The 72,089-nt window shown below is 42.7% G+C and overlaps 2 protein-coding genes across 2 annotated transcripts; both read left to right on the top strand.

Annotated features, from left to right (window-relative positions):
- Positions 1-20,560: 20,560 nt before the first annotated feature.
- Positions 20,561-21,492, top strand: LOC144367258 (olfactory receptor 14A16-like). Its single transcript, XM_078022927.1, has 2 exons — positions 20,561-20,946; positions 21,057-21,492. The coding sequence occupies exons 1-2, from the start codon at positions 20,561-20,563 to the stop codon at positions 21,490-21,492; spliced, it is 822 nt and encodes a 273-aa protein (XP_077879053.1).
- A 17,486-nt stretch (positions 21,493-38,978) lies between these two features.
- On the top strand, positions 38,979-71,170 carry LOC144367256 (butyrophilin subfamily 1 member A1-like). Its single transcript, XM_078022925.1, has 11 exons — positions 38,979-39,312; positions 39,930-40,115; positions 42,821-42,931; positions 43,406-43,612; positions 46,143-46,256; positions 58,351-58,371; positions 58,474-58,514; positions 59,067-59,198; positions 64,660-64,956; positions 65,347-65,403; positions 71,042-71,170. Exons 1-11 carry the CDS (start codon positions 38,979-38,981, stop codon positions 71,168-71,170), a joined length of 1,629 nt encoding a protein of 542 aa, XP_077879051.1.
- The last annotated feature ends 919 nt before the right edge of the window (positions 71,171-72,089 follow it).

Raw genomic sequence — 72,089 nt, 5'->3', positions numbered from 1 at the left:
TCTGTAGAGGAGGGCCCCTAAGGAGTGCAGGGCTCCTTTACCTTCTGGGAAGGACAAGTGTTTTCTCCCCAAATCCTCACTCTAGAATAAAGTGGGTCCTCTATTCTCTGCATGGAGAGGTCCCTTGCAGCCACTGGCCCAGTCCTGGTGGCTCTCTGCACCCCAGCAGTTTGCCCTGCAAACACCTTCTACCATCCCTGCCAAGGTTATCCTATTAAATAATCAGCCACCTTTTCCTGCACACGGTGGATTTCTCTGTGTTTCTTGTGGACTGGTCAACACTCTTCCATGTTCTCTCCTGGAGAAAGAGTAGATTTCCCACAGCCCTTTACACCTGGGCACAGTTGGCGCTAGGCTCAGGGAGCCCCCAGCTGGTGACAGCGGTGGAGCTGCAGCCAGGGCTCCCTGACCTTGGGGAAGCTCTTCCTCCTCACCGAGCTAAGCGAAACACAGTCTGTAGATTAGAGTTCACACCAGAAAAGAAGTTCAAGTGCATTGGAAAAAAAAAGTTATTCATATCTTTTGACATAAAATTTTATGAAAAATAAGTTTTTACTTTCCCCCCTCTAGTTTAAGCTTATCATGAATAACATTTTCTTCCAAAAAATTCTGCCTTCTAATTTTCAAAATGTTCTCATCATAGTCTAACACCATAGGTCTCAATCATTTCTGAAGATGTTTCTGCTTTCTTCCATTTAAAAGTATTTTCTTCAGATAAGTTTCTGAACTTTCCTATTGCTTTTGTTGGAATGGGGATTGAAGAAATTACCTTTTTTTTTTTTTTGGCCAGTAATGTGATTCACTGAGGCACACTTCTTAGAACCCAGAAGGACTCCTGGGCCAAAAAGTGGTGAATATTTGAAATATGTCCTGTTGCAGGTCAATGAAATTGGTCTTTGTAGACTTTCTCAGGGTGATGGCAAGAAGAAATTCACTGGCCACACATTATTTAAAATTTCCCAGGACTGAAGTTGGAGATCAGTGTTAGAGTGCTTGCCTAGCATGCATAAAGCACTGTTTAATCCTTAGAACCACATAAAAATAAAGGTAAGATAGTTCCATTATTTCTTTGTTTATTTAAACTTTATATATAAAAATTATTTTGAAATGGTAAGAACTTAGGCTACCCATTAATTGCTGTGCTGTAGATATGATGTGTATTTAAAAGGATGCAAGGATGATTAAACCAAATCATGAGGGAGTCTTGGCTAACCATGAAGTTAGCTAACCATGGAGTTGCTTCTTAGTTCTTAAAAGCAGCAAAAGGACATAAGGAACACAAGATATCCTCAGGAGTCTCCTTTCCAATTTGTCATTTGGCAGAATGAGATGTGAAAAATGGGTTGCTCCTACTAGACTCTTCCTTGCTTTTTAGTTTTTATTTTGAATTCTTAATGGATTTGGTCATACTTAGGCAGGAGAACATGACTGTCAGCCAAATATTCTTCTTTAGTAGAGATTTATTATAAACAGTATAAATGCAACTTGGCTTCAAAATTTTCTTCTCCCCCTGAAGGAAAAAATCTCCATTTTATTAACTGGTTTAGTTTATGAGAAGAGAAAGGGCATAGACAGAAAAAGAGAAGGAGAGAAAAAGAGTTGTGACATCCCATAGCCTTGCCCATCAGTGACTTTATTTCAGTAAACACCATGGTGTTACCCAAATCTCAGACTTTATTCCTGATGACAATTCATATCTAAGGACAAGTTCTGGAGAAAAGGGGGGGAGGTGTATTGCTTTGCTAGCAAAGTAGAAACACAGGACTATTATCTCAGTATGTAATTCTGTCAAGTTGAACAGAAGACTTTTTAAAGAGGAGGTTTACTCTAAGATATCATCTCACTCCAGTGAGAATGGCAGCTATTATGAAAAAATTTAAAAAAGTGTTGACGAGGATGTAGGGGGAAAGGTACACTCATACATTGTGGGTGGAATTGCAAATTGATGCAGCCAATATGGAAAGCAGTTTGGAGGTTCATTGGAAAGCTGGGAATAAAAACACCATTTGACCCAGCTATCCCTCTCCTCAATTGATACCCAAAAGATTTTAAAACATCACACTACAGGGACACAGCCACATCAATGTTTACAGCAGTACAATTCATAATAGCTAAACTATGGAGCCGACCTAGATGCCCTTCAGTGGATGAATGGATAAAAAAAATGTGCCATATATACACAATGGAATTTTACTCAGCAATAAAAGAGAATAAAATCATGGCATTTGCAGGTAGATGGTTGGCGATTGGAGAAGATAATGCTAAGTGAAGTTAGCCAATCCCCCCTAAAAAAAAAAATTTCTCTGATATAAGGAGGCTGACTCATGATGGGGTAGGGAGGGGGAACATGGGACGAATAGATGAATTATAGATAGGGAAGAGGGAAGGGAGAGTAAAGGAGGAGCAGGGGATTAGCAAGGATGGTGGAATGTGATGGACATCATTATCCAAAGTACATATATGAAGACACAAATTGGGTATCAACCTACTTTATAATACAAACAGAGATATGAAAAATTGTGGTATATATGTGGAATAAGAATTGTAATGCAAAAAAAAAACCAAGTACACGTATAAAGACATGAAATGGCATGAACATACTTTATACAAAGATATGTAAAATTGTGCTCTATATGTGTAATAAGAATTGTAATACATTCCACTGTCGTGTATTGTAAAAAAATAAAATTAATTAAAAAAATAAAGAGATGATTTAAAGGCTACATTCCAGCTGTGCCTTTTGAGTGGTCATAATTCACTTGTAGTCTTGGGGAGATAGTTGTTTCTTAGAACTTCTAGAACCACACCTGAGGTCTGAATTATTTCATTCCTGTGGTATGTGTTTGCTTGAGGATAGATAATTTGGCCTAAGGTGGGAAGAAAGGTAATCTTACTTCTCCCAAGTTTAGGAAATGAGAGAAAAAGAAAGGGAAAAATGTTGAGCCCAGGAAAGTTGAAGTTTATGGATGTTGACTTTGCTCTGTATGCTCTTCCATTTCACTCTCTGGCTTCTTATTTCTGCCTCACCATTATTAATCATTTGACTTCAGATCTAACCAAGTCATTTTTGCCCTCTAGTGGTGAAATGATGCACTAACATAGTAGAAATGTGTCAAGCTCATTGAGGTTCACATTCAGAACTTGGGAGAAACATTTTCTTCATAGGATAATGTTGTGACCCGTGCCCACATAATTATGTAAAATGTCTCAGCACAGTATACTGTTGAAGAGGCATAAAGTATCCCATTCTGGGTGCATAAGATTCACATAGAGGCAGGAAAATCTGTTTAGGAAATATTTTTTTCCTGTGCTCATATTGAAGTTTCAAAGCAGAAGTAGCTTTTATATTTTTTTTTCCCTTAGCGCAAGTGTGCATGGTAGCACTACATATAACAGTCATACTCTGGAAATAAGTTAGCTGTCCATCAACAGAAAAATGGATAAAGACCTTGTGATATATTCAGATACACTATAGCACTGAAAAGAATTTACAGCTACATTTGACAAGGAAATGAAACCAGACTAAAAGAATACAGACAGTATGACTCCATTCATAAAAGCTGACAAGTCATAAAAATAAATCTATCAACTGAAGTCAGAATGGTTGTTACTTCAGGATGAAAGAGATACTAATTAGAATGGAACATGAGGGAAGGTACTTTGGTAATGATCACTTGATTCAAGTGATAATTTTATAAATTTAACTCAAACTATGCACTGATTAATTTTGCTCAGTTATGCTTTATTGGTCAATACATGAGAAAGTTCATAAGAAGAAATAAATTGGTAGAAACATAATGTGACCTCATAAATATATAAATTAAAACTAACAAAAGAGCATAAGAGAAACCATAATCATTTTAGCTGGAACTGGCCATAATTTATGGGACTACCTGAGTTTTGCCAGCAGCTGATACACAGCATAGTGGGTGTGCTGAAAAGAAGGCTGAGCTGACTCATGGGGTCCTGAATTCCAATCCCTCTGTACTGATGATGAACCATATATTTTTGGATTAAACATGTAGCTCTCAGGTTTGGGGCATTTAGGATAAACACCCTCAACAATAAAATGTGAAATTCTCGTAACATTATTTTTAATTTTTCTCAGCCCTAAAATTTTCTGAGGGTCCAACATCAAATGAGTGTTAGACATCCAATTATTTGAATTTCAAACGTTTCTCAAGAGTTGATGGTGAATAAAAAAAAAACTAATAGAGTAAATCTAAAACAATTATTACTCTGACAACCATACAATTACCACAAAACAGGAGCATTTTGAGAATGAAAGGTGTTTCTAAAACAATTTAAAAAACATAAGAAAGCTTTAGAAATATATATTAAGAGTAACCAACTGTTTGGGTTATTTTGATGGACCTAAATTATAGTTATTTAAAAAACACAAATTTTTATGCATTAATGCAATGAAAAACAATTTTTACTTAGGTTATCTTTATTTCCAAAATAACAAAGTATTTATTCTTGGTCCATACAAAAGAACTTTAATCATGTTTTAAAAATCATATTCTTCTTTAGCACTGTGCCACTAATATTTTTTAAAAGAATATATTTCTTATTGCAGCATAGCATATTATTTTTATTTTACATGAGATTGTGTTCAGTATTATATCCTAGGATTAAAACAACTGATTTTCTAATAGAAATATTTTTTAACTTTTTTTAAACTTTTTTTTAATGTGGTGTTGAGGATGAAATCCAGTGCCTCACATATGCTAAGTAAGCACTCTACCACTGAGCCACAACCCCAGCACTAACTGATTTTTTTTAACATCTGACTCTTTTTTTTCCTGCAAGTACTACACATATACAGTTTGTTTATTCAGTCACTTACATAAAAAAGCATCATATTTTCTCTCATGTTTTGGCAATTACAATTAAATGGAGGTATTATTAAATCTGAAGAATATCAGGTTTTATAAATGTCTAGTTTATAAAAAGTCTTAGCAAATACAAACCAAGAGAATGAGCATACTGTGCACTAAGCATATAAACAAAGTAACCATAATTAATATATAACAATTAGAATTCATTTTAATTTTTATTAGAGCTTACTAGCTATACATGTTTGTTGCTATACAACAACATTGCAACAAACTCATGCATAAATGGAATTTGATTTCAGTTTAATTCACCTCTTTTCCCTCCTACCCTCCCTCGCTTCCCCATTCTCCTTCCTCTACTCCACTAGACTTCCTATCACTCACCTATTCATATTTCACTGGTCCTTTTTGCATAAATATAAAATTCCCTGTGGTATATTTAGATAATAAATGACATAATTTTCTTAAAATAATTTTCATTGCCTCTGCTTACTCATCCTCTCAATCTGTAGATCTCCTTCTACATTACTAATATTTGCATTACCTTTATGTTATTCTATCATTCCTGCCATCTTTTCTTTATTTTCCTCTAGCTTCTGCATATGAAAGAAAACATCTGACCTTTGTGATTCTGAGTTTGGCTTACTTCACTTAGCATAATATTCTCCATTTCCACAAATTTACCAGCAATTGCCATAATTTCTTTCTGTGTTGTGGCTGAGAAGAACTCTATCTATCCATCTATCTATCAATCTATCTAATTTATCTACCAAATCTATCTATCAAATCTATCTAATCTATCTATATCTCTAATATATCTACCTATATCTATATCTGTTATCTATATCTATCTATATCTATATGCATATATATCTATATTAACCCATTTATCTATTTACAGGTACCTGGTTAATTCCATAGTTTACTATTTAATTTTGCTGCTATAGACACTGAAATACCTCTATCATTATTAGTATGTCAATTTAAGTTCATTTGGAAAAATACTAAGGAATGGAGTAGCTGGGTCATGTGGTAGTTTCATCCTTAGTTTTTCTGAGGAATTTCCTTCCTGCTCTTCAGAGTGGTTGTACTAGTATGCAGTCTCACCAATTTAGTCAATTAAGTTTCTTCTTTTGACAAGTTTCTGTTTAGTTCTTTTGCTCATATATTGATTGATTATTTATTGTTAGCCAATGAAGAGTATTTTTTTCATCCTGTTGACTCACTTCTCATTTTTAATTATTTCCTTTGTTGTGAAGAAGCTTTATGATTTACTGATAGCCCATTTATTGATTCCTGGTTTTATTTCTTGCACTTTGGGCATTTTTTAAAAAGGAATTTAGTCCTGGAACCTGCTTGAGTTTTGACCACAAGTTTTCCTCCACAATTTGTAATGTTTCTGGTCTAATTCATATTTCTCCAATCCATATGCACAGGGTGAGAAATGGGGATATATTTTCATTTTTCTACATATAGCTATACATTTTTCCTAGAAACATTTATTTAAAAGACTTTCTTTTCTCCAAAATATATTTTTGGCACCTCTGTAAAGGATTAGATAGCTACAAGTGTGTGAATTTGCCTGTCTCTTCTATTCTCTTCCTTTGGACTTTATATTTTGTTGCCAATATAATATCATGCTGAATTTTTTACTCCTGTTCTGAGGTATAATATCAGATCAGGTTTGACTGCTTCACTTTTCATGCACAGTATCAATTGGCCTATTCTAAGTCTCTCATTTTTCCCAATAAATTAAAGAATTTTTTTCTAACTCCAAAGAATGTATTGCATTTTGAGGGGATTGCATTGAATCTGTATATTATTTTTGGTATGCACAGTCATTTTGACAATACTGAGCCTGCTTGTCCAAGAACTTGGCATGTATTTCCATCTGCTAAGAACTTTTACAATTTCTTTCTTCAGTGTTGTATAACCTTCATTGTAAAGTGTTATATAACCTCCATGGTTAAATTAATTCTCAAATATTATTTTAGGTTATCGTGAATGGGATGGTTTTCCTCTTTTCTGTAAAGCTAAATAAATGTTAGAGTACAAGGAATATATTGATATCGATATCTGGGTGTTGGTCTTATAGTCTTCTACTTTGCTGAACTCATTTATAAGCTCTAGAAGTCTTTGGTGGAATTTTTTTAGTCTTCTGGATATAGGATCATGTTATCATCATCTCCTTTTTCTATATGTAATCCTTTCATTTTCTTTTCTTGCCTGATCACTTTGGTTAATGTTTTTTATGTCTTTATTTGTTCTAGTTTATTATACATAACAGCAGAATGCATTTCAATTCAGAGTACATATATAGAGCACAATTTTTCATGTCTCTGGTTGTTCACAAAATAGAATCACACCATTTGTGTTTTCAAATATGTACTTAGGGTAATGATGTCCATCTCCCAACATCTTTCCTACTCCTATTCCTCTTTTCTTCCCCTCCTTTCCCTTTGCCCTTTCTAAAGTTCCTCCATTCCTTCTATGCTTCCTGCATCCCCATTATGAGTCAGCGTGCACATATCAGAGAAAACATTCAGCATTTTTTTGATTGGCTTACTTCACCTAGCATAATATTCTCCAACTCCATCCATTTAGCTGTAAATGCCAAATTTTATTATCTTTTAATGCAGAGTAATATTCCATTGTGTATATATACCACAGTTTCTTTATCCACTCATCTAGGTTGGTTCCACAATTTAGCTATTGTGAATTTTGCTGCTGTAAACATTGATGTGGCTGTGTCACTATAGAATGCTTTTTAAAAGTCTTTTGGGTATAAACTGAGGAGTGGGATTGCTGGGTCAAACTGTGGTTCCATTCCAAGATTTCTAAGGAATATCCATACTGCAGATTGGCTGCACCAATTTGCAGTCTTACTGACAGTGTATGAGTGTGCCTTTTCCCCCACATCTTCAACACTTATTGTTGTTTTTCTTAATAATAGCTGACATTCTGACTGGAGTGAGATAAAATCTTAGAGTAGTTTTGACTTGCACTTCTGTTCAGTTCCTTAGCCCATTTAATGATAGGGTTATTTTTTGGGATTTCTTTTTGGTATTAAGTTTTTTGAGTTCTTTATATATCCTAGATATTAGTGCTCTATCTGATGTGCATGTTGTAAAACTTTGCTACCATTCTGTAGGCTATTTACCTCACTTATTGTTTTATTTGCTGAGAAGAAGCTTTTCAGTTTGAATTCATTCCATTCATTGATTCTTTTTTTTCCTCCATTCACTTTCTTTTTTTAATTTTTTTTATTAGTTGCTCAAAACATTACAATGATCTTGACATATCATACATTTGATTCAAGTGGGGTATGAATTCTTTTTCTCCACTAGTGCAGATTGCAGTATCACAGTGGTTTTATAGCCACATTTATACATACAGCCATATTATTGTCTATTGTATTTTGCTACCCTTCCTATTTCACCCTTCCCTCCCTTCCCCTCCCATCACCTCTCTCTACCCACTCTATGACACTTTTCTCTCTCTCTTTTTTTCTTCCTCAAACCATCTTATATGTAATTTTGCATAACAATGGGGGTCTCCTTCCATCTTCTGTGTGATTCCCCTTCTCTCTCCCATTCCCATGCATCTCTCATCCCTCTTTAATGATAATCTTCTTCTCATGCTCTTCCTCCCTTCTCTGTTTTTAGTCGCCCCCCCTTATATCAAAGAAGACATTTGGCACTTGCTCTTTAGGGATTGGCTAGCTTCACTCAGTATAATCTGCTCTAATGCCATCCATTTCACTGCAAATGCCATGATTTTATTATTTTTTAGTGCTGAGTAATATTCCATTGTGTATAATTTCCACATTTTTTTATCCATTAATCAATTGAAGGGTATCTGGATTGGTTCCACAGTCTAGCTATTGTGAATTGTACTGCTATGAATATTGATGTAGCTGTATCCCTGTAATATGCTCTTTTAAAGTCTTCATGGAATAGTCTGAGAAGAGGAATAGCTGGGTCAAATGGTGGTTCCATTTTCAGCATTCCAAGGAATATCTATACTGCTTTCCAAATTAGCTGCAACAATTTGCAGTCCCACAAGCATTGTACAAGTGTACCCTTTTCCCCACACCCTCGCCAGCACTTATTAATGTTTGACTTCACAATGGCTGCTATACTTACTGGAGTGAGATGGTATCTTAGAGTTGCTTAAATTTGAATTTCTCTGATTGCTAGTGATGATGAGCATTTTTTGTGTATTTGTTGATTGATTGTACATCCTCCTCTGAGAAATGTCTGCTCAGATCCTTGGCCCATATTTTGATTGGGTTATTTGTTTTCTTGTTGTTTAATTTTTTTGAGTTCTTTGTATACTCTGGAGATTAGAGCTCTATCTGAAGTGTGAGGGGTAAATATTTTTTTCCCAGGATGTAGGCTCCCTATTTACCTCTCTTATTGTTTCTCTTGCTGAGAAAAAAACTTTTTAGTTTGAGTATGTCTCATTTGTTGATTTTTGATTTTAACTCTTGTGCTATAGGTGTCCTATTAAGGAATTTGGAGCCTGACCCCATGAAATTGAGATTAGAGCCAACATTTTCTTCTATCAGACGCAGAGTTTCTGGTTTTATCTATAGCTCCTTGATCATTTTGAGATAACTTTTGTCCATGGTGAGAGAAAGGGATTCAGTTTTATTTTGTTGCATATGGATTTCCAGTTTTCCCAGCACCATTTGTTGAAAATGCTATCCTTTCTCCATTGCATGCTTTTAGCACCTTTGTCTAATATAAGGTAGTTGTAATTTTGTGGATCGGTCTCTGTCTCCTCAATTCTGTACCATTGGTCTACCCACCTGTTTTGGTACCAATACCATGCTTTTTTTGTTACTATTGCTCTATAGTATAGTTTAAAATCTGGTATCGCTATGCTACCAGTTTCACTCTTCCTGCTTAGAATTGCTTTTGCTATTCTAGGTCTTTTTTTTCCAGATGAATTTCATGATTGCTTTATATATTTCTGTGAGGAATGCCCTTGGAATTTTGATTGGGATTGCATTAAACCTATAGAGTACTTTTGGTAATATGGCCATTTTAATGAAGTTAGTTCTGCCTATCCATGAACAAGGTATATCTTTCCATCTTCTAAGGTCTTCTTCTATTTCTCTCTTTAGTGTTTTGTAGTTTTCTTTGTGTAGGTCTTTCACCTCTTTTGTTAGGTTAATTCCCAAGTATTTTAATTTTTTTGAGGATATTGTGAATGAAGTGGTTGTTCTCATTTCCATTTCAGAGGATTTGTCACTGATATACAGGAAAGCCTTTGATTTATGCATGTTCATTTTGTATCCTGCCACTTTGCTGAATTCATTTATTAGCTCTAGTAGTTTCTTTGTAGAACCTTTTGAGTCTGCTAGGTGTAGGGTCATGTCCTTGGCAAATACTGTTAATTTAAGTTCTCCTTTTCCTATCTTTATGCCTTTAATTTCTTTCATCTGTCTAATTGCTCTGGCCAGTATTTTGAGATCTATATTGAATAAAAGTGGTGAGAAAGGGCAACCCCGTCTTGTACCAGATTTTAGAGGGAATGCCTTCAATTTTTCTCCATTCAGAATGATGCTAGCCTGAGGCTTAGCATAGATAGCTTTTACAATGTTGTGGTAAGTTCCTGTTATCCCTAGTTTTTCTGGTGTTTTGAACATAAAGGAATGCTATACTTTGTTGAATGCTTTTACTGCATCTATCGAGATGATCATATGGTTCTTATCTTTAAGTCTGTTGATGTGGTGAATAATGTTTACTGATTTCCATATATTGAACCAGCCTTGCATACCAGGAATGAATCCTACTTGATCATGGTGCACAATTTTTTTGATGTGTTTTTGTATCCGATTTGCCACAACTTTATTGAGGATTTTTTCATCTAAGTTCATTAGAGATATCGGTCTGTAGTGTTCTTTCTTTGAAGTGTCTTTGTCTGATTTTGAGATCAGGGTGATTTTGGCCTCATAAAATGAATTTGGAAGAGCTCCCTCTTTTTCTATTTTCTGAAATAACTTGAAAAGTATTGGTATTAATTCTTCTTTGAAGATTTTGTAAAACTCTGCTGTATATCCATCTGGTCCAGGGCTTTTCTTAGTTGGTAGTCTTTTGATGGCTTCTTCTATTTCCTCCTTTGTTATTGGTCTGTTTAATTTGTTTGTATCTTCCTGACTCAATCTGGACAAATCATATGACTTAAGAAATTTATTGATATCTTGGATATCTTCTATTTTATTGGAATATAGGGTTTCAAAATAATTTTTAATTATCATCTGTATTCCTGTAGTGTCTGTTGTGATATTGCCTTTTTCATCCTGTATGTTAGTAATTTAAGCTCTCTCTCTTCTTCTCTTCGTTAGCATGGCTAAGGGTCTGTCGATCTTATTTATTTTTTCAAAGAACCAACTTTTAGTTTTATCAATTTTTTCAATGTTTTTTTTTGTTTCAATTTTGTTGATTTCTGCTTTGACTTTAATTATTTCTTGCCTTCTACTACATTTGTTGTTGTTTTGCTGTTCCTTTTCTAGGGATAAAGTGTGAGTTCATTTATTTGTTGGTTTTTTTTCTTTTTTTGAGGAATGAACTCCAGGAAATTAATTTCCCTCTTAAAACTGCTTTCATTGTGTCCCATAGATTCCGATATATTGTGTCTGTATTTTCATGTATCTCCAAGAATTTTTTGATTTCCTCCTTTATGTCTTCTGTAACCCATTGATCATTCAGTAACATATTGTTCATTTTTCAGGTGATGCAGGATTTTTCCTTCCTTCTTTTATCATTGATTTTCAGTTTCATTTCATTATGATCAGATAAGATGCAGGGTATTATCTCCACACCTTTATATTTACTAAGAATTGCCCTATGGCATAATATATGGTCTATCTTTGAGAAGGATCCATGTGCTGCTGAGAAGAACGTGTATCCACTTGATGATGGTTGATATATTCTATATATGTTGGTTAAGTCTAGGTTATTGATTGTGTTATTGAGTTAAATAGTTTCTTTATTCAGCTTTTGTCAGGAGAATCTGTCCAATGGAGAGAGAGATGTGTTGAAGTCACCCATAATTATTGTGTTGTGGTCTATTTGACTCTTGAACTTGAGGAGAGTTTGTTTTATGAATGTCGCAGCACCATTGTTTGGTTCATACATATTGATAATTGTTATGTCTTGTTGGTGGATGGTTCCTTTTAACAGTATATAGTGGCCTTATTCATCCCTTTTGATTATCTTAGGTTTGAAGTTGATTTTATTCGATATGAGTATGGCCACTCCTGCTTGCTTCTGAAGACCATGTGAGTGGTATGATTTTTCCCAACCTTTCACCTTCAGCCTGTGTATGTCTTTTCCTATCATATGAGTCTCATGAAGGCAGCATATTGTTGGATTTTTTAAATCCAAGTTACTAGCCTATGTCTCTTGATTGGTGAATTTAAGCCATTAACATTTAAGTTTACTATTGATATATGGTTAGTACTTCCCATCATGCTTGTTTATTTATTTATTTTAATATGGCTAGTTTTTCCTTTTTGGTTATTTTTTTCCTTCCCTTTACAGAGTTTCCTCCCACTGTTAGTTTTGGGTGCTGTTTTTCAATTCCTCTTCTTGTAGTGTTTTGCTTAAGATGCCTTGCAGTGCTGGTTTTCTGGCTGTGAATTCTTTTACCTTTTGTTTATCATGAAATATTTTAATTTCATTGTCAAATATGAAGCTTAATTTTGCTGGATACAGTATTCTTGGTTGGAATCCATTATTTTTCAGCATTTGAAATACGTTGTTCCAGGATCTTCTCGCTTTCAACGTCTGTGATGAAAAATAAGCCGTTAACCTAATTGGTTTACCCCTGAATGTAATCTGCCTCCTTTCTCTCATAGCTTTTAATATTCTCTCCTTGTTCTGTATATTGGATATCTTCATAATTATGTGTCTTGGAGTTGATCTATTATGGTTTTGAATTTTTGAGGTCCTGTAGGCATCCAGGATTTGGCAATCCATTCCATCTTTCATATCTGGGAAGTTTTCTAGGATTATTTCATTGAATAGATTGTTCATTCCTTTGGTTTGAACCTCTATGCCTTCTTCTATGCCAATGACTCTCAAGTGTGGTTTTTTTATGATATCCCATATCTCTTGGATAGGTTGCTCATGAGCTTTAGCATCCTTTCTGTGTTGACTATATTCTTTTCAAGTTGATAAACTTTGTCTTCATTATCTGATGATCTGGCTTCTACTTGATTTAGTCTATTTGTAATATTCTTGTTTGAATTTTTAATTTAGTTTATGGTTTCCTGCAATTCTAGGATAACTGTTTAATTTTTTTTTAATCTCTATTTCCTGCTAGAGCTCGTTCTTTGCCATTTGAATTTGCTTATTTAATTCGTTTCAAAATATACTTCATTCTTTGAACTTGCTGTCTAATGTCTTCTCTAAGATTCCTTTCCATCTGAGTTATGTATGCCTTGAGTTTTTTCTCTGTCCATTTTTCTGATGCCTCTAGATTCTCCTGTGTATTTAAGTTGTCCTGCATTGTTTGCAATCCCTTTTTCCCTTGTTTTTTCATGGTGTTCAAGTTACTTTCCAGCTCTGTTTGACTGCTGTGTTTCTGTCTTCTCCTTTAAATTTGTTTTGTTTTTTATAGTTCCACTATTTCTCCTTTGTGTAAGGAGACAATGTTTAGAGTTGTTGGATTTAATTGTGATTTAAGGTAAATTCATTAGTTTCATTAAAGGCCTTCAGATTTTGATGGCATATAGAGAATTGAGGTTTGGACTTAGGATTTTATGTTAAGGTCAGGCAATTTGATGGTATGGAAGTTAGTATATGTTAGCTTCTTTGGGGGGTTGCTCAAATGCCGGCGGATATTAACAAGAGAATAGACAGGAGTACTTGGGGGGGGGGGTTTAAGGGCTTAGGCGGACTATAGACCTATTCCTAGTATTCATCTATTTGCATTTAGTAAGTTATATGTAATCTGGGTGTTCATGCTTAAGAGGAAAGATGGGGTAAAGGTAAGGACACAAACCAAGAAAGAGAGAGGGAGAGAAGAAAGAAAGAGAAAAGAATAATAAAGAAAAGAAATGATAAAAAATAATAATATAAAATGCAGTAAAATAAAAATTACAATTGAAAAAAATTACAATTGAAAAAAATAATTAACAATAAAAAAATTTAAAATTAAAAAATTAAAGAATTAAAAAAATGAGAAAAGGAAAGAAAAAAGGCACTGTTAGGCTTCTATTTTCTTTGCTTCCAGTAGGTCGTGCTGTGCCTTCCAGGCCAAGATTTTGCCCTCTGGCTGTAGGATACAGTCCGTGTGAGGCCGCTCCCTCCTCTCTCCCCTGGTGTCTCTCAAAAACCTGTTAGCTTAGGTTTATTCCTGGCCTCTCATCCCCTGGCTTCTCCTGCTAGCCAAGCCTTCCTCAGTGTGATGCCTCTTGGCAGTTCAAACTATACTCTGGGCCTGCAGTTTGCTGGGCGTGGAGGGTGGCTATTGGGAACTGGCACCTTATTGTTTAGATTTCTTCAGCTTGCCCCTCCCCCAGAGCTGGCAAGACAGGTTTTGTTTTTGCCACTGATGGGAGGGGGAGTTGGAGGTCAGGTGCCTTTACCTTTCCCTACATCTCTATTCAGGCTCGTTCTTGTAATCCCTCCCCCAGAAAGCCAGGGGGAGATTTTATGCGAATTCCCCGCTGTATGGGTGATGGGCTGAATAACACACACCTGTTCTATTGCTGCAATCTGTCGGAAACTGGCGATGGTAACATCAGCTCTCCAAGATGGTGGCCATTGGCTTCCTTGGTGGACTGTCCATTGTGGGGGACGTAACTGGACCACTTCCTTCCCCCATCTCAAACCCTGAACTCAGCCCGGAGCTCAGTGAGGGCACAGCCAGCGGGACTCCACAGAATCCGCAGCACCATTTTTCTCTGCGTTGCTGGCTGCTTCTCTGCACCCCACCATCTCTACCTGCGGGTCGGGTCTCGGATCAATCAGCCTGGATCTCCGGGTGCACAGTTCACTTGCATTTGAGACCCAGTAACCGGTCCTAGGTGATGGAAATCCTTCCTCTAGGTTTCGGTGCACCTAAATTTTGCTGGAAATTCCTAAAAAGATAGATTTTGGTTGTTCTAACTTGTTATTCATCTGGCAGTGACTCGGTACACGGGGGTGATGCACTCTATTCGACGTCATCTTGGTATCCCAGTGCGCTGGGCTTTCACTTCCTTCTCTGCCCTCTGTCTGACACACCTGAACCTGATGTTCTCCAGTCAGAGCTCCTCCAGGGAGTGCCCACCTTGGCCTCTGGCCACTGTCAAGAGAGAGACCTCAAATCCATATTGGAAGGAAATCAGAGCAAAAGAAAATTGTGTTTATTCTTTTTGTTGCTACTATCAATGGAATTGTTTTCTTTATCTCTTCCAATTGCTCATGGTTATGTTATAGACATCACCGTATTATTTCTATGGTTTTGTATTCTGCATCTTAGCTGCACTCATTTATTAATTATAGCAGTTTATTGGGAAAACTTCATGATTTTTTTAACAGATAAGATAATGCTATTGGTAAATGAAGATAATTTTGTCAGTTATTTTGTTAGATGTCTTTTATTTATTTTTATTTAGTTCATTATTCTGGCTGTGACATACAGTTCTTCATTAAATGAAAGTAGTGAAAGTAGGAAATTTTTCTTGTTCTGAAATTAGAAGGAAACTTTCAGACATTCATCATTGGTCATTGTCTTTGCTTTGAGATTTACTGTAAGACTCTGACTGTTCAGAGGTAGTATCTTTCTTATTATTCCTGCTATTCAAATTCTTTCCCTGTTTCTATTGTTTCCCTAAGTGGATTCCCATTTTCTTCAGTTTCCATTTTAATAGCCTATCATGAAACTATAATGAGTTTTACAGAGTGCCTCTTCTCCACCAGGGGATAGGATCATCAGTGCTTTTTCTCCCTTATTCCTGCTAGCATGTATTGTGACATGATAGATTATGTTTGTGTATGGGCATTGAAACTCTTGCATTTAGGGATAAGTGCCAGTTATTTATGCTGTGTAACACTTTCCATGTGCTTTTAAACAATGAAGCATATTATTAAGCATACTTCAATGTTTTATGAGTACAATTTAGTTATTTCTATGTTGGGGTTTATTATGACATAGTCATACAAGCATGGAACATAGTTTACTCTAATCCAGTCCCCAGTGCCTCCTCTTTCCCTCCTTTCCTCCCTCCCTCATTCCCCTTCCTCTCCTCTTCTGATGCTCCTTCTATATATGTATCTTTTAAATTGATCTTCATAGATACCCATAAAGGTAGAATTCACTGATATACTCATATATGTAGACAGGACAATTTGATAAATTCATTCAACCATTTTTCTCCTTTCCCATCCTTCTTCCCTTTTCCTCAGCCCCTTTCCTCTATTTCACTGATTTTCCTGCTTTGTTGATGGGATTCCTAAATTTTTTCCTAATTCTGCTCTTCCACACATGAGGGAAAGCACTCAACCCTTGATTTCTGAGTCTGTCTTCTTCACTTAGCATGATGTTCACTAGTTCCATCCATTTACCTGAAAGGGCCATGATGTCATTCCTCTTTATGGCTGAGTCAAACCCCATTGTGTGTTTGTACTGTATTTTCTTAATCCATCATCTACTGACAGGCTTCTGAGCTAGACCATGACTGGTCAGAGTGAATTGTTCTGTTATAAACATTGATGAGCCTGTTTCACTGTAGTATGCTGATTTTACTTCTTTTGGATCAGTACCAAGACACTCTTAGCAGGAGCCGTGACGTTTTGTTTTATGTTACGTTAATCAAGGCAGCACGGACAAATCACGTGTGCACCCAAAGCTGCTGCTCACCCTCCCTGAGGCGAGGACACTCTGCAGCCCTGCTCCTCTGTCTCCCATTAGCACAGGAGTCTCCTACAGCCCTCGGCCCGGGACAGCTAGGTTGGGAAGAGGGAGGCAGTGAGAAAGAGGCAGAGACACCATGAGGCCAGCAGGGTCTGTCCCTCTCACTCCCTCCCAGTTTGGGAGCAAATGGGAGAACTTCATCCCCAGAGCTCTGCAGCCAGCTCTCTGTTCTGCCCTCTGTTCTCCCTCACCTGTTGAAGAGCACATCTGACCTTCCCTGCATTTTTTCCTCCTTATTTTGTGCTTTCTCTTTCCCTCTCACACCTGGTGTGACCCTGTCCTGCCAACCTCCTGGGATGGCACCCTCATGTGCTCTTAAAAGTAGCATCCTCACTTGGTTCCCTGTCCCCCAAACTCCCAGCTGGCAAGTTGCTGAATGTGGACAGCAGCTGTGTGAGGGATGCGCCTCTCTGCAGCCCTGCAGCAGGCCCTGATGCCCTTGCTGAGGCAGGACAGGTGAGAACTCCTCTCTCAGCCTTGGCTCCTCCTCGCCAGCTCCCACCTCCTCCTCCAGCACCTCTCAGACCTCCGCCTCAGCACATACCCTAGAGGAGCAGAGCTTAAAGGACCTTCCCCTTTCCTCCGCTCTCTACACCAGATCCTCTTTATTTCCTCCCAACTCATGACACAGTTGCTGCCTGCCCTTGCCTGGCCCCCTGGGTGCCATGGTACATGCTTATTCCAGGTACTGTTTAGGAAATTATTCTGTTATCACTTATCAGAGAATTAAAATGTAATTCCCGTGTAGTAGTTTTGAGATAAGTGACTGGGTCTCCAGAAGGAAGAGGAGCTCTTGCTAAGAATTTATTTTGACAGCTGGAAATGACAGAGTAAGTCTGTGTTTACTTAGGAGACAGAAGAAAAGTGGAAACTGATGGGTACAAATACTTTTAAGAAAAAAAATGAGAAAGTCTCCAGTAAAAGTCTCAACACCAGCAGGTGCCACGTCCGTCTGAGTGGGCATTACCACTCCTGCCCTGGGTCTGTCCCAGGGTTTCTGATTCAGTACATCTGGGAGGCAGGAGGCAATGTCTGTTTTCCTTGCAAGTTTCTAAGGGATGCTATGTTGCTGGTCAAGAGCTACACTCTGGGGACCACTGGTCAGGTTGAGCAAAGAGCTTGTAACAAAAACCAAGTCAATGTCACACAAGAGTGACAAGCCACCCTTCTTGGGCAGTGGGTTGTTTGTATGCTACCTTGTTTGCTGTGCATATGCCAACTGGCTGGATGGCAGGCTGACGTCATGACTCAAAGCTTCATGTGGCTATAGGGGGACTAAAAAAGGAACACAGGTAGGACTGGAAGGCAGCGTGGGTAGGTCTTTTAAGAGATATGGAGTTTACAAAGGGACAAATCAGGATAATACCCCAGGAAACAGAAAATTCTGTCTAGGAAAAGAGAGCAGTTTGGGTCACTGTCTCCACTGGAATTGATTTTGAAAGGCAATTTTCATTTATTTTCTGAAGTGTAAGGTGCCCATGCAACACCATGCCACTTTATTTCCACTGCCGTGTGACCATTCCCAATCATATCTAGACAAAGACAAGCTGCCAGTATCTTCCCACAGAGCATAAGTACCTATACAAAGTCAGCACCATGGTATTTGTTAAATTTTCATGTATCTATTTACATAACAAAAATTCAAACTGCAGAAAGAAAAGGGGAAAAATTGGGGGGAAAAGTCTTTAAGTGCAGAAGTTTTATCAAGAACAAAATAAAAAGCTTAGTTTGACTAATTAATAGCATTGATCAGGAAAAACATTGTTGACCTTCACAGAATAAGCACTGGGTTAGGAACTGGTCTAGGGGGAACCCTGGAGTGGCTGCTAGCCCTCACACAGGGATCCTGCCTAGTTGGCTCCTCAGAATACACTTGGAAACATGGATGTTAAACTCACTTTGCAAAACAGCATCAGTGTCCCCAGTGCAATCTGCACTACAACTCTGTGGAGGAGAGGGCCTTTCCTCCTCTTACACATGGGAAGGAACATAAAAGCAAACTAGAAGAGAGTGCTTGGTGGTGACATGCAGGGGTTTCCTACCCTCAGCCTGATGACAAGCAGTCCACCTCCACTGACAGGTGAAAGCTGGAAGGCTGTGGCACCCAGACTGACCCAAAGGGGAAAGCAGAGCCAGCAGGCAGTTTTGAACAGAAGGGGGGAATTGGTGCCCCAACTGCCTAGGAGTCACTGCAGTGTAGCCTGAAAGAAAAGGGCACCCACTTTGAGGATTTTGGAGAGGATAAGAAGGTCTGTATGTGCAAGAAATTAGTGTGGATATTACAGTAAACAGACCAGTGCTACCAAGCAGCAGGGTTTAGTAAACTATGACATGACAAAAAAATGAAGAGCATCTTTGCATTTCTCTTGTCTGTCTCTGATGCATTATTCCCCTAAGATCTATCAAGTATTTTCATGAAGTGTGGCTGTGAATATTAGGAATTGCCATCCAGGTAAGTGCTGAATAAGATACATACATAGATAGATAGACAGACATACAGTCAGACAGACAGTAAAATCAAGACTCTCATGTGAATATAAAACAATCACAGGCTATGGAACCCAAAATGAATTCCTCCTGACTGTGTCTTCCTGCCCTTCCTGCCTCTTTGGGACCACTCCTCCCTACTCTTCCCTGTCTCCAGTGACACTGTTCCACTCTCCTCTCCATGAGGTCAGTGTTACAGTTTTCACAAATAGTGAGAATGTGTGGTGTTGTCTTCCTGTGTCTAGTAGAGTGACCTTAGCCTTCAACAGTCTGTAACTTATTTTAAAATACTGAGAAGAGTCTAAATGTTCCTACCCAACACATGGAAGTGATTTGTGTTGGAGAGAAGCAAATTCTGGTTACTTTGACTCCATCATTACATATCACTCATACTGTGCCCCAAGATATGCACAGATACTGTATGTCAATAAAAAGTGCAGGACAAAATTTGGTCTAGCTCATTAAATAAGGAGGGACTGGCAAGACACCACAAGTGGTTCAGAGGAGAAATCAAAGTGTCACACTCAAGGCAAATGGAGCAGGATGGGGTTTACAGAGGGATGTGAATGACATGGTCCACAGAGCAGCGAGCTACTGCACTACATGAGAATTTGAATCAGTTATGTTTCTATGAACAAGAATGATCTTCATAGTTGACAACATCCTAAAACCTCCAGCACTGTAAAGTAGCTCAAAGTAATAACATGCAACTAGATGCAACACTCAGTATTTTTTCTATTGTTTTCACATTTTCAATGTTTTTTCTGACTTTGCCATAATGAAGGAAGGCTGAATCCATATGGAAGTAGTATGGGTTAAAGACCTTCTTGTTCACAAACTGTTAGATATTTTATGTGCATTATTCACTTGGATCAGAGACCAGGTGGAAAAATTTACACTGTAAATTGAGGGAAATGATATTTGGATAATTTATTTGGGGTCTCAGTGTTAATAAGTGCTTCAATGAAAATTTGTATTTGGAACTGATGGCTCCAAAGCCCCTGCCTCTTCTATTTTAGTGTCAAGTATGTGGCATTTGAGTCAGGTATGGATTGTAGACCTTCATGCAGATTGAATGACAGCCTCATGATTTTGACTAGGCTGACCTCCCTCTTTCATCATGCACACAATGTGGATACGGTGCTCAAATAGCCTCATGGAGGCTTGCTGGTGTCAGTTTCAGGTCATCTCACATTTCCTGATCCATGCACGGATGAGTAAGAGGAAGGGAATCAGGAAAACAGAAGAGTGAAGCCTTTGGGTGAAGCCTGAGCTCACACTCTCTATTTTTCATAGTAAATGCTGGGACATCCAGAGAGATGGACAACCTCACCTCTGGGAGCTCCTTCCTCCTCATGGGCTTCTCTAACATCTGGGAGCTCCAGATCCTGCACGCTGCACTCTTCCTGATGGCTTACCTGGCTGCCCTCCTTGGGAACCTCCTCATCATCACCCTCATCACCAAGGACCATGGGCTGCACACCCCCATGTACTTCTTCCTAAAGAACTTGTCCTTCCTGGATCTGTGCCTCATCTCCATCACTGTTCCCAAACCCATTAAAAACTCTCTGACAAATCGTAACACCATTTCATTCCCTGGGTGTGTTTCCCAGGTATTTTTCTTCTTCCTCTTTGCCACAATGGAAGCAGCCCTATTCACAGTCATGTTCTATGACCACTACGTGGCCATCTGTCACCCACTCAGGTATGAGATCCTCATGAGCCGTGGAGTTTGTATGCAGATGGCGCCTCCTCCTGGGTCAGTGGGGGTGTCAATGTAATCCTGCACACAGCGGCTACCTTCTCTGTACCCAGGTGTAGGTCTCCTGATGTTCACCAGTTCTTCTGTGAAGTCCCACAGCTGCTAGCCCTGGCCTGCTCCTACAACATTGGGGAGCTAACGGTCATTGGGCTGAGCCTGCTGTTGGACTTTGTCTGCTTTGTGTTCATGGATATTTCTTACATTCACATCTTCTCCACTGTGCTGAGGATGCCTTCCAGAGCGGGCAGGTCCAAAGCCTTCTCCACGTGCCTGTCTCACCTCCTTGTGGTGACTCTATTCCCCTCTTCTGGCGTTTTTGCCTATTTACGGTCCCTGCCGCAATCTCCATCAACTCTGGACTTGCTAGTTTTGGTATTCCATAGTGTAGTGCCACCCACAGTGAACCCCCTCATCTACAGTCTGAGGAACAAGGATATGAAGGTGGTGCTGAGGAAGCTGCTGGAGAACAGGCGTCCTCCTTCCAGTTAGAAGGGTTGATCTCACAACATCACCATCTTTTGCCCTCTGACTTAATCACCTGCACCTCTGGTAACATATTTGGCCATGATTTTGGACATTTACAGTTAGGAGCTGATGAGAATCAGGTCGTACTCATTACAGTGACACTGAGAAGCATCTCTGTGCCCAGATCAAGTGGGTGGGGACCGAGGCCTCCGCTGGTGAGTGGACTGAGGTATGCTGGTCTTTCTCTTGTCATCCCAGTGGAGCTCCTTGGTCTGTGACAAGTGGCACTGGACAGGATGGTGGGACATAGAGATAGAGAAGGCCTCTCCCAGGAAAAGTGCGGTGGTCCCTGGCAAGGGTGGGGTTTGGAATGCCATGTTGATGGTGTAATTTATTACCATCCTAAAGGGACTGTGTTGGAGTTGACGGCTACAGGGACATAAGGATGTAGGAAATGGTCAAGCTAAAATGCCAATTAAAACCCTTGATTTTATGTCTAGTGAAGTTTGCCCTCTTTGGTCTTCCAGCCCCGATCCATGCTGGTTTCTGCACAGTGGTGTGGTTGCAGTCTCAAGAGAGGAGAAAGACATTAAAATTCAAATTTCCTATATACCAATACATATGCCTATAGAAATATCCAAAGGAGGCTTTGGGTCCAGGAAATAAAATCAACAAACCAGGGACTTCACAAGAGATGCGGTGAAGGAAGGTCATTGTACTTTTTTGAAAAGGGGGATATCTGGGCTTTTTTTTTTCAGGGATGAAGAGGCATGAATCTGTAGGGGAGGAAGGCAGACCAGAAAGACCAAAGTGCAAGCAGAGGCTGGAGGACAAGAAGGCCCACACAGCAGAGCTGGGAAAGGAAGAGAGTCAAGTCCCCTGGGGAAACTGCAGTGAGCTTGTCTTCAAAGATTGCCAGGATTGCTGAGGGAAGAGGCTTGGGGACCCCGGGTGCAGAGAGCACCGTGGACCTTGCTGCCCTTAGGGAAAGCTCCACAGGCCTTTCAACCCTAGGTCACAGAGATAGCCACCCAAGGGAAAGTCGGATGCTTATCACCCCTGCTGGAACCTCCTCTCCAACCCGATGCCTGAGTGAGCACGCCTTCCTCCGCTGGTCCAGAGATGGTCCGTGTGATTCTGCCTCCTCGGATCCCTTCACAGGGTCACTTTGTCCAGTTAGATGCCTCTGGGCACCGCCAGCCACTGCTTCTGGGTGGTTACTTCGGTTGTCATTTGACATTTCACAAAGCTTTTGACTTCCTCTTTAGACTGTGTTATTCTTGCAGTTCACCCACATCTGCAGAGTCCTATGCGGTAGGCATTTGGCACGTGTTTCCGTAACAAGTAAATTATTAATGCACACTATCTACATCCTTTATGTTCACACAAAACTTTGTATTGCCTCTGTTTTAAAAGTTTTTAATGTCTTGTTCACGATGTCAATCTTGAGTGTATTCTTGTGGAACAGAGTTTTTTGGTTTTTGTTTTTTTAAGATAGTGGGCAGTCTGAAAGTTTCAAATTCCTTCAAGAAAACAAGTCAAAACCTATACATTGCTAAAATTAAAAATGATTTAAAGTGCATTTACAGAGTCAATTTAATTCTCAACAGACTGAGTCTAAAAATGTTCCTACAATTGCCATGAGGTGCCTTATAATTTGTTCTGGGAGCAATGGACCATGATAACCCTTCTGCAATAGCTCTAACCAATGTACAAGTAGCTTTATCATGGGCAGCTGAGTTTCCACATGGACAATTAATCAAAAATTAATGGATATGTGAAATTCTATGACTAAAAAATGTGCACACATTTCTTTAAAGAATGCTTTGTGTGATTGGCTCATTCTCAATTGTTTGGTGTGTGTCACACAGATGTTAGCATTTGAGAGGATCCCCAGGACTAACATATACCCATAATTTCTCCATGTATGACATTTTTCTTTTATAGTTGTGCCTCTTTTTCCTTCAAAACCAAGTAAACCTCAATTTTGTGTGTATTGAAATTGTCGGGGATTTGCACATTCAGGGTAGTTTTCCTAGAAACTTGTGAATATGTTGCTATCTATGAAAAAAGACTTTGCAGATATGATTTAGGTAGAAGACCTTGAGATTGACCATCCTAGATGAAACAGAGTGGCCCAAATTCTCTACATAAATCTTTCAAAGCAGCAAGTATTTCTCACCTGCAGTCTGAGAAGCACAGAGATGACAGCATAACCTACCAATACTGCCCTTTGAAGATAAGCAAGGAGCCCATGATCCAAGGAATGCAGAAAGTCTCTAGAAACTAGAGAAGAAAAGAGTTTGTCTCCTGGGACATACAGAAAGGAAGGTAGCCCTACTGATACCAGTTTAAAAAAAAAAAAACTATTCTAAAAGCCTTTTTCAGGACCATTGAGAGGTGTAAAGACTATCCCATCCAGGGAGCTAGATCAGGCCCAACTTTCAATAAGGGAGGATAAGTGAGGTTTATAGCCCAAGGGAGGTGGGCATAGAGAAGTTCTGTGCATAGAAAATTACTGGGATGAAATATCAGTGGTCGGGGGATTCTTGTTGGCCCAAGGGAAGATGATCTTTGCTTAAGACAGGCAGAGTGACAAGCTACCAAGGGTTGAGGATGAGAAATTTATATACACAACGGAATATTATTCAGCATTAAAAGAAAATAAAATTATGGCATTTGCAGGTAAATGGATGGAGGTGGAGACTATCATTCTAAGCGAAGTAAGCCAATCGCAAAAAACCAAAACCAAAGGCCACTCACTGATAAGTAGATGCTGAACCATATTGGGGAGGGGTGCATGGGAAAAATGGAGGAACTTTGACTGGGCAAAAGGGAGGGAGCATGAGGAGGGGGCATTGGTGCAGGAAAGATGGTAGAATGAGATGGACATTATTACCCTAGGGACATGGATGACTGCACATATGGTACTACATTGTGTACAACCGGAAACATGAAAAGTTGTGCTGTAATTGTGTACAATGAATCAAAATGCATTCTGCTGCCATACATACTAATTAAAATAAATTAATTAATTTTAAAAATGATGGTATTGGAGGAAAATATGGGGAAAAACTGACGTGCAAGTGTACCATTGATTTTTAATATATAATAATATTTATAGTACTATTAATTTAAACACCGATGCTTTGTTAGTGTAAGTTAATGTTGTGACCCTAATAATAAGCAAATATCTAACAATTCTAACCATTTGGATTTCTGACCAGATATTGAAAAAATAAAACTTCAAATCTCTGGGGAAAAAAAAAGAGTGAGAGGATAACAGGAGGGGTTGAGTTCTCTCTGTGTTGACTCAGCAGCAGAATTTTTAGGAAACCTGGGCTCTGCAGTTGTGCCAAGGATGGGCCCAGTCAAGGAAAGGGCTGTGGGAAGTGAACCAGAGACTGGTCAAAGAGATCACCTATGACATCCTCTTCATTGTTCAGAAGGGGGAACACACATCTTCTTTTTCTAAAGAAGATGGGCTGAAGATGTAATTCAGTGGTAGAGCACTTGCCTAGCATACATGAGGCACTGGGTTCGATCCTCAGCATCACATAAAAATAAAAATAGATGTGTCCATATACAACTAAAAAATATTTTTTAAAAAAAATAGGAAAGACTTTCTTATTAAAACAACATAAGATCATTTATTTGGCCTCCTTTGGTTCATCAAGCATTTGGTGACCCATCTGTCGAGACTTGGCAGTAGAGGGCATTTGCTGAATGTTATGTTTTAGAAATGAACTCTCCCCCCAAAACTCATGTGCAAGGTAATGCAAGGAATTTCAGAGGTGAATGATTAGATTATGAGAGGTGCTACTTAACTGGTGGATTAATCCACTGATATGGATTATCTGCAGTAACTATAGGCAGGTGGGGTGTGGCTGGAAAATGCACCTTTGGGGTTTATATTTATATTTATATTTATATTCCTGGTGAGCAAAGCACACTTTCTCTTCTCTCTGCTCCCGGTTTCCTGAGGAAGCCACTGCCCAGGTCCTTTCATCTTTTCTCCCAGAGCCCCCTTGGCTTTTTCACCCCTTCCCCACAACCTCCTCACATGCTGTGAGGACCACATTCCCCATGTTCTAACCTCCTGGGAGTCCAGGAGTTCCCCAGAGGCAAAGGCTGCTTACTCACATGAGTGACTTTGAGATGGAGCAGGGGAGTGTGGCCCATGGACATCCTTGGGCCAACTTTCCCAGGCTATGTTCCTGACACCATTTCCACCAAGACTGATGTTTGCCTGGTGAGCAGCAGGGAGCACTGTGGCTCTTCCCAAGGTCTGTGCACTGGGGCTGCTGCTGCTGTGCAACCCTCCCAAATCCCCAGGGCTGGAATGTGGGTGCCTGACTCTGCTGACAGGGACTCACAGCTGTGCCTCTCTGGACTGAATAGTCTCCTGCTCACAGTTGTGCAAGGTCCCAGCAGCTGCTTCTCCTTGACCTTCCCATGGGAAAGCTCTAGAACTAACCCATCAGCACCCTGTATGTAGACACTCAGTCTCAGCATGGAGCAGAGATCTCCAAGAGTGGAAATAAGTTGGCATGCTCAGTTCCTCTTCTTTCAGGCCACTGGGGAAGATGAGACTTCAGCCAAGCATCCCTGCTCTGGGGCTCCAGGGGGCTGATTTCCCGATGGCCTGGACTCCTTCTTCCTGTGTTCCTCTTACACTGACAAGTAGGGACAGACCACAGAGACAGGGACAGCCTCAGCCTGTGTCAGCCCCTCTGCCTCAGACCACCAAGCAGTTTACCTCTGGCCTCCATTTCATCACTCCTGAGTGTCTTTCTGCAGGTCCCTCCCCAGCCTGTGCTGGCCCATCACCTTTGAGTGTCTATCTGCAGGTCCTTCCCTAGCCTGTGCTACCCGTTACTCTGAGGTCTGCAGGTCCCTCCCAGTCTGTGCTGGCCCATCACCCCTAAGTGTCTGTCTGCAGGTCCCTCTCCAGCCTGTGCTGGCCCATCACCCTTGAGTATCTATCTGCAGGTCCTTCCCTAGCCTGTGCTCCCCATCACTCTGAAGTCTGCAGATCCCTCCCCAGCCTGTGCTGGCTCATCACCCCTGAGGTCTGCAGGTCCCTCCCCAGCCTGTGCTGGCCCATCACCCCTGAGGTCTTCAGTTCCCTCCCCAGCCTGTGCTGGCTCATCACCCCTGAGGTCTGCAGATCCCTCCCCAGCCTGTGCTGGCTCATCACCCCTGAGGTCTGCAGGTCCCTCCCCAGCCTGTGCTGGCCCATCACCCCTGAGGTCTGCAGTTCCCTCCCCAGCCTGTGCTGGCTCAGCCCTCCTCCCCCTCTGCATCCCCTGGAACATGGGCCAGACTCACCTGCACCTGAGCAGTGGCCTCAGTCCTGGTGACTGAAGGACATGCAGGTTCCAGAGAAAGCCACAGAGCCCTCCCAGGTACCTCTTCAACTACACACAAGCAGACAAGGCACTTCTCTGAAGTAGTGCAGGTGAGCTCAGGTGTTGTGTCAACCTCTGGGCTCTAGATGGAGGATGAGGCCACTGTTTCTGTAGCCCTCCAAGCTGTGCTCCTAGGACGTCTTTGGTGCTCCAGAGCCACGGGGAGTGGGACCAGCCGCCCTGCACTCTCCTGGTCTGCAGCAGGCAGCCTTCATCGGGCTCTAAGGAGGTGATTTCTGTGACCTGGTTTCCTTGGCAGAGTAGATCTGATGACATCACAGTCCTTTAGCTCAAAATCTGAACTGTTCTATCTCCAGCACCTGCCTGATTCGAGACTTCACAGGCAGGGATTTCATCCTTGGAGATCAAAATCTCCCAAAGGACACTTTGGAGTAAAACAAAAAGAGGTGATTCCACCTACTCCTCAGTCAGCCTTGAGGAATAACCCCAAAAATTCTCTAAGTGCTTCAACTGGTTTGGGGGAAAAATGTCTACATGAAGAAAGAAACTGATTCCTAGAAATAAGCCACCAGCTAGTCAAAAATAAGGCTGTGTTCTCTCCAGTGTCATTGGCACCTTTGTTGGGACCCACTTGGCTGTCCATGTGGGCTTGGTTCTGGAACTCAGTTCCACTGGTCTGTGTACCTGCTATTTGGTTGGCTCTGCTGTGTCTGGAAATGAGAGATTGTGATATTTCCCACATTCTTATTTTTTTAATTGATTTCATTTTTTTAATACACAACAGTGGAATGCATTACAATTCTTATTACACATATATACCATAATTTTTCATATCTCCATTTGTATATAAAGTATGTTGACACCCAATTCGTGTCTTCATACATGTACTTTGGATAATGATGTCCATCACATTCCACCATCCTTGCTAATCCCTGGCCCCCTCCCTTCCTCTCCTACCCCTCTGCCCTATCTAGAATTTATCTATTCCTCCCATGCTCCCCCTCCCTATCCCTCTATGAGTCAGCCTCCTTATATAAGAGAAAACATTCAGCATTTGTTTTTTTGGGGGGGGGATTGGCTAACTTCATTTAGCATTATCTTCTCCAATGCCATCCATTTACCTGCAAATACCATGATTTTATTCTCTTTTATTGCTGAGTAATATTCCATTGTGAATATACGCCACATTTTTTTTTTTATCTGTTCATCTACTGAAGGGCATCTAGGTTGGTCCCACAGTTTAGCTATTGTGGATTGTGCTGCTATAAACATTAATGTGGCTGTGTCCCTTTTTAATCCAAATTGCTTTGGCTATTTGGGGTCTTTTTTGAGCTTGTATAGGAATCCTTTTTTCATATTCTGTGAAGAATATAATTGAATAAAATAAGAAATATTTAAGAAGAAAAAACTGGAAAAAAAAAGAAAGTCTCAAACATGGAAAACTAATACAAACTCACTGAGAACAATGCAAGGAGTGTTAAATAAATGCAGAGGCTGCTGTGTCAGCACAGGGCGTGGCCCAGGAAGGTGGGGGGTCCCCCTTGAGTTTCTGAACCCTGCTTGGTCTGCAGTGTGACTGAGGAGCTCGTGCTGGACCTGGAGTCCCCTGGGCTTCTGTGCCTGGGTCTTGTGCTCTGAGCTGGCCCAGACCGTCAGGACTGGCACCAGAACCGAACTCCTCGTCTCTACTCTGTGGCATGAGGGCAGTGCCGGGTCATGTTTTATTGCCAAGAGCAGAGTTTCTGCCCCGTATCCACCCTGCTGAGGGATGGGCTGAAGGCCCTGGTCCTGTGCTGCTGGGGAGGGTCTTGGAGACGCAGGTTAGGCAGTGCCCCATTCCTTGATCCCCAAGGAAGATGGGGAGTGGGTGGCTGGACTGCGAGAGGTCTGCTGACCCCCCAGGGATTCGTGTCCATCCCAGCGGGGGTGAGGTGAGACCAGCTCACATTCCACTGATGCAACACAGCACACTTCTTGGAGCCTATTTATTTTGTATTTATTTGAACAGAGTTATGTCCTATTTTTATAGATTTTTTTAATTAATAGCTCATCATTTTCAAGTTCATCTTTTATTCATTTTTATGTTCCTAGTTGATTGTACCTTTCCATCTCCACCTGTGGGGGTCGGGGAGAAGAGGGAAGGGCCTTGGGAGTGACCCTTCCTGGGCCCACACCAGCGTCCTGTCTGGTCTGTCCAAAGAAGTTTCTCTTAGGACTGGAGACAGGAAGAAGAGGGGAGAAACCCCACCATGGAGAATGCACTCCTTAGGGGGTCAGCAGCTTGTCCCCAGGAGGCCTGAGACCTGGAGGGGGAGGGGCAAGGGGAAAAATCCCGGCCATGGGTGGATGACAGTCCCAACCTTGCCTGCACGGGGAGGAGTTCTTTATTTCATCCTTTTTGAAGGACAGGGTAGTGAGATGCTCATCGTGAGCTTGTGACAAGGGGGTAGAGCTGGAGGACAGGGTGGCCATTTCCCCACCCCAGCCAGGAAGTGGGCCCCTCCCTCACAACCCACAGCTGCCCTTGCTTGGTAATGCTGGTCAGCTGGACACTTGACATTTGCACCTGCATTCCCCAGAATGGCCTGATGAGGACAATTTAAATAAGATGCAAAGATCAATGCAAATATTGTCATATATAAATATATAGTTATAACTGGAATTTGTCAAAAGCAGATTAAATAATTAGAAGCTGTCATTCAAAACAGCCTTCTAATAAAGTTGTTTCAAAGCTGCTGATGGAAAAATAAATAAATAAATAAATAAATAAATAAATAAATAAATGCATGCATGCAGAGGCCTGCTAGTTTATGTTTCAGGACACTAAGTGTGGTCATGATAAGGATCCACAAAACGTGAGGCCCCCTGTTCCCCCACAGAGGTCCCTGCCCAGCTTTGCCAGCTCCATTGATGTGGACCTAGAGCTGAGTCCTGCTGGATCCCAGGACCAGCCTTCTCAGGTCCTACCTCCAGAAAGGAAGCACATCTCTGTCAGAGGGAGGAAGCTGGTGGTGGGGAGCCATGAGCTCATAGTGTCCCAGGGAGCGAGGCTGTCCTGCCTTCTAGTTACTTGGAGATGCCCCGTCTTGAGGACTTAGTGCCGATGCCTGAATCTGACAAGCTTCATTGCTGAATATAAGACATTGCACTGACTTCGGGAAATGGGGAGAAAATTTTCAAATTCTTTTTTTTTTCCTACTGAGAAGGAAAAAAGGGAGCACAGAGGAGAGTGGGTGTTCAGGAGGACCCAGTGGACCTCTTCTCTTGCAGGTAATTAGTTGCCAATCCCAAAATGCTGCAAAGACCTTGAGAATGAAAAAAAAGTGCCTTTTTATTTTTGGTAAATGACTTGAGTCATCCCTTAGCAGGTTTTAGCTGATTTTTAAATGCAAACCTCCACCTGCCATTTCTGTGTGGCGAGAAGACTGTCTTCTAGCTATCTGAAATGCATGATATATTCACCCCTGAGTGCACCAGCCCAGAACTTACTCATTCTCTGTGTCTGGTACAGTGCGCCCACTGCCCAACCTCTCTCCTCTGCCCCACCTCCCCCGCCTCTGCTCATCCTGGTTCTGCTCTCAACTTCTGCGAGATCAAGTGTTTCAGCTTTCAGATAGGAGTAGATCCAGAGGTCCTCGTGATCCTGTCTCTCTGTGCCTGGCTTATTGCACTTCACATCATGTCCTCCAAATTCATACTGTGGTCACATGTGGGAGGGCCTCCGCCTGTGACTGTGAGGCTGAGTGGGGATGTGGCTCAGTGGGGATTGTTTTTGCCAGTTATGTTGTAAATTTCCACTCAGAATGACATGGGAATTGAAGTTTTTTGTCATTTAGGGGGCACAGTTACCAAAAGAAAATTCTCCTTTTGCAGGAAGACATGGTACATTTTTAGAAACAATTTGTTTTCTCAATAGGCAATCGTGTTTCACATTTCATATCTGATATGTACTTGCAAGAGTCTCACTTTCTTTATAAAAACAAATCTGAGTTTCAGAGAGAAAGGATAATGCAGAACATCAGAAGGAGAATTAGAATTTGAACTTAGATAATTTAACATCCTGTACTTTTTGGTTTTTGGAACCTTAGTGTGTAATTAAACCCCGTGTGTGCTGACACCATGTGCCATTCAATCATTTATTCAGAAGTTGTCTATTTAGCTTTATATGAATACTTGAGCATAGGCATTATGTACTCAGTTTACTACATTTTTCTATACATCTGGCAGGTTTAAAGCCCATTCTACAAGCACATGAAACTTATTTACTGTAGAGTTGTTTCGTAATTGTTTATCTCTGCATACAACAATAGCTTCAAAGTTTAAAGAAATATGTGTCTGAAATATTAGCATCAAATTAGCCTTCTGACTCTGAGACTATTCCATTTCCTCTGGAGTGCCCTGCCTCCAGAGACGGGGCTTCGTGGAGGCCAGGGGCAGGAGTAGAATATAACAGAGAAGAGAGTTTGGCTAGTAGTTGTAGAGCTCCTGTCCAAGATTCTCTTTGCTTCCAACTTGGTCAAGATGCTCAAGTGTCTGAAGATCAGTTGCTCTGAAGCCAATATGCAGCACTTTAATACAAGGTCCAGTGATCAATCTTCACATTTACAGCCAATGATTGTTCACAAGGCATCAAGAACTCATTGCTTAAAAAGCACCAACTTCTCCATGAATTGTGCTGGGAAAACTGGATATTCACCTGCTCAAGACTGAAATGGGGTCCTTGGGTAGAAATTCAACTTGAAATGGGATGAAGACTTAAACATAAGACAACCAATCACAAAACTAGTAAAAGAAAGTGTAAGAGAAATACTCCAAGGAATTAGTTTTGGCGGTTTTTCAGGGGGAGGTGAGGAGGAGGATTTAATTCAAAAGCAAAGGCAGGACTAAAAACAAGAAAGAGACCAAAGAAATTGTATAGAATTAAAAAACCTCTGCATATGAAAAGAAACAATGTGGTGAAAAGACACTACAGAGAGGGAGAACATATTTAATACAAGGCTTCAGCCCAGGATGATTGGGGGTGGTAGTGCTGTGGGCCTTTGATGGGACCAGCTGGGCTCCTGGGAGTACAAGGAACAGGTCCTTGGAGACTGTGAACCTCCTCTCTCTGTCTCTGCTGTGGTTCAAGACACGACCATCTACACTCCTATTTGATAGTCCTCCTTGACAGCTCTCACCAGGAGCCAAACAAATGCAGCCAACTGACCTTGGCCTTTGTTCCTCTTAACTGTGGGCTGTAAGAGCCTTGTCCCTTCATAAGCTACTGTCAAGGTGTTTTGTATTGTAGTAATTCCAGGTTGGCCAACCCAGTTCAGACCCAAAACACACAATCATGAAAAACAATGACTCACTTGAAGTGTGGGCTGAACAGGGATCAGGAGTCCAAGTCTATATGATGAGTTCAGGGTCAGAGGTGTTGGGCAGGTGACTTTTCTCCACCTGTTCTGTATCACCAGGTATTTCAGCATGGAATCCGAGGCCCTGCCTTATGTTGCTGCATTTGAAAGGGCAAGTCAGCAGCTCAAACTCCCCTAGCTCCTTGGTTTCATTTTCCATCATGGGCAGAGTGGCCTCCAGCTCTCCCTCTGACGGTCCTGTCATCAGTGCCACTGCAGAAGTGTGGCGTGAGCCAGACACCAGGGCTGCCGGTGCCCATGCAAGGACGGGGTCTGACTCTCAGACACAGAGGCACCTCTTGGGATGCAGCTCTGGAAAGCAGGCCTCGGGACCCTCCTGCTCTCACTCCTGCTTACCTGGCCAGGTGCAGGTGAGTGGCAAGGGGGACATATGTTCTGTGCTTTGTCCTGGACAGTAGCCTGGAAAGAACTGTATTCAACAGGACATGGCCAGGGCTTCAGTGCTCATGTCCTCTCCCTGACACTCAGGAACTCATCTCTGTCTGTCTTCTGTTTTCCTGTGCCTTCCACCTTTTCTGCTTTTCTTTAATTTTAATTTTCATTTGGCACATCATGGCCATATGTCTTTATGAGGCACATTGCAATGATGTAATACAGATATGTGAACGTGATGAGCAAACTCTGATGCTTAGCGTATTCTTTACCTAAAACATCACTTCTTCATGGTGACAGCACGCAGAGCATCTTTTCTAGCAATCTTGACACAGACCCTCAACACTTCTCACGTACTCCCCCCACTGGGCAGCAGAACACAGAACTCACTCTCCCTAATTCGTGCTTGCCTGGCAGTGTCTCCCTGTCACTTGGTCCCCACAGTCCCCGGGGCTCTGCTGAAGCCACACTGCTTTGCACTGCCCAGGGACCATCTCCTCACACCCCTCAGAGAGTGCCACCCTGTGGGGTCCATGGTCCTGTGCCTGGCTTTCCTCACTTAGGGGAACGCCCAGATTCATCCTGTGCCTACACGGCAGGATCCCCTTACCTCACTGTGGAGCCATGTCTCTGTATACACACACCACAGTTGCTGTATGTGTCTACTTATTGATGGAGACTGAGGCTGGTCCCATGTCTAGGCCATTGGGAGTCGTGCAGCCATAAACATAGGAGCAGGCTGCCCCTCCACCATGCTGCTTTAATCTCCTTTGGTTGTGTACCTGGCATCAGGATTGCTGGATAGGAGGGACAGGATCTCACTAAATTGCCCTGGCTGGTCTGGAACTGCCATCCTCCTGCTTCAGCTGCTAAGTAGCTGGAATTACAAGCAAGCACCATTGCACCTGGCTGAGTTCATGTCTTAAATGTGAATTCATGCCAGGTGTGGTGGCACCCACCTGTGATTCCAGCAACTTGGGAGGATCCCAAGTTCAACCATCCCTAGCAACTTATTGAGACCTTAAGCAACTTAGTGAGACCCTGCTCAAAATAAAATATAAAAAGTTGGGGGAAGTTGCACAGAGGATAAGCACCCTTTGGTTCAACCCCTGCTAACAAGAACAATCAAACAAAAGTATCCCATTCAATATAAAAACTGAACATTCACAAAGGTTGTGTGGAAGTTGGATCAATTGAGGTCACATGCAAAGGGCAATGTCAACACAACTTAAAAAATATTCAACTTAAATAGAAAATTAAATAAGAAGGTGAAATATGGTACATCTTACCAGAGAAAATCCATGTTGATTTTAATGAAATACATGCTGTCAAATACCAAGATGAATTTCATTCATTGCTAGCAAATGAGAAAGACAATTATAAACAAGAAAATTAACTTTGTAATAACTTTATTTCTAGTTGATACCTGGTTATTTTGTGGTTTTAAATATTTTAAAATGTATGGGTCCCTGCATAGTGAAGTGGTTAAATCAAGCTAATTAACATAAGAATTAACCCACGTGCTCATTACATTGTGAGTGTGTGGTAATTGCTATTAAATGGACTCAGGGGGTCGTACAGTGGATCTCTTGCGCTGATTTCTCCTGGGCAACCAAAGCTGCCTCCTTTGACCGACACCTCCCAGCCTCCGAGCCCAGCCCCTGGAGACCCATGTTCTACTCTGGGTCTTCATGGGCTCCCCTTCTTTATGGTCCACAGGTGAGTGAGAGTCTGTGGCATCTTTCTTTTAGGTTCTGGATTATTTTACTTGCGATAATGTCTTCCAGGTTATCCGTGTTGTTGGGAATGAAACAATTTCCTTTTTAAAAGACAAGACTTAGTTGTCCCTTGTGTGTCTACACCATATTTTAACCTGCTCATTTATGGATGGGCACTGAGGCTGAGTGCACTGTGGACCTTGGGGGACTTCAGTGATTGAGGACTTCAGGTGTCCATCAGACACATGGCTTTGCTGTCCCTACCAGTGTAACTGGTAGCAGGAGTGCAGAATCATGTGGTAGTTCCAGTTCTAATTTTCTGGGCACTTTGTCTTGTTACCAAGTAGCTGTGCCAGCTCAGAACCCCCTACAGTTTACCAGGGCCCATCTCCCCCGGCCTCACCAGCACCCACCTCCTGCCCTTCTGAGGACAGCCCTTTGACAGGCCAAGGTGCCTTGTGTTCAAGCATGCATTTCCTGGATCATTGTGGGTGGCGAGCAGCTTCCTAAACCTGTCAGCCCTGCCCAGAGCTTCCTCTGAGATGCTTGTTCAGGTCCTGTTCTAACTTCACATTGGGTTGTGTCCTTGCATGCTATCGACTTGAGTGGCTGTTCCTTTATTATGTCACCCCCTTACCAGATGTGTAGTTTTCAGGTTGCCTCCTTTCCATGGTCTCTCCCTTCCCTCTGTTGACCTCTATCATGGGAAGAATCCTTTTATGTGATGCAACCTCATTTTGCTTTTGTCCTCTGTGCCTGGGGTCCTGTGCTGGAAATCAGTACCCAGGGGAGTGTTGGGGAGCAACACTGTAAATGTCCCTCTTCTGTTTCACAGTGTTAAGTTTTATGTCTCTTTATGGTCTGCTTGGGTTGATTTCTGCATGTGGTTGAAATAAAGGTCCAGTTCTGTACTTCTGCCTGTGTTTATAGTTGCTTTTGAAGAGACTGACTTTCCTCATGATGTGTTGTTGGAAGCTTTGTGGAAACTCAATGGTCTGTGACCGTGTGGAGTACTTCAACTTAGATTCTGTTCCACGGATCAGCCTATGTGGTTTTGTACCAGTGCTATGCTGTGGTGTCAACTTTAGCTTGGTAATATATTTTGAAATCAGGCTCTGTGGTCCCTCTAACTTTCTTCTTTTTTGCTCATAATAAATTGGCTCCTTGGGTCTTTTGCATTTTTATTTGAATTTACATATCTTTCTCTTCATTTTTGTGGAAAGTGACATTGAAGTTTCCATAGTGGCTGCATTGACTCTGTGGATAACTCTGGGAACTATGGTCATTTTAAGAGTATTTTCCAATGGATGGCCTAGGGACCATAGTGTGATGAGAAATAAAGTCAAACTCAGAAGGTGAAGGGTCATGTTTCCTCTAACAGGCTGAAGCTAGAGAGGAAAGGGGAAAAGAAAGGTGGGGGTGGATCTCCTAAAACTCTAAAGAATAGCAATAGAGAAAAGGGACCAAGTAGGGGGAGTTCTGGGGAGTTCTGGGGAGTGATATTGGCCATACTGTGTTGTCATATTGTGTGCACATATGAACATGAATCAACACATCCCATCAGTGTGTACAACTACAGTGCACCAATAAAAACTGTGGGAAAAGAAAAAGAATTGATACAACAAAAAATATTTTCTAATCCATGGCCACAGGATATTTTTTAAAGAGTTTTATGGCTATACATATTAGCTGGGTTCATCTTGACAAGCTCATGCATGCATGGAAATGGATTTTGGTTCATGATCCCACCTTTTCCCTCCCACCCTCCCCTCTCCCATTCTCCTTCCTGTACTCTACTAGACTTCCTTTAGCTTGTCTATTAATTTATATTTGATTTGGTTTTTATGTCTTCCTATACTTCTCTCCCTCTTTTCTTTATTTACTGTAGCTTCCACATATGAGAGAAAACACTCCACATCTGAGTCTCTGAGTCGGACTTCACTAAGTTCACTTAGCATATTCTTCATTTCCATCCATTTACCAGCAAATGGCCTAATTTCATTCTTTCAGTGACTGAGCAGAACTCCATTGTGTGTACATACCACAATGTCTCAATCTATTCATCTATTGATGGGTATCTGTGTTGATTCCATAATTTACTATTGTGAATTGTGTTGCTATAAACATTGATATATTTTATTTATGTGTGAGTTTGTTGTTCAGTTTCCTTCATCATTGTTTGTAGTTTTCATTATGTACATATTTCACCTTTTTGACAAATTCACCCCTAAGAATTTTATTGTGATTTTTATGCTACTGAAACTAAGATTGCTTTCTTTATGTATTTTTTCAGGCAGCTTGCTGTTGAGAGTCTGTGTGGGAATGCATACAGTGCTACTTGTCTCACATTGCATGAGCTTTTGTAAACTCTGGCTAGTTTATGGGAAATTCCAGCCCAATATGGCATGTGCCAAGTGTTTCACATATGGCTAGGTGTCTCTCCAAGCTCTGGTTGATCCAGAAACAATTTGGCAGTTCAGCGACCCCTGGACTGTGAGCCTCCTAAACTATGTGATGACCATGTCCTAGCCCCGTCAATGCTGCTCCTACAGGGTGGCATGTCTAGTCCTCTTCTGGGGGTGCTGAATGACCATGGTGCAGCCCAGGTTCCATGCAGACTCAAGTTAACTATGTCATAGAAGTGTCCCCTACAGTAACAGGCAAGGCGTGTCCTGCACCTATCCCTATGTACCTTGCCCAGGTCAGAGGCCTCTGCCTTTTATGGATTAACTATCACGGTGTCCAGGTGACAGTCACGTAGGAAGCTGAGCAGCCTGGGGAATTCACAGGAGATGTGGCTTTGGGCACATAGCAATTCCTTGGGGAATGGAATGGAGGACTTCCTGGCTCAGGGTGCTGAGGGACCTCAGTCCCAAGGCAGGGTGCTCGGTCAGCATGACCATATCAGGGGCTTTCAAGGGTGCTGTGCCTTGTGCTGCTTCTCAGACCCTGAGCTCTGTGTGCAGCCTGTGGAGTGCTTAGTGCTGTTCTCCTACCTGCACTGGCTGTTTCCTTCCTAGGCCTCAGCACAACCTGCAGACTGGGGTCCCCACTCCTGGATCAAGCATCTCCTCCAAGTCTGTAAGGCAGGTTCCGCAGGTGTGGAATCCAGGCCTCCTGTCCTTCATTCTCGTTAGAAGCTTCCTGAAGTACGGAACACCTTAATGCCACCAAGACGGTCTCACCTTGCTCACTAAGAAGAAAAGACATCAGCTATTTAGAAAGAAGAAATTTCATGTTAATAACAGGAGCTTCCCCTCATGTTTATAAGAAAAGGTTAATGTTTTAAAAAATGGAGGCTGAAAGTTGTGAGTTGGCACTTGATGTGCAAGGGGGTTATCTGCACACAAAAGGCCATAAAGAAAAATATGATACTTACATAAAATCATATAACAGGAAAATAATTAAAAATGAAATATCCAACAATCTCAAAACTTCTCTTTAATGCCATAGAAAAGTATTCAGAGAGCAATGAGCCTCTCAGACCACAGACCAGTTTCACTGACTGTAACACAATTAACTCTCTGACACAAGAGCAATTCAGAAAGTAGCCTGTCCACTGACTTAGTCCAGCCAACGTGGTGCAATAATCTCACATTCTCCAACAGGAAGGCCCCTTGTCCTAAGTCAGGGTGTGTGACAGCACCACGTCCCACATCTTGTTCATCTCAAGTTCCTTGGCCAGCGGCTGTCCCCTGTGCTTCCTGACTACAGAGTTGCTCCTAACTCCCTGACAATCAGGGACCAGGCTGAAAGGTGACAGAGACAAGGGTGCAGCCTCCCTCCCTGCCCACACCGCAAGGTCCCCCTCCAGGTCCCCATGCTGTCAAAGTCCAGGAGGCTGAGGCAGTTTTTTAAAAAAACACACCTGCCAAAGAGAAAGAGAAAGGGTTTACATTTCCAGAATTCTTCAAGCGAATCTCAGGGGAAAGGGAGGGAGGAAAGAACACTTTTGATTTTGCCACCAGGCAGATCAAACATTGTCTGAATACTTACATTTACATTTATCTTTTCACTTTTCAAAATTCCTAACCTTAGATATAAGCTGTGGCAATGTCTTAGACTGTTTTTGTAAAGATGCTCTCATGCCTGTTTTCTAAAATGCAATAACATTGTACATAGTGTTCCCTTTATTCGTCACACAAAATCATGGCATTTAGTTCTTTCACAGTACACATCGTTGTACGTGCTATGTATTGTATATTGAGTAGTTCAAGGTTTAAACAGAGACCTTCAGATTGCTGGTGCTAGAACACTCTCTGAGCCTGGGTCATGACAATTGGGGACAAGTCCCTCATGCATTCATTGACTCAGTTTATGCCAATGTAAAATGAGAACCACACTCTGTAACTTTGCAGGTTCTGTTAGACCAAAATTGATGCACACAGATATGAATTCAGTTCTTAGCCCCTGGGAAAGCACACCTGAAGGACCAGGTCTTTGCACCCACCCTCACATCCCGTGTTAGCTCCTGAACTCACCTTGCCTTCCAGCATCCCCTGCTCACAAGCTGGCCATGGCTCGGTGTGTCCATGAGCTGATCTTCTGCTTTCATCACACAGTCGCAGCCCTGCCTGCTGGCCCTTGGCCATGACGCTTTATCTTCCTGATTACCAGGACAATTCCACGTGATGGGACCTCGGTCACCAGTCATCGCCGTAGTGGGAGCAGGGGCCGAGTTCCCCTGCCACCTCAGCCCCTCCACAGATGCCCAGCACATGGAAGTCAGGTGGTTCCATGGCAACCACTCGGGCCTGGTGCACTACCACAGGGACTCCAAGGACTACCTGGAGCAGCAGCGGCCAGAGTACCATGGGAGGACCGAGCTCCTAAGGGAGAACATCACCAGAGGGCAGGTGGCCCTGAGGATCCACCCCATCTGCCCTGCAGATGAAGGAGACTACAGGTGTTTATTTGTAAGCTCCACCTACCACAATGAAGCACGGTTCCATGTGGAGGTCACAGGTGAGCTTGTCGAACAGAAGCTCTGGTTGAGTGTTTATTGATATTCTGTTTTATCAAGAGCCAGATTGATGCCATCATGTATGAACAGAGTTGGGCAAAGCTACACACATGCTAGATATGATGCCAAGAAAGGTAGAGATGTGAGGCTCTATTTTTGTCTTTCTTACGTTTTAAGAGGAATCTATTTGCATCTCCGCATGGTCAACATAATTCCAGGGAGGGAAGTGGAGGGATTCTAGCGTGCCTCATTTCTGATGGGTCCCAGAAGCCCACAGCCTGGGCTTCCAAACCCCACAAGGAGCCAGATAGAGGGAGAGAGACTCCACAACCCACCATCAGGCCTGAGTTCAGTGCACCTCACTTCCATGCACATCCAGCACAATCCTGGGTGGTCTAATGTGGTGCTTCCCACCCTTGCCTTCTGGTTTACTTGGGACCTGCATACGTTCATGCCTTTCTGTATTGCTCCTGCTCAGATATGAACCCCAGGAAAGTATCTGTCCTGCCAAGTGAAGGAGGAAGGAAGGGTCCAGCTTCAGTGAGAGGCTGAGCCTGGATTAGCCCTCTTCACACACATCTTAAGGCCTCAGAAAGAGTTTGTATCTCCCTCCTCACAGGGGGCCTCATGATGAACCAGCCGCCACCATCAGAGGGCGTTGAGCATACTGAGCTTCTGAAGCCAGGGCAGTTTGGACCTGCTCATCTCCTGTATCAAACAGGGGGCAGCCCCAATGATCCACCCCCACGGCTTCCCCAAGTCAGGGCAAGTGCAACTGAGCTTTCCACTCAAGCACAAAGAGCAGGTAGAATGCTGAAGAAAACGAGGTGGAACTCATGTCAGCCTCCACTAGGGCACTGTTGGCATGGAGCACTAGCTATAGCAATGAGCTCCACTGGGCTCCTTATCATGCTCTGGGTCCCCACTGTGCCCAAAGGGGGTTAATGACTTCCTCGTGTTCTCTGCAGGTGGAGTGCTTGGTATTTCAGTAGGTATAGAGTTTAGGATGCAACTTTCGCAGCACGCACATGGTGAAGCCAGAATTCATGAAGGGCCAGGCCTTCCCAAATTATCACAGGCCTTCAGGGCCATCACAGTTTAAATACTGGAATAGTAAGTGACAAAATGTGTTTCTAAACATGAGATGCTTCTCCAAAGAAAGGCTTCTCTGCTGCCTACTTGAGGCAGCGACCCTTGGCACACCTCCAGGCAGGCTGCAGTTTCCCTCATGTCCTGGTGATGACAGTGGGAACCATCACTCTGAGAACCTGCTGTTCTCTTTACTTAAGCCAGGAAAATGAAATAGCCTGTTTCCTCACCTCCTCCCAGTGAGCATGTCCTTTAGCCTGTCTAGACCAGGTGTTCTGGGTTGAGCCTCTGGGTCACACCCACTGTACTCCACACCATGCAGCGTGGTGGTGGCTGCTGCGCCAGGTTAGGAGTCCTCACCAGAGTCCAGCTCCAGGTGAACCGCAGGTCTTTGGATTGAGCCTGTGGCCCTCTTCTCCAGAAGGCCTCAGTGTCCTGTGGTGGTCTATGTTGTGTGGTTTCTGGCTCATATATCTTCACCTGTTCCTCCCTCCTAGAGGAGTGAAGTTTGGTACAAGGTCAGAAATCAGTGCCTGCTGGAAATGTCATCCATTTGGGCAGCCCCAGTGTACTGTGTGTCTTAGAGAAAAGGTTCTCCCACACCTTGAGTTTAGTGAGACCCCACCGGGTCCCCCATCTTTAACCATTAGTGGGTGCTGCAGGTGCAAATCTTTGCAGAACCCCAGCCTTCAGTGAATTCTGAAGCTGAGTTCTTAAATCTAAGGCTCATCCCTATCCCACTCCCCAGCCAGCTTCACAGGAGCACAGATTCATGGACTAACATGTTGCAGGAGCCGCAGGCAGATGTTGAAATTCACCTCTAGGAGAGAGGAAATACCACTTAAAGTCTTGGTGTCAAGTCATATCCTCAGTCTCTTTGCACTAGAAAAAACCATGTGTTTTCCCCCAGGATGGTCTCAGAGTTAATATCTCAGATTCTCAAAATACGTAACACAGGGGACAGTGGCCTGACTCAGAGCACCACCTTACTCTCTTATCCCCAGAAAATCTGGCACCTTGATGCCATGTTTCTATAAAGTCCTGCTAACTGAGCTCTGTATTTTTAGAATATATGAAACACAAGCCCATCTTTATTGAACTCATGAGGACACAGCCAGTGATGAGACACAGAGGGACATGTTTTCAAGTGGAAGGGCCAGGAGGGACAAGTGGAATCTACCCTCTGTTTCCTTCACTGAGCAGCCCTGTATGCTGAGCTGTATGTTCTTATTATAGAGCCCCAGCTACTCCCTGGCTTCTCCAGCCCCTGAACTGAGAGTGTCACCCATGTCCTAGGGAAAGGGAGCTGCTGTCCTGAGAGCTGAAGCCACTGGCTCTGCTGTGCTGCTCCATGTCAGCACAGGAAATGGGGCCGCTGGGCCGAGTAGGCATTCCCCACTGCTTCTCAAAACCCTCAGCTTCTGAAATGACCCTTTCCTGTTCAGACACTGAGGTCCCTGCTGTGCAGGACACAATGGGCTTGAACATTCAATCTTCACTCCAGATGCTTGTTTAGGGCCCAATTAGCAAGGCCATTTAGCAAGGAGGTTTAGGGCCAATTAGCAAGGAGGTGACATGAGAGAGTCATCAATAGACTCTCAGGGCTTCCATTAACAAATCACCACAAAGGAGTTTTCTTGTTCGAAGTATGATATATCAAGAGCTTTGTAAGGTTTTGTACAACCAATAAAAAAAAATAAAATAAAATAAAATTAAAAAAAAGAAGCTGTTTATTTATCTAGATTTATTTACATTTCTGGAGGCCCCAAGGCCCCTGGGGAGAGCTTCCCTTTCTGATCCAGCTTTTGGCAGCCCAGCTGTCCCTGGGCTTGTAGCTTCACCACCCAATCTCCAACTCCACATCTGCATGGCTAATGTCCCTGTGTCCCTGGGTCTAACTTTTTTCTCTTGTTAAAAAGTTGCCAGTCATATGGGATCAGGACCCACCATAATCCAACTCAACCTAGTTTTTACCAATTATCTGAAAAGATCGTATTACCAAAGAATGTTACATTCACAGGTATTAGGGTGAGGACTTGACCATATCTTTATAGGAAACGAAACTCAACCCACAACAGGCCGGTTGGCCCCAGTACATTTGTTTGTATCTTATTATTTCTGTTAGCTAAGATTGTGATTATTCACTAACCTGCAAACGAGTGTCCTATAGCAGAGCTTCCTACCTCAAGTGCAGGGGTGTTGGGCACAGGTCTGCCACAGCACCTGACCTGTGAGGTTCCACAGTCCATTGTTGACCTTGCACCCACCATGGCATGGACTCCTTCTCCACCACCAGGGATGATTTTCAGTCTCCCTGCACTGCAGCCACAGCTAGGCTTACCTTGCCCAGGTCTGCATGGTCCAGAGTGGTGGCTGCTGGGTGCAAACTGTTTTTCATATTTAAACCTAATTGACACTAAGTGACAGGCAAGTCCGTGCTACAGTTCAGCCAGGCACGTAGTGCTCTGCAGCCTGTTCAGCAAGGGATGGCCATGCTGATGGAGGGCCCCGACCATGTCCAGGAACATAGTGGTGAGCTCCTCTGAGAAGGGCCAGGATGGAGGCCTGGAGGCCAGATGTGGGGCTCCCGCTGGGTCCTCAGCACCATCAAGGGCAGCTGCACAGGCTGCTCTTGGATTGATAACATGTTTGGGGTCCAGTTTTCAAAATAACCAGATAAAATGATTAGTATGGCTTCAAAGGGTGGAGAGGAAAATAAAAAAGACGATAGGGACTCGTATGTTAAATGTTGACATGGGTGATTTAGTTTATTCCCTCTAAAGTCTTTTGTGGTCAGTATTTATTCATTGATTGATTGATTGATTAGTTTTAGTCCCACTCCCAGTTTACAAAGATGACCAGCAGACGTAAGTTCATACCACTTGAAGTGGCTCAGAACTTGAAGAAGCTGTGTCTGCCTCTTCACTTTCCAGGCTCAGGGTCAACCCCTCATATTCACGTTGAAACTGATGATGCTGACGGCCTGAAGCTGACCTGCTTCCACAGGGTGGTATCCAGAGCCCGAGGTACACTGGGAGGACTCTCTGCAGCAGCACGTGACCCCAGCCTCAGAAACCAAGACAACAGATGGAGACGGCTTGTTTGGAGTGCAAACCTCCATCATGGTGGACAAGAGCTTGAGTGCAAATGTGTCCTGCTTCATAAGGAACCCGGTCCTCAGCTCTCAGAAGGGAGTGTGTGTCTCCTTAGCAGGTCAGTGCCCTCTGCATCATATTCTTGAGATCTGGCCATTGAGAGAGAGGATGTGGCTAGCAAAGGCCCACCACGGACAACCCAGAAGGATGCAGCCATCCACCAGTTTGCAACTCCTCCTACCCAGAGAGCCAGGAAAACATGTCTTCTGTCCTGTTTTATAATTCTCTCCATGGCAAAGAAATGCCATTAGTTTATTTACAAGAATATGAATGCCTGCATGTGTGAAGGCATTCAGAGAGTAAGGGAGCATTGTAGGACACTGCCAGTTCTCTCCTCTGACCATCCAGCCCACTGCCCATGGAAACGACTGCCAACAAGTGCAGTGCACTTGACATTGATGAATTGCGGGAATCCTCTCTGTGTCATTTTCCAGCTTTGCAGATTTGGGTGAACCTGACCTTCCTGTTCCCAGTACCCAGGTGTTAGGGAGCAGGAATGAGAGGGTCTCCCCATAGAGTGTTATGAGGTTAGCTGATGCAGTCATGCCACCGGCACAGAAAGACCCCACAGGCTCTACACCCTCCCACAGTGACTTTGCAGGCATGAAGTCTGCCCAGATAGTTCAGTGCACAGTCCTTTAATAGGAAATGTCTGGATTTGAGGTCTGCAAGTCTGCAGAGGTGCCTGACACCCCCATCTGCTTTGGCTCCTGCAGGGTCACCTTTTGCTACCTCCTCTCTGCCCACCTGCAGGTCCACAGCAGGGCTCTGGACATTCACCCCCCTGTTCTATCCTCCTCCCTGTACCCAGCTGGATATCACAACTGCATGTTCAGACATTAGCATCGTCCCCTCTGAGAAGCCATGCCTGAGGCATTTTACCAAGTTTCCCACTCAGTGTGCATGACTTTAGTCATGCTCTTCATCATGGGAGGGTAAGCCTCTGAAGACACTGAGCTTATTTCATATTCCTCCTCCTTATTCCTCTTTAGTATTCCTCCTTCTTAGAACAGTACTATGGAAGGACTTTGGGTCAACACTCTTTTATGCCTTAGTCTGGGAAGTCACATTTGTTTGAAAAGTTGGAATCATGAAGAAGACAAGCACTAATGTCAGAGGAGTATTTACTTTTTTAAAAAAGTATTAATCTTAATAACATAAGCTCAGAGGAGAGCAAAGGGATGGAGCCTCCTTCTCAGTGGAGAAAGTAATAGACATTTAACAGGAAATGATGAGCTGGGATTACAGCAGCAAAAATTATAGTAATACAGAGTTTTTGAAAACGAAAATGTAGAAGATAAAACAGAAAAAGAATATAGTTCTTCATATTTATGTTTGAAGCAATTACTATATAAGTAATAATTTCCCAATTGATTCATTTATAAGCCTTTTGCTAAGATTTTTGGATCAAAGTAATCCATCAACAATAGTGTCCTAAGGCCTGTTTTGAACAAATCTTATTAAGTAAAAGGTGTTGGCAGTAAAGGTCCCCTATGTAAGGTACGATAGGTGACATCAATATGCACATGCATTGTGAAGTATTGCCTTAATCAAGCTAATTAACATTCATCAATTCACATATTTATTACATTTTGTGTGTAGTTAGTGATGTACTCTCTTACAGAATTCCAAGTATACAGTGCTTTATAGTTAAATATAGTCCTTCAATGAGTGGCCTTGATGCCTCTCTTGAACCAACCCATCGTTAAAATATTTGCCCAATAGTCACTTTGACCTGCTGGCCATGGCCATTCCAGAAGAGGCCCTGAGGGAAAGTAGAATTCTGTTTCTAGAACCTTGAACAGGAAACCTGTTTGCCAAAACATCACAACCCCTCCCTGATTCTAGAGAAGCTCCCAGGACTCCTCTGCACTATTACTAGGATCACAAATACATATATGTAAAAGTTAATTGCATAGAGAGGCCTCGTGACAAAGTCCCTTAGGAATGACCTAGTAGGGGGGAGAAGTGGACAGAAGAAGAAACGTGGTACTTTTGAAGATATTACTTATTAAAAAAATAATTACAAGTCACAAATACAGAGATGCTAATGTTAGTTAAATAATAATGGAAAGGTGGTCAATGGGGAAGAAGTCAGAAAGAAGGAATTGGTCTGGGTATTCTGTTGTCCAGTAGAGTGATGATAGATTATAATGAAGTACACCACAGTTTTAAAAAGCTAGCAGAAAGGTTTTTGTATGTTTTCACCAAGAAGAAATACTATTTGAAGTGAGATGAATGTTAACCCAATTTGAACACTAAACACTGCATATGTGTATCAAAACTTCACATGGCACCCCATAGATATGTAGAATTTTGTGTTGATTTTAAGAAATGTTCTTAGTACATAGGTGGCTGAAGAATTGGTTTTGTATCTTCACTGTGTTTAAAATGTCTTAACAATTTTTAAAATAAATCCTCTGTGTCTCCATACCTCTGGAGTTGCAGGGCAGCAGGAGTCTCTTCAGGGTCCCTGTTTCCTTGGATTACCAGGAGAGGGGCCCGGACTGGGAAACTGGGCCCTTCCTGACAGTGTCCCCAGAAGGACACGTGGTCCAGGGACCCTGAGAGAGTGTCCTGTTTTGCAGAGGGCTTGTTCCCCACCTCCTGCACCTGGATGGTGGTGCTGGCAGTGCTTGTCTCTGTCCTGGTCCTCGCTGCAGCCATCTGTGCTGTGTTCCTGCTTGCCAGGAAAGACAAAGGTGAGTGGGAACAGTCTGAAGGACTGCTGTGCAAGAAAGTCAGGAGTGGATGAGGGGCAGTATTCAGAATTAAAACTGAGAAAAAATAACATGAACAGGAAACAGAATTCACCTTTACCTCTGGCCTGCGTCTTTCTCAGATGACAGGTTTCCTGGTTGAGGCAGCCACCTCGTCATGAGAAGTATGTATGTGTCTGTAGGATTGTTTTCAGATCTGTCACTTAAGTAGTTGCATTCAAAAACTAGAACTTCCTATGGATATATGTGTCTGTCTGTCTATTTATCTGTCTCTCCATCCAAAGATGGCCAAAGGCTGTGGTGTTTTCTCTTAGCCGAACCCCTTAGTCAGCTTTAGGAGATCTTCTCCTGTCCTCAGAGTGCCAGTGTTTTCTAACTTTGAAAGGTGCATGCTGGATCAGGCTCAGGTACAGTCACAGGATTTTGACAGATTTAAACTACACTCAGGCCAGGGCTGCAAGTGCCTGCCTACCTTCTCCCAGTCTCCAAAGAAAGCATCTCCTGAGAGAATTCATTTCCATGCCCCGATTCTCACTCCAGGTACGAAGTGCTGGGATTGAAGCCAGCTGTTGGAAACCTGGGTAGCCCAGGGAACTGTGCAGGATGGGAACCAACTGCTCATCTGTGGGCAGTGAAGGGAAAATGCTTCTCAGAAAGAATCACTCCCAGGAGGGCTGGAAGAAGAGCTGAGGCCTTGCCTTCCAGCATGTCCCCCAGTTTGTTGGAAGGTTTCTCTCCATCAGCATCAATGCCAGTGCTGTCCAGGCCCTGACCAGCCCTCCTGTAGGACCAGGATGTGGCTGGCTTAGACCCCTCTATTGACGGATGCTCACCCCATTGCAGTATCCTGAAGAGCCAGCTGAACGATTTACTTCCCCTACTCCTGCAAAGGGAGTACTCATACAGGGTGGACAGAAACCAGGGTGGGAAGAGATGCCTGCCCTGTGTACGTGCTGCTCTTGGGCCTCCAGTCCCTGCAAGGGACATTTGACAGAGCCCTGCCCAGAGTGTCACATGGCTTGTCCCAAAACATGATGTTACTAATGTTGTGCAACTTTAGAAGACAGGTTTCTTTTTAATATGGAGAGACATTTGAAGGAACCAAAAATAGTATTTGGAAGCCAGAAAAGAATCCAATAGAAAAATATAAGAAGAATGTTGCTTATTGATCAAATAATTTGACAACATGTCTGATAATTTGGAAAATTTTTCAAAATGTACTACTTCAATGTCACCAATCATCCTTTATTCAAAATATCTCATTCAAATTACGGTCTTTACTGTTTCCCTTTTATAATATTTTAATTCGATAATTATATTAGCTTGAACTACAGAAAAAATATCAAATAGTGTGTGTGAGTGTGTATATCAGAGTATATATCCAAAACAATTGTTTAACTACACTGAATAAGCTCTTTTCTTAAAATACATTGTTTTGGGTCCACATATGCACTCTTTCAGCTCAAACAAAATTAAACCCAAAAGTGTGTGGAATAGGCTTATCACATTGATTGATCATATAAAGAGGGAAAAGGAATATATACTCTTATTAAGCTGATTCTACATAAACCAAATTTGAAGAAAGTATAGAAAGTGGTTAAATGTAGAGAGTATAACTACATAATATTTGTCTAAATTAAACATATTTTTTAGAATGAAAGAGATCCCTGTTAGTATTCATACCAAAAATGAAATAAAATGAGGACAGCCTGGGGTTTCCCAAATTGTTTTCTATCACCTCTCTACTCAGGAAGGGCTTCTGATTTTGGGGTTAGAGTAGCTGGGCACAGGTTTGAGGGAACCCCACAAAGTGTATCTTATTATGTATCCCTTTGATTTGGGAGTAACACATATGCATTACCTATTGAAAACAATCAGAAATAAAACTTAGAGAATAAAAAAAAAAAGAATGATTTGAGCCAGGTGTGGTGGTGCACAACTGTGGTTCCAGCTTGGCAGGCTAAGGATGGAGGATGGCTCCACCAACCTGGCAACACAGTGAGACCCTCAAGTCAAAAATGACTGATTTATCAAGGAATGTCTATATTCATGCTGAAATGTGGGCATTTATCCATTAGCGTGCATTAATTGAGAAGTGCCCATGTGTCAAGGTGTCTGGAGAAGTCAAGGGCACAGGCGGCACAGGTGTGACTCTAGTTCCCATGGGGAAGTAACATTTCCCACTTTCTAAATTTCCTGGTGGCTGGCGTGAGGTCCAGTCCAGGGATGGTGCAGTGGTTGGGACCTGGTGTTCTGCTTGGTCCCCAGGGTTGTACAACAGAAAGGTGGTCAGACTCCTTAGCTGGGCTAATGGGAGGACCTTAGGTCACTGAGGGTGTAAAGTGGTTCTCACGCCACCCATTGCTAGTTCCCTTGAGGAGTTTGCTAAAGAGGGAGCGGGTCTGGGTCCTCCTCCTCCTTCTGTGTCCTGCACATTGCTAATGGGATTTAAAATACTGCAGTCTTGGTGAAAAGCAGCCTGACATTTTCTCAAGAAGCTGTGCACAGAATTATCCTAGGACTAAGCACCCCCCTCAGGTGTGTGCCCACAGAGTCAACAACAGGGGTCACCCGCCCTTGAGCATCCATTGTGCCATTACTCACAAGAGCCACAGGCATCAACATCCCAGGTATCCATGGTCATATGAATGGATGAACAAATATGGCATAGATTCAGACACAAAAAACAAGTTCTGTTATATTCTCTAATAGAGATAAACTTTCAAAATACTACATAGAAAAATAAGCCAAACATAAACAGACAAACAGTGTGTGGCTCATTAATATGCAACATTGTCAGATGTGAGTTCCCAGAAGGAAGAAGTGGATTAGGGAATAGCTGGAGCTGGGGTGGAGGAATAGGATCCTCTGCCTAATGCTTAGGTTCCATTTGGTGTGAAGCAGAGCCTGGAAGCAGAGGTGAGGAAGGAACAGCTGTGGAATAGAGCTGTTGCCACTGGGCCACTCACTTCACAATGGTTAAAGCACTAAAGAATCTGCACCAGAGCAGGCAAAGTTGCTTTCCTCATAACATTGAGCTTGGAGGTAAAAGTCCTGAACTCCACTCCTGGATTAAAGCATTGCTTTTTTTTTTTTTTTCCTGCACCCTGCTCTCTATAGTTGGGGAAGACAGGAATGTGGACATTTCTGGGCTCCTTCAACTACAGATAGGAACTCTGTGGGGACCTGATATCTAACTGGATCTACAGAGCTCTTGTGAGCTGAAAGGCAGCTCCCCCAGGCCCCAGTGAGTCTTACCAATCAATCCATCTTTCTTTTCTTTTCTTAGGTCTACTCAAGACAAAGCACGGTGAGTTGGCTTAGTTTTAACTCACAGAACCTCATCCCCCCATTAGGTCTCTGGAACACATTGTCCAGCATGAGAAGGTGTGGGAAGTGGGAGAGCTCAGAAAGTTCCAAGGAACTCAGGCCATCCGTCTTAGCAGCAGATCAGGGAAAAGCATAGGTGAGGACAGGCCACCTGGCCAGCTTAACATGCCTGTGTGCACACTTCCAGCAACATCTCCAAGGGGCAGCTGTGCTTTGGCAGTTCCAGAGAACCCAGGCAGAATCACCATACCATACTGCCTAGCAAGTTTTCTATGAGGACCCCCTAGAACATAGGGTCTCCAACTTGGGGGTGCCACAGGTTCAGCTATTAAAGTGCAGAGATCTGAGCCCTATGCCAACTTCTGGTTCAGCAGGTCTGGGCTGGTCCTAAAAATGAGGACTCTACAAGCTAATGTGTGACGCTGACATTGCAGGGCCAGGGACCACACTGATGGTTTAGGAAGATATTGAGAAGCATTTAAACATCAGAGTTTAAAGTCGATGTATTAAAACTCGATGTAGGAGAATAGTCCAAGGTTGAACACAGGAGGAATGGGTCAAATCCAGCAAGAAGACAAGCAGTTACCAAGTATGTCCACACCTGGGTCTTACCTACCTGTGGGCCTTACAAATAGAGAAGAAGATGTAAGAAGGAGAAATAGACTGAGATTTATTTCTGAGAGGAGGACAATTTATTCTGCTTTGATTTTAAAATCAAAAGAGCCATTTGGAAACTCCAGTTTCACTCACTTGGTCTATTTGGACCAGGTAAGTGCACCTGCTTCATCCCAAGGATTATGATTAAGATGCTACAAGCTGAAGATGAGGACCTTTGGTCCTGCTGCTGTTGCAAAGACGTCCCTGGCAGAGCAGGCTGGCCCTGGGGGAGGCACTAGGCTTACAGGGTAAAGCAGTTCTGAGGGAATTAGAGAGGGGCAGCACTGCCCTGTGTCCTAGTCCAGGGCTCTGGAGGGCAGATGCTGAGCTTGATCAGAAAAGCAGGCTCCAGGTCTCCAGAGCAGGCAGAGATTCCCAACAGAGTTGAGGTGCAAGTGTGATCTCTGCAGGCCACTTCTCAGGTGAAGAGCGCCTCCAGGTGCGTAATCATGGGTAAGAAGCATCGACACTACCTGAACTTAGAAACACGATGTTGGAGGTAAATCTCCTTTGGGTCTGGACTGTTCCTCTATCTCCAACTAGTTAATAATATCAGAGAAATTATCCTTCAAACAGTTTAAAATTATTTAAATAGAAAATGCCTAATGCCTGTGGCAGTGTTTCCCCCAGGGAGCCCCATAACCCAGAGAACTCTCCTGTACCATAACCCATAACTCTCTCCTGTACCATGGTGGGCACCCAGAGAAGGGGTGAGGGAGAGGGTGCTCAGGCAAACCCATCTGACCCATCCCAATCTGACATGGATGAAATCACAAGCCGAGATCATCTGTCCCTGTCAACTGTGACTCTGAGCATAGCCACATCTCTGAGCTCATACACATCGAAAACGTAAATCCCAACTTACACAAGTCATAGACTTTGGTGGCCTGTGGAATAATGAACTGTCGGGATTTTACTGCCCAGGGCCAAGTACCTTTTAACTTGGGCACATATTTGTTTTTAAGATAAGCTCAAGGGACACATGGTGAGTCATTCATAAATTCCTCTCTCCTAAAGTATTTGGCTACAATTTAAAGGCCAGGTGATTTTGATTTTGAAGGACAGATTTGAGGAAGGAAATATCAATAAATATCAATGGGGAGTTTGGGATTCTTAGTATCCCTAATGAGCTTGATCAAGCATCCCTTTACTTTGTTGTATTATTATCTCTGTTATTCCTTCCAGGTTGTAAATATGTCTTTGATTCCGAGGAATAAAGAAACTGGTTGTAGAAACTGGGCAGAATGCTAAAGGAAAGGTTGCAGTAAATCCATAAAATCCTAGAAAAGGAGCCAATCTGAAAACAGCCCCCCCCCCACCGCTGTCCACCATCAAGAGCTCTACCAATGCCTGCTGTTACCACTTCTTATTTCTTGCTCATTATTTTGCTGGTTTTGTTTGCTTACTCCTTTCCCTGTGTTTGAGAAGAAGGAAGGCTCCCTAATTGTATATGAAGTGCCTTCTTTGCATTTGCCTCTCTGTGCCTGGAGGATCCTCTCTAACCCTCTGGGGTTTAGAATCCTTCCCCATGCCCACACACCAATAACCAAAGAATCATTGCTCTTTATCATCACCAAGCCACACCCTATGAAGTGCTCAAGGACAACAACATCTTTGCAATGCCCAGGATTTCTTCCAGTTGTGGCCCTAGAGATGGACTGGCTGGTCCAGGGCATCCTGACTATTTCCACTCTTTCCACACCTACTCCTGCCCAGGGCCTGGGACCCTGTCCCTGTCCCTTAGTGCTCAGGTTCTCACAGAAGAATGAGATGAGTTCTTTGAGGAATATCTTACAAGGAGCCCCACAGAAAAGAGCTGAAACCTGAGGCAGGGGTGGACACAGGCCTGTGGGGTGTCTGCACACTGTCAACACAGACCTCGGGGTCCCTGGTCACACCCCACTTGGCTGACACATGTAGCTGCAGCCCTTCTTCATCAGCCTCTCCACAGCACTTTGCAAGTCTCAGAAAACCACCTGGGGATGATGAGGAAACACATCTCAGCATCTCTTCTGCCTCATCCTCATTCTTATCTCATATCTGGCTAATCTTTTACAAAGTCAGGGCTTGAAAGAATCGAGTCAAGATTGCTTCTCTAGCAAGTCTCCCAGACTTTGATAGCTGTGGACTCATCTTTGTTTATTACTTATCTCATTTCATACAGAACAGCTAATTAAGCAGAAAGGTGAGTACGATTTCTATACATTTTGGAGGCAAACATACTGTGGAAAAATGTTTGATATATTAAAGTTATGTTACAATTAATTTAGACATAATAATCATCAATTATTTTAAAGTGTATTTATGTCATTTATCTGCTGAAATTATCATGAAATTATCATTGATAATATTATGAATTGTAGTCACACAGACATTTTAATTTTAAGATTATCACACTGAAGCATATTCACTGTGAATATCTCAGCTTATTAAATGATTTTATTTTTTTAAGGCCACATAAAGCATAACCCTAATACTAACCATAACCCTAAACCTGGATGCATATTCTTGGTTGGCCTTTTCTATGATTGTTTCTAGATGAATACATCAACAACAAAATTCTGATTAATTTTCACCTTGATTTTTCTTGTGATTCAGTTTTAAATTTTTCCCTTAATATTATTTTTGCTTTATTATGTTGGGAAATACTAACCAAATGTATCAGAATCAACTCTGAACATTTTTAAACTTTTTTTCTGATCTTATGTAATAAAATTTTAAAAAGAAAATATCTGAAATGATTGACCCATTTATCCATATTTTAATGATTTTTCTCACAATATATTTTAATTTAATTTATTTTCTTGTCTCTTTCAACCTTGTTATTTTTAGCTTTGTTGAGGTATCAAGACAAATAAAGCTTGCATATATTCCAGCTGTACAAGATGGTGTACACCTATAGAGCTGTAGTTCTCCCTGCTATATCAACATGTCATGGCTAATGTTCTTCTCTGTCTCTCCACATGGTTTTGAGTTAAAGTCCATATTAGTCTAGATGACTCGGTTCTTTCTTAGTTTACTGGCATGGGACGGTTTCCATCACTTCACTTTGGGTGTATCTGTCCTTATGGGTGAAGTGACTTTCCTGTTGTTTGTGTACAGCTGTGACTTGTTTCCAATGCCTCCAGCCAGTCTGTCTTCTAATAAGAGGATTCAATCCCCTTGCACTCAGGCAGTCAATGGCAACAGGGCTTGCTACTGCCATGGGCCTGTTTTCTTACCCGTTTATCCCTTTTCTCCTCCTAGCATCTGTGATTAAATGATTTTCTCCCACAGTATCCTAACTCCTCACTGTTCGATTTTTGTGCATCTCTTATAAGTTTTGCTTTGTGGTCCCTGTGAGGCTTACAGAAAACATAGTTTTAACAAACTATTTTAAGCAAACAGGAACATAAATGACCACAAAGAAATGAACTGGGCAGAATGAAACTCTACATCTTAACTCCATTAACCAACACACCTCTTGAAAGCATATGTCACAATTTTTATCTTTTTATATTATGTGTCCCTTGACCATTTGCTGTGGCTAGGCCCTTACTTTTAATATGTGTCTTGGCTTCGTGTTAAGACTATAGAGGAATTCCACACATGGTTACCATGTCTGCACACTGTCAACACAGACCTCGGGGTCCCTGGTCACACCCCACTTGGCTGACACATGTAGCTGCAGCCCTTCTCCATCAGCCTCTCCATACATCTCAAGTGTGTTGATTTTTCCTGGTGATCTTTCCTTTGGAGTTATCATTTGCTGGGGCCCCTGAAGAGCTATTCCTATTTGGGAATAGCTACCTCACTGCTTGTGAGGAAAGATGGGGCCTGGTGCCTCCTACTTCTCCATCTGGCCAGTGTCTCTCACTAACATATTTGCCCTCTTGTAGGTTTTTGGACTTGCTTTTTTCCCATCTGGAACTTGTGTGTCCTCAGTCACCTCCAGGTTAGCTCTGCCTTCCCTCCAGGAGAGTGTCGACTCTTTGTTCCCTCTGGGGTGGGACAGAGCCCTCTCTGGGATACCATTGTCTTCATTGCCCTGTCACCTTACATATTGGTCTGTGCAGGTGACAAGGTGGGGCTACCTCTCCTTCACTGCTAGACCTGGTGGCCTGCTGAGTTACTGGCCCTTGGCTGACATATAACTAACTGTTGAGTGGAAGAATGAATCTTTTTTTTTTGAGGCAGATATTGATTAGCATGTTTTTGAATCTATAGACATATTTAAGGAGAAATGACATATAATCGATCACTTAATATTTCTCAAAATTATTTTGTGTGTGGCTGATGAATTTCATGGAATGATTTTTAAAATTCATTTTTAAAGTGATTATTGATTTATATATTTTTATTCATTCTTTTTAGTTATACATGACAGTAGAGTGTATTTTGACATATTACACATACATGGAGAATAACTGCCCATTCTTGTGGTTGTATATGATGTGGAATTTCACTGGTCATGTGTTCGTATATGAACATAGGAAAGTGATGACTGTCTAATTCATTCTACTGCCTTTCCAGTCCTCTCTCCCCTCCCTCCCACCCACTAATCATGGCCCTCCTCCCACCCCTGCCTACTGTGAGTCAGCAACTGCATATCGGAGAGAACACTAGACCTTTGGTTTGGGGGTATTGGCTTCTTTCAATTAGCATGATAGCCTCCATTTCCATCCATCAAATCAGATAGGATAAGAGAAATATGAAATCCATTCTGTTTATTAATCTCAGGTTTGAATACTCTGTAACACCTAATTTTTCATATAATCTGTTATTCCTGGCAATTAATATTTTATAGTGACTTGGTCATACATTGGTATGAGCAATTTGGTACGTGCATTTGTCAAGCTTCCTCTGGGCCACAGAGAGTTCCATCTGAACAGTCAGGTCAGGAGCTGCTTAGAAACGCACCTGCCCATGGGGGACCAGCCAGACTGTACAGGACCTAAGAAGGAAGAAGTGGTGGTTCCAAAGGGAGTCTTTAAGTTGTCCATCTTGCCATAAAGGGACATATTGGGACTGGCCAGTGGTTGCAAGGGCACCGAGGATTACCTTTAAGAATGTCAACAGAGAGCCAGGCAGATGAATGGAAGAGCAGGGAATGGAAGAGCCAGGTGTGGGGGTGCACACCTATAACCCCAGAAGCTCAGGAGACTGGGGCAGGAGGATCTCGAGTTCAAAGCCAGCCTCAGCAAAAGCGAGGCACTAACCAAGTCAGTGAGACCACATCTCTAAATAAAATACAAACTAGGACTGAACATGTGGCTCAATGGTTACATGCCCCTGATTTCAAGCACCAGTACCCATAAAGAAGAAGAAGAAATTAGAGGAGGAGGAGGAGGAGGAGGAGGAGATCAGTACAGAGATGTCCTCTGCTGAGACAGAGTCCTCTTTTTTCTCTTTTCAAATCTGCACCTGACCTGTCTTCAGTGCTTTTGTGCTGGGTAAATCAGAGGCTTTGAGGAGATGTGAGAAGATGTCCCCTGGGTGCAGAGTGGGAGGCTGCACTTCCTAGACAAATTATGACCCCAGATCTCTACTAATAAAAGGTTCTGGAAGCCTTTCTGAAGAACTTAGAGTGAGATAAAATGAGAGTGATTCCTGCCTAAAGCAAGTGGGTTGTATGTCTTCCTATAGCCAGCAGCAAAGGTGTAAGTGACCATGTGTTATGTGGCCACATTTGGTCAAATGCTTAACTGCTGTTTTGAGAAAACATGAACTAGGTACTAAGAAACAGAGATCATTATTGTGACGCTTCCGAAGAAGCTTCTGAGGATCTGTTTACACTTGATGTCTGAAATATTCCAAATGTGAGGAAGATGAATGGAAGAGTAGGGAAATTCCAGACACCTTCAACTGTTTATGTAGGAGAATCAGCACAAGGTGGAGACTGAGGTAAGGTCCAGCCTGGAAGACCCCAGGCTTCAGGACGGCTAAAGAGCCAGGACCTTAAAACACTAAGATGTGCATCTGGAAACACTCTTGCTGTTTCTGGAGCTCCCTAAGACATGTTGTTTACGTAGAATGCAAAAGGCATCCTCCTTCTTGGTCCTCAAGAATGAAGCAAGCCCTTCTGGAAACACCATCCATGGCAGGCTCTGCCTTGAGTTATTTTATTTGCTCCTGGTCACTTGACAGGTCTTCTCCTCTTTAATGCTTTGGTGATGAGTTGAGTACCTGAAAGTTAGTTCAGGATGTAGAGTTTGTGACTAATTGTTGCCTGTTTTCTCAGCAGGAGAACCTCACCCAAAACTTTAAGGCATAAAGGGAAACTTTTTAATATTCTGTTCCATATAAATATATTCAGTTTAAAAAGTGTTTTTCAGTTTGTGTTATGATTTCTTACTCAGGTAATATGAGTTCCTCTCTGTGTCACGCACACTAGAACACCCAGCTTTGGTCTCAGGTTCTCTGTTGTCAAATGGAGACCAAATCCTGGGATGGACTGTCTGTGGTTAAGAACAAGAGGAAATTTGTTAATATTGTTTTTTTGTGCTTTTTCATATATAAAAGAAATAGAACAAGAGAAAGGTAAGTGACATTTATTTTTGACCTATGCAGTAGTTTAACATACACAATTGATATTTGTGATTGTTGCAACAAAACCAAAATCCATTAGCAATTCCTTTAGTCACCTAAAAATAATGTTTGGGGACAATTAAACCAATATCATGGTAATTTGAAAGGTCCCTATTGAGCATTCATAGAAGGTAGACAGTCCTCAGCAGGGATGGGGGAAGGCGTGGTATGGGGCTTCAGTCCTTCCACCTCCCTCGTGCCCCACAGTGATGATGAGTGACTCCTCCCACAGCAAGAGGAGTGAGCCCATGGGTCCTGCTGAGGAGGGGCCAGCCAGGCCAAGGAGCTGAAGAGCAGGGACAGGGAGTGAGAGGCGGTGATGAGGAAGGAGAGGGCTGGCAGCAGGGACCTCCACAAGCACTGCAGTCCAGAGTGTGCCACCAGGTGGCCTGGTCAGAGGAGAAGGAAATCAGTCCTGGGACTCTCTTTCCCATGCCCAGGCAGAGCCAAGCCCAGGCAGCCAGCACACAGATCTCATTCCAGGAGAGAATGTTAACTGAATGCTGGCCAAGAATTGAGAGGCCGAACGAATCTGCGCTCAAGTGGTGCTGCGCATTTCACATTTTCTTAAGGGCAGAGAATGCATTATACAGTTAGGTGGGAGGTTTTCTGGAAGAAAGCTAAGAAGGAATCCACTCAGAGACGCTCCAATAAGCAAACAGCCTAGAAGTCAGCTGATTATTTGATATTCAGTATTTGGTATTAAAATTCACAAATCAGATTTATTCCTGAGCCATTATACAAATCTAACAGTGCCTAATCTATTGAATAAAAACTGTTTCATTGAAGGAAATAAATTCTGTGTGATTTCTGTGGTTCCTTTTAATTTATTTATCCATTCATTAATGTTGGGTTCACATAGGAGATAAATAAGTGGTGATTAGACTTTAATGTGTATTAATGGGGTCTGAAATCAGACTGTCCTGTTTAAAATTATTTCAAGATTCAATTACTTAAGATTTCCAAGATCTTGCAGAAGTTTTTTAATCTCACTCAGCTGCATTTTTCATTTGCAATTTACCTATGATGATGCTATGGAGGTGATATCATTCACACTCAAGATTAAAATTGTGCATATTTAAACACCTGAACACATATTACAGATAATGTTATTTTTACTACTACCAGAATCATAGCTATTAATTTCCAGAGAAAGCATGATTTTATCTGCTTTACCAAATTCTGAGATCCCATGAAATCAAAATGAATCTATGGCGTCTATTTAATCCTCACTCTATTATTTCTGTGAAATAATAAATTAGCTTAAAAATTAGTTTAAATTATCATGTAGGCAACAATGTATCCTGGGCCTGAATATTCTCCTCTCACATGCTCACTGCTCTTTCACTGACAGAGCTGGTCTACGGCCCAATATATTCATAAAGTATTTCACTACATTGAGCCTCACATGACCAGGGATTGTTGACCTGTGCATGGTGATAATGAGTCAAGGGTCATCAGTTAGGTGAATTTGCATTTTCACCTATTTCAGCTAATTTTTTTCCACTTGTTTGTTTTTCAGCTGCACTCCTGGAGAAATTTGGTAAGTTTTAGTTCGCCATTGCATACTGAAACCCACCATTTTGTTTTAGGAAGATAAATCTCTTGATGTGCTCATGAATATGATGATTTCACCATTATCCAGGAAATGGTCGCAGAAAGACTAAATTCATGAACCTGGGAGAAGTAGGAATCTAGTCCTTAAATTATGTTGGGTTCTAGAGAGAGAGAGTTTCTTCTTTGTCCACTCCAGTGTCCATTGCCCCAAGTCTCTGTAACACTGTTTTGCTCTACCAAGTCCACACTCCATCCAAATGCAGCCTACCACTGCACACACACACAGCCAAGTGCCCTGACATTGCTCATCCTAGAGCCACAGAATGGTAATTGTCTCTGGAGGGACTTGGCCTGCTCCACTGCACACAGTGCCACTGCCAAGACTCACAGCCCCACTAGAGGAGACAAGCCATAGGGTCCCAAATGGAAGAGGCTCTGCCTGTTCCTAGGGACTCTGAGCTTCAAAACTTACCAAAAATATCCTGCTTCAGCTTGGGATGGCTGTGTGGGTGCCACACCCAGGGGTGAGGAGCCTGCTCCTGGGCTTGTGCCATGGCCTGTCAACTCTCCCAAAGGGGGCTCTCCATGCTGCCAACACACAGAGATTTGTGTGAAAGCAAAGAAACAAGAACAGCATGGTGGGACTGTTTCAAAGTATCCCACACTGCCACCTCCCCTTAGGCACCAGACAAAATGCCACCAGGTTTGCCAGGAGTTGTTCACAATGGTATTTGCAAAGTTGTCCCTGCTTCATCTGACTTTGGAGGGAACTCAGAGGCAGATTCTCTGCCTAGCAAAATCTTCTTCCATAAGGTAAGCTACTAAGTACAGCAGTGCTTCAAATGGGCCTGTGCAAAGAAACCCCTCATTGGATTTAGGATGACTTCAGACATATCCTGTTCTTTAAGCCTTTATTTATTTGTTTGTTTATGTTTTCCAATAATTGTGACCAACTCATTCATACAGGGTAAATTAATACTTGATTTTATTTAAAATAAAATCAAATGCATTTTTTTGGTTTTAGTACCAAGGACGGAACCCAGGGGTGCCTAACCACTGAGCCACATTCCCAGTCTTTATGCTTTATTTTAAGACAGGCTCTCACAAAGTTTCTTGAGTCCTCCCTAAGTTGCTGAGCCTGGCTTTGAACTTGCTATCCTCTTGCCTCTCCCTCCAAAACCACTGGGATAACAGGTGTGCACTACTGTGCCAGGCTCAAATGCATTTTTAAAACAATGCGAACAAACTGCCCTTGTATAAGGAAAAGAAAAGCATCATGCATGGAAGAAGAAAAGCTCATAACTATAGTTTATGTTACTTAAATTGGTCATATTATATTAATCTGTTTTATGCTCCTATAATAGAATTCCAGAGACTGGTATTTCATATGTACCTTGATTTATTTAAAGCACAGATTTACTTCTTACAGTGGTCCAAGGTCATGGCACCACCATCCTGTAAGGGCCAACTTACTGCATCATTTCATGGTGGAAGGTGGAAAGGCAGAAGAGTTCATGTGCAGGATAGAAAGGGGAAGGTGCCTCGCCCACTCCTTTATCAGGAACACTCCCAAGAGAATCAGCCCACACCATGATCGTGGCACTAACTCCTTCATGAGGATGGTTCTCCCATTACAGAATTGCCCAGTAATAGTTCTGTCTTCCAACACAGCTGCATAGCAGATTATTTCTTCCACATGCACTTCCAGGGACATTCAGACCACAGCTTTCCATGGTGAAAATTTCTGGTCCCCCACATCTATGTCATTCTCCCATGCAAAATATATTTATTCCATCTCAATATCCTCAAAGTCCTAATTTTTTCTATCACCAAAGGAAAAGTCTAAGGACCAGAGTCTCCTCTGAATCAGACACAGGGAAGTCTCCAGGTGTGAGTCACATGAGGACAATTCTTCTCCAGCCCAGAGCCTGTGAAATAAGCAAGGTTCATGATTCCAAATATAAGGAAAGACATGGGACAGGTATACTTTTTTCCAGTTATTATATAAGAGGGAAAAAGGAACAAAGGAGTAACAGATACCAAGCCTAAAACTTCATGGATAATATAACATCTAGCTGGGCACAGTGGTGCATACCTGTAATCCTAGCAGCTCAGGAGGCTGAGAAAGGAGGGTTGTGAGTTCAAAGTAAGCCTCAGCAACTTAGCAAAGCATTACGCAACTCAGTGAGACCGTGACTAGAAATAAAATAGAAAATAGGGTTGGTGATGTGGCTCAGTGTTTGATTGCCCCTGACTTCAATTTCTGGTACCAAATAGTAACAATAAATAATAATAATAATAATAATAACAACAACAACAACATTAAGATTTAAAGCTGGAAGATAACATAATTTCTACTGCAGATTGATGGAGCATATTGATGGGCTTCCTCATGCCATTATCTTCATGTGTCTATTATTGTGCTTTGATTTTCTCTGTCCTACCTCTACCCTGGCTTCTCCTTCCTTCTCTTCCCCCTCCAGAATACTTCCTCTTCTACTTTCAGCTCATCTTTTTACATACAAGGCATTAAGATCTTTTTTTTCTCCACATACTCACCACGATGCTTTGCTCTGTCTCGATCACAGCCATTCTAACTGGGGTGAAATGGTTTCTCATGGTGGTATTGACCTGCAGTTACTGATGGCTAATGATATTGAATGGTTTTTTATTTTGTTTTTTTGTTTTAAAAACTTGAAAAGGAACTTTGATCATCTACTCTGGAAAGATGTGGGGACCCATGTCCTTAGCCCTGTCTTCAGGGCTGACAAGGACTTTGAGGGTTTACAGAAAGGGGACTGAGGTCCAGTGTGAAGAGCTCACACAGCTGGAAGCTTTGCACAGCTGCCAATACAGAAAGTCTTGGTCAGGTGTGCCCTGCCCATCCTTATCTCAGGCTGGTCCCACAGGGCCTTGTCCAATAAGGAAGTTGCTGTTGCCTGAGCTGGGGAAGGTGGGGTGGACTCTACTCTTCACATGAGGTCCATCCATCATCTCTTTGTCCTGGAATTCAGGATGACTTTGGAGCAAAGAAGGTTGGTGTAAAATGCAAGCAGAGAAGCTGAATCTTTAGTCCCCCTTTTAGCCCCCCACAGACATTTACAGGACAAAGTAAAGAATCTAAGTCCTTGTCACCATCTTTCCTGTCCTCTGCCCATTCCTCAGTCCTGAGGGACCTCGAGTGTTGGCCAGTCTGGTCAGCAGATTCCTTGTCCCAGTGCTAAACTGATCTTTAAACAATAGCTGGAACATAAAAGCAAAAAGGATCAGAAGTTAAGCCTGAAAGTAGAAGCACCATGATAAATTATAAAGCGGAATACAAGTGAGCCAAAGTCTGAAGTTGCCAGTTAGGCTTCTCTCTCCTTTTAAATGGTTCCAAAAATATGGGCTACTAAAAATATATAGTTGGGATCATATTTTCTTGTCATTGTCTACGTACAGGGCCCCCTGTTTAAGCTATTTGCTCCACCTTCTCTGTGCAGGAATCTGGTGGAAGGGCTTTGGTGCCAGGCAACTGTCCGTGAGAACCCTTTCTCAGTGACTTGGGGGCTTTACTTAACTTCTGCTAGAGCTTCCGCAACTGCACTCAGCATCACATTAAAAGGGCTTCTGTCTTCCTCTCAAGTCTACCTGCATCCCTGTTGTACGACTTTTCATTCCTTCTCGAGTTATTACATTGTTGAACTTCCCAGCTGAGTGTTCAAGACCAAGTAGGTGATGCCTGTGCTGACCCCTCTCCTTCTACTGCTCAGTAAGCTGAGACTTTTCAGGCCTACCCTTAGAAACTTTTGAGAAGCCTCTTGGCCCCTTCAGTCTCTTCCTCTACTAGTTGTATCATCTGCCAGAATGGGTCAAAGTCTTGCTGACCACATGGGGCTTGCCTTGAACTGTTAGGGACATTTTCCTCCCCAAAGACACTCCTCTGCAAAATGTTTGCAGATAGCTTTCTGGCCTCCAGGGTCCTCTTGGTCCCCCCCTGACTGGTAGGGTAGGTGACTCACTCAAGTGCGAAGCCCTTAGAGAGGGTCTTGGCTGACCTTATAAAGCAAGACCAAAAATATTTGTTATTTTTCTTGGCCTTTATAATCTCACAGATGAGAAATATAAATAATATTTTCTTGTGTGTCTGCTTTGATCCAAATTAAGAAAAAAATTAAATCCATAACAGAAAAGACTAGGCCACTAGTCATTATTTACAAAAATAAATAATATTCAGGCATTAAACTATGCTTGTTACTTTCATGGAAAATATGAAATAAAGTTTAAATGAACAGAAAAGATGATGAAGTGGCATTTTTGGATGGTCTTTTTTGCTGTTATGAATTAAAATATAAGTAAAAAGTATTTTAACATTTTGTATCTAACTATTGAAAATGTAATAGGATTGATTCTCTCTCTCTCTCTCTCTCTCTCTCTCTCTCTTCCCTCCCTCTCCCTCTCCCTCTCTCCCTTTTCCTCTCTAATAACATGAATACATACTAAACAAAAATAATTGTCATGAAGAGCAATGAACCAGTGCATGGCAATTTCTGACACTATTTCTAAGGAGCAGATTAAGTGACCTCCAGGGCAGACGAGCTCTGGCTCTCTGTGTGCCCTGCATGTGTTCTGGGCAGCCGGCCCATGCAGTCCTGAGTCCAGAGATGCCCTGTGTGGTCTGAGGCAGCTAGTTTCTTCAATTTCTGAGCCCAGAGATATGTTCCACATATCCAGTAATGCCACACAAGTCATATAAAATTAAAGCTAAGGATCAAATGTCTCAGAATTTTGTAAATTAATATCTTTCTATTTGTTTTAGATAAAATTAACAAAGAGCTTGGTAAGTCCTGTGTCTCTATCATAAGGTAAATTATAAATGTGTCCTGTGACCACTTAGAACACTTACCTCTTCCTATTTACTGTTGCAGAAGAAAAAAAATTCCTTGGAGAACAGGGTAAGTGAAGCCAGGATTCCCAATTGATGTGCCATGTGCCATTACCTAAAACAGCCCTGTCCTTCCCTGTCACTCAGTTAACCTTGAACGTCTTCATCAATTGCAGGTCTGAATAAAATTCAAAAATTTGCAGGTAAGTTCAAAGTGATTACTCTGTGGGGAATTCTGACTTTGTGCTTGTAATGCCATTTTCAGTTCCATCAGTCCCTCTGTGAAAAAAGAGAAGTGTTTTCCCTCCTCATCTCTAGCACACATTTGAACTGTCAACATAATCTGATTCGGGGCTTACGTTCTGTCCAATGAGCACCAATTTGCTGACTGCGAAAGGTTTCGTTTTAGAAAAGACCACAGTGCATTTGCTGTGCAAACAGAGGTAGCATGGTGTCACCTGATCTGAAATAACTTTCTAGGTAAGTGAGAAATCAGTCCTCTCTCTGTCCTGACCTCAGCAATTCCACAGCCACAAGACTGTCTAGATCAAGAGGACTGGTGAGATGGGCTGGTTTCCTTTTCTCTCTTCTCCTGAAGTCTCAGAGCCCTCATGCCTCTCAGGTTCCCCTGATCAACCTGCACAAACACCACCATTTCTCCTTTTAGAAAAGAGAAGATGGTGAGGGCTGCCTCTGTGGATCCAGTCCCTGCCACCCCCACCGTGGGTACCCTCTCATCTGTCCAACTGTCAACCCTCCATAAGGAGCTGCCTCTGAACATGCCCTCTCAACTGTCTGCCTTGCCCTCTACTTTGTCCAGAGGCCCCATTCCTGAAGACAGGCTCTGGTGGGGCCTCCCTCCCTCTGAGTGCTGCCTTTCTAGCTGGGTCCTCTGCCTGCTCACATGCCCACCTCCCACTGCTTGGGCCCTCAGTCACGCTCTGTCTCTCTGCTCTGCATGTAAGGGCCTCCACAGCCACCTCTATCCCTTTGCATCCACCCAGGTGGGCAGGGTAGACCTTGCTTAAATATTGAAGAACTATCCTGAGATCTGTACTGTCGTTACCTATGTCAAGGCCCTAACCATGGTCGTCCCAACCTATCACCAGTTCCTTTGGAACCTGTGATGAAACACTCACGTCTGTTGTAGAGATGAAATAGTTCAGGCATAGTTCACACTGAGTCAGAACCATTTTGTGTTTGGATGTGGAATGGCCTCATGGGAAATAGCATACGGATCCTGTCCTTACTTATGGAAAGAACCTCAAGTGTGACCTGTTTTTGCCTTGTCTTATAATCTGGATGGTTCTAGTAGAAGTTCTACCATTAATTCTCCTTCCTTCTGCAGAAGACATAATACTGGATAAAGACACGGCTCACCCTTACCTTGCCGTGTCACCTGATGGATAGTGTGTGAAATCCGTGACCAAAAGGCAGGATGTGCCCGACAAACCTGAGCGATTTGATACAATGCCAGCTTTGCTGGGTCGGAACCGTTTCTCCAGTGGCAGCCACTACTGGGAAGTGGAAGTAGCAGGGAACAGCAAGTGGACCGTCGGGGTCTGTGTGGAATCAGTGAACCACAAAGGACAGTACATCTCTGCTAAGACCCAGAGTGGGTTCTGGACCCTGTGCCTGAAAGATGGCACATACAAGGGCCTCTCTGTCTCCCACCACGTTTTCCAGGTCACAGGACCCCTCCTGAGGGTGGGCATTTTTTTTTGCAGTATAAGGAAGGGTTGATATCGTTCTACAATGTGACTGAATGTACCATTCTCCACACTTTCAAAAGCAAGTTCACTGAGCCCCTGAGGCCGTACTTCTACCCCAAGGCTGCTGGTGAGAAAAGTACAAATGGCCTTACCATTGTCAAGGTACAGGCCATAGAACCTGCTGTCTCTCTCTAGAGCATAGTGGTTATGTCCACATGGTTCATAATGACAGTCTAGGTTGCCATTCCCAGAGCAGAGAGCTGCAAGCCACAAGAAGCCAGGCTCCCTGCAGACATTTGGGAAGACTCAGGATGCCTTCAGGTGCTCCGGCTGCTGTCCCTCCCCCACTCAATTAATGTGCTTCCTTCTATCCCCTTCCCTGCAGAAAGACAAAGCTCTGCCATCCTTCTTAGACTCTGAAAATGCTTCAGGACTGTCCTTGGTAGGTCACTGTCACATTGCCTAATGTGCTTTACCAGCTGACAGACTGTTTCTGTATGAGCAGGAAGTGGTGAGGTTTCCCAGGCGAGAGACCAACTGTCTTCACTGTAACAGTCATCACTTTTCTTGAGCAAATACAGCACTGAATGCCACAGAATGGAGTAGAATTGAATCGTCGAGAAGGACACATGCTCTCCAGGCATTTCTGTGCAGCTCTGTGTGTAATTCCAGGGCCTTTAGGTCGCATGATCATGCACTCAGATGTAAGCCATGATGTCTGCCTCCAGCTGAAACCCTTGAGCATCTGCTGTGTTTGTTGCCTGTCAGAAAAGACACAAAGCCTTGCTCACAGAAGAGATAGAAATAACAGAAAATGAGTTTAGAGCAACTCGAATTTGCATACTTTGCTGACTGAAGAATCCATTTGAAGAAAGATTTCATTATTTCTCATAATGTTAAATGTGTTAAATTATTACTACTATAATCAGTAATTTCACTGCTGGGTGTTATTCTAGAGCAATAGACACTATGAACCAAAGATCTTCAAGAATGTTCTTAGCAGCTATATTACAAACAACTGGAAACTAGAAATTAATGTCCTACATGAGAATCTGTAAGTAAACTTAAATCCATTCATAGCCTAAAATAGTGTTTGGTACTGAAAAAAAAATGAGACACTGAAATATGCAATATGTAGATGATTCCCAGATATATTTTACTAATCAAAAAAAGGCAGATAGAAAAAATAGTGCACATCTCCATCTGTATAAACTTCTTAAGCAGGTAAAATAAATATCTTGTAAAAAAAATAAGTAGATGGTTTTGGAGGTGACTGAGTGGGAAGGGGCAGAACTTGGGTTTCTTCATTTCACTGTGTTTTCACTGTTTCCAGTGTGGTCAGAAGTGATCCTTGCTCCTGTTATTGGTACCCTTGCATAGATCTTCCTCAGTGAGTAACAGCCATGCTCCCAGAATCCAGTGCAGTCAATATTAAGTAGCATCCCAAGTCACATCCTGCAGTGGACAGCAGGTGTCCCCTTGGCTTGCTGGATAACTCACTGTGAAACACGATAGCACCATGCTGTAAGGGCACTCATGCAGTCCCATGGAGAGGCCCCGTGGAGGGAATTTTGGGCCTCCTGCTCATATCCATGTGGATGAATCAATTTGAAGTGGACAGTCTGGCCCCTGTAAAACCAGCAGCATCTAGAACGTCACAAGAGACTAAGAGCCACAGCTACTCAACCATCCTCAAATTCCTGAAATACAGAAATGACAAAAATCTTGTATGAAAAACTATCTATGTTAATGGACTAAACTTTAGGATGATTTATAATTCTGCAATCTATACAACTATTAATTGAAGAAAAATGAATTTTAAATTATAATAAAAAATCCATTTACCAGGTTTGCTTTGCAGTGTCACAGCTTAGCCCATTTACACACACACACACACACACACACACACACACACATAAACACACATATACACATATATACATGTATATTTAAGGCTTATTTTAAAGAAAAATGAATAAATAAGAATGAAGCAAAATGGCAACTGAAACTCCAACTTGAAGAGATATCCATTATTTTGGTCAGTTTTTCATCAGTGTAAGCAAAAGACCTGAGAACAATGTAAAGGAGGAAAAGTTTATGTGGCTCTCATGGATTTCAGAGGTTTGGTCCATGTTCAGAGGACTCCGTAGGTCTGGGCCTGTGGAGAGGTAAGTGTCATGGCAGACAGGCACAGTAGAGGAAATCAGCTCAGGACATGAGATCCTGGAAGCAGGCACATGTGCGCGCGTGTGTGCGCACATACACACACACACACACACACACACACACACACAGCACTTCCCACCAGGGCTGAAGTATAGATCCACTGCTTAGGTGAGGCTCTCTAACCTAATCATTCCAACTCTGAACATTCTTGCATTGTATCACACATGAGTTTTGGGAGAACACCACATATTCAACCCATAATATTCATGCACCAAACTATCTTCAAAAGAGCTAAAAAGAAAACAAGTGAGAGAAGGTGGTGCTCTTTTTCAGTATAACAGAAATACTTCTTGAAGTGGGCAGGAAGGAACGAGTTGCCCAAGTCACCCGCCCCCAACTCCTAGAAGCCCAGCATGGAGAGAGATGCCTCCCCTTTAAGGGAGGAAGAGAGAATAAAATTTGGGGCTTAGACATGAAACCCAGGCCCAGGCCCACTACAGTAACACCCTGTGTAGGCAAGGCTCCACCCCTTCTGACAGGCCATTCCCATGGACTTAGCCTGGAACTTCACTAGGCCAGGCAGCTGAAGGCCTGTACCCCTCCACCAACCTCAGAGGCTGACCTGGGAGCAAGACTTTACTCAGATATCAGCTAGGCATGAAAGACAGCAAAAGCTTTGTCTAAGATTCTAGTGCCAGCCCCGTCTTGGTGAGACAAAGCACAGAAGGCCCTGTAAACAGGCCAGAGTGCAGATGGAGCCTCTAAACCCGTTTAAGACCGAGATCTGCTGTTATCAGTTAGCTATGAGCTGTCTCCGGAAAGGTCATGTGTCAGAAGATGCAAGAAAGTTTGGAGGAGAGATGATAGGGTTATGAGGGTCTTAACCTAATCAGTGCATTAATCCTCTTGAATGGATTAACTGGGTGGTGACTATAGGTAAGAAGGTGTGGCTGGAGGAGGAAGGTCACTGCCTTTGGGATTTATATTTTGTCCCTGGTGAGCCAAGCTTAGTCTTACTGCTTCCTGAAACCCATGTTCTGGCTTGCTTTCCTGTGACACTCTTCTGCCCTGATGTTCTGCTCATCTTGCATACAGAGCAATGGAGCTGGCTGTCTATGGACTGAGACCTCTGAAACTGTAAAGGTCAAACTTTCCTCCTCTAAAAAGTTCTTGTCAGGTCTTTTGGTCACAGCAGCCAAAGAGCAGATGCCACTTGAGCACTACTGGCACAGACTCACAGTTCAGTGTGCATTGCTCCCAGCCTCAGAGGGGACCCATGTCATACCACCTCCTCCTAAGTCTGTGCAGGCCTCTGTGGCTAGGAGACTTGGCATATACCAGTTAAGCACCAGTGTTGGCAGCCAAGGCCAACCTTGGGCAACACAGATCTCAACATACAACTGCTCAGACATAGGACTCTAGAGTCACTCTGGCACAAGGTGGGAACTGTGGGATGGAATCCTGTGTGAGCATGCACCACATCAGCTTCAGTGTGGGCTCACCGCACTCCTGAGACTTCACAGGTCATTGCCAATCTGAGAGGCAGGTGTGACCTAGCTCAGCATCCACCTGGGTAGCCAAGTGACTGCTTTCACCAACATTATCCTGACCTCAGGCAGCAGGGTGGGAGAAGACCCATCTTCTGGGTAACAGGAAAGTGTGGTAAGTGCAAGACTTTGCCCTGGAACTCAGTGTTGCCCAGGTGAAATCTAATACTGGGCAGGTCCTAAGTGCCTGCACACCCAGTCTTGCCTATCAGTGGAGACTGTGGAACAGCCCCAGTTTCAGGAAAGACAGGCAACTCCAGTCTATAGACATGGTGTCAGCCAACAGCACCTGTGTTTTGTTGCTATGGTCTTGGGTCACAAGTCTGCCTCAGCAAGAGGTAGCCAATAGCAGTGTGAGTTTTTTTTTCCTACCCCAGTGTTGTGCTGCTTTTGGTGGACTGTGTGCAAAGAATGTAACATAGATTGACAGATTGACAGAATTGTTGGCCACAGGCTGGTATCTGTGGACAAAGCATCCGAGTCTCTCCTGGCCCCAGGGAAATACTTGTAGATACAGACTACTCTTTCTAGGCACTTTCCTGTTTCTTTTGAACAACCCACCAACAGTGTGCATTTGGGAAAACCCAGGGCTTGGATTTATCTCTACTATTGAAATAGTGGTAACAGACCAACAACAGACAACCATAAAATCTGGACCTGAGTGCCAAACAGGGTTGAAACAATGGAAGTGACTACAGTCTCAGAGAAAATAGATAGCCTGGTCAGAATTTTTATAAATAAGGTAAAATCAAAGCCAAATTAGGAGACTGAAATAAATGCCAAAATTCTTTAACACACAAACAATAAGCAAGGAATAAACATATTACTGGAGACAATCACCAAACCACAAAGGTCAGGCCATAAGAGAGACAGAGTGAGTCACCTTTGTATTGCTGTGATCAAAACATCTGACAAGAAGAAGATAGAGGAGGAAAGGCTTGTTTTAGCTCACAGTTCCAAAGGTTTAGTCCACAGTCAGCCATGTCCATTGCTCTGGGTCCAAAGTAAGTCAGTCCAAGTGAGCCTTTAGGTTACAGCTCTCATAATCAAATCATTTTCCCCCTTAATATTCCTCATTAGCACAAATTTTGGGAGACACCTCACATCCATACTATAGCAGGGAGGAAGACCAAAAGGAACTATAATAAAATAAAGCCCAGGTTGCACAATGGTTGTAATAAGACCTTACTTGCCAACAATCACCTCAAAGGTAGATGAATTAAATTCTCCAATTAAAATTCACTCACTAGATTTGCATGAGCTATTTCCACATTGCTTCATGTCTATGGCTTTGCCCACTGTTAGGCTAATGGAATAACTTTGAGCTTAGCTATGTATGCTAAGGTGCTCAGAAGGTCAGCTATGATAACTGTACCTCAACTTACAGTGGGGTTTCATCCCACAGCTACTTTGTAAGTTGAGGAGTATCTGTATTTAAAAGCCTGGCATTCAGAACCCAATGAAAATTGAAAGAATGCTGCAATTGGAAAAATCACATTAAAAATGAATAAAGAACTCCTACAACTCAGTATTAAAGCACTAAAAGACATCAAAAATATGAAGATTATTTGAATAAACATTTCTCATGAAAGGACATATAAATAGACGACAACTGCATAAGCTGCACTCAACAACACTAATCAGGAAACTGCCAGTCGAAGCTCATGTGATGTCACCTCATGCCTATTAGGATGTGGTCTTAGTTGTTCATTGCTATAACTTGAGGCTGTGCAATGCAGGATGAAGAAGTTTATTTAGCTCATAGTTTTAGAGGCTGCAAGTCCAAGATCAGTTCTTCCCACAGGATTGTCCTCTGCTAAGGGCCTCATGGTGGATGACATTATGGCAGGAACCCAGGAGAAATCACATGAGAGAGAAAGGCAGAGAGTGGGAGGGTCCCATCATTCTCTGTTCATTACAATACAATCTCACACACACACACACACACTCACACACACACACACACACACACATACACACACACACACAAAAAAAAACCCTTGTTCTGGGAGACCATCATCCCTTCCAGGACCAGTGCCTAAGTGATCCAATTATCTTTCATCAGGCTCCATCTCATAAAGGTTCCACCACCTCCAATATCACACCTGAGGACCTCAGTCCAAACAGGTGGGCTGCTGGATGCATGATCAAAGCATATTCAAACCATAGCACTCAACCCTGGCCTGCAGGGCCTATTCTGCATCACAATGAAAACTGCATTTATGTGAAGCCCAGTCTCAAAGTCTTGATTTTGTGGTGTGGAGTGGGCCCACAGGGCCTTGGGCAGCACCACATCCACAGCTTTGCTGTCTGAAATCCCAAGAAGATGCTCCCTGAGACTTGGCACTGACACTTGGGACTTCCCAGGTCTGCAAGTGCATGCTGCTGGTGGCCTTACTGGAGCTCAGTCCTGGTGATGGCCCCATCCCCATTGATATACCAGGCATCACTGCACTGGGTGATCTCAAGGACACTTCGTCCTGCAGCCAACGTTAGCCTGGCATCCCAGGCTGACCTTCAGAATCTTACATGAAGCTGCCATGACTCTGATCATTTGTGCCTACACAACCAGCATCATGTAGATGCCCCTGAGTTTTACTGTCAGTATGACCAGGACCTGGGTGTATTTGTGCCCTGGAAGTAGCCATGGAGTGCTTTACCAGAAGGTAGGAAGCACAATTCTGAGAAGGGCCTGGGCAGCCAGTCCGTGGAGAGTACCAGGTGCCTTCTCTAAGACACACACTCCCTTTCAGGCCTCTGCTCCTATGGAGAGGGCCAGCCCTACCAACCTCTGCGCTGCCTTCTGTGATGTTTCCTTATTGTCTTCTTGTTAGCACAGGGTTCCCTTTCATTTGCACAAATCGCTTCAGCAAGTGATTGCTTACTGACCTTTCCTTCATTTTATTCTCCTGGAAAGTTCTTTATTTTTTCTCTAGCCAGGCTATAAATGTTTTTTGTTTTTTTTTTCAGGGGAAGTGTACCAGGGATTGAACTCAGGGGCACTTGACCACTGAGCCACAAGGTGCAGGTGGCCTAAGCCAGAAATACCTGTAACCACGGGAGATCAGACTCACCCATGCTCCTCAAGGAGGCAAGGTGGAGGTTCATCTCCTGGAGCAGTGCCAGGGAAGACCCCTGACAGAGATGCTGAGGTGAGGACTGGACATCTGTGCTGTCCTTGCCCTTCTGCACACAGCTCCTGACCACACTGATGTTGGAGGTGATGGCCTCGCACTGCACAAATAAAAATATGATGGCCATTTTAATTATTATTTTATTATTTATTATTATTAAAGTATATTGAAAAAGAAAATACATGGAGCTCTAAAACCAAAATTAAAACAAAAATAAAACTAAATGGCCAAGCATAAAAAAATATTCAACCTCTTCAGGAATCATAAAAATGCAAATTAAA

Source organism: Ictidomys tridecemlineatus, chromosome 1 (genome assembly GCF_052094955.1).
Source record: "Ictidomys tridecemlineatus isolate mIctTri1 chromosome 1, mIctTri1.hap1, whole genome shotgun sequence".
In the NCBI taxonomy this organism is placed as follows: Eukaryota; Metazoa; Chordata; class Mammalia; order Rodentia; family Sciuridae; genus Ictidomys; species Ictidomys tridecemlineatus.
The sequence above is the reverse complement of the archived record's forward strand: the minus strand, read 5'-3'. Positions and strand labels throughout refer to the sequence as shown.

Excerpts from the sequence above, each read along its gene's own strand:
- LOC144367258 (XM_078022927.1), top strand. The coding sequence starts at position 20,561 with ATGGACAACCTCACCTCTGGGAGCTCCTTCCTCCTCATGGGCTTCTCT. Across the intron at positions 20,947-21,056 it reads GCCATCTGTCACCCACTCAG|GTGTAGGTCTCCTGATGTTC; the intron begins GTATGAGATCCT and ends CTCTGTACCCAG.
- LOC144367256 (XM_078022925.1), top strand. The coding sequence starts at position 38,979 with ATGGGACCTCGGTCACCAGTCATCGCCGTAGTGGGAGCAGGGGCCGAG. Across the intron at positions 39,313-39,929 it reads GTTCCATGTGGAGGTCACAG|GGGGCCTCATGATGAACCAG; the intron begins GTGAGCTTGTCG and ends CCCTCCTCACAG. Across the intron at positions 42,932-43,405 it reads CCATGTCCAGGAACATAGTG|GGTGGTATCCAGAGCCCGAG; the intron begins GTGAGCTCCTCT and ends CTGCTTCCACAG.